Here is a 70,708-nt window from a genome sequence, read left to right on the forward strand (position 1 = left end):
GTGGGAAGGATGTCCGTGTGAGGCCTGTTCACTCGTTGCTCCGGGGCTAATTCGGGGGGCAGAGAGAGAGCAGACAGATGAGGAGGGTCCGACCAACAGCCCGGATCACCCTTCAGGACACACCTGAATCCAGCTCACACCACCTGAAACACCGCAGAGTGGTCCCACATCCTCGGTGGGACCAACACAAACCCATTACTGAGCGAAGGAACAGAACTACAGCAGGTCAGATACAGAAGAAGCTTCCAGCAGTCACAGCGTGTACATGTGAACGTGCTGATGGTGAGGCGGAACAAACACAGGTCCAAGACACAAGACATCAGCGTCTGCTGCGTCGCTCCAGCCTGCTCTGGGTCAGCTCAGGTGTTTCCTCACCTGCAGAGGGTCAGGACGTACTCCTGAAGACTCCAGGATGTTGCCTGCATGGTGTTTTTCTCTGATGACTCTGTGGTGGCCTGCATTAGTGAGGGTGATGAGTCAGAGTACCGGGCTGTGGTCGACTCCTTTGTCACGCGGTGCGAGCAGAATGATCTGCAGCTCAACGTGGCAAAGACCAAGGAATTGACTGTGGATTTTTGGAAGACCAGGAAAACCTGTGACCCCTGTTTCAATCCAGGGGGTCAGTGTTGACATTGTGGAGGACTATAAGTACCTCAGAGTACATACAGACTATAAACTGGACTGGGTTAGAAACACCACTGCGCTTTACAGGAAGGGCCAGAGTCGTCTCTGAGGTCCTTCAACGTCTGTCGGACAACGCTCAGGATTTTCTGTGAGTCTGTTGTGGTCAGTGCGATCCTCTGTGCTGTTGCATGCTGGGACAGCAGGTTGAGGGTCACAGATGCCAACAGACTCAATAAACTGATCACAACCCTGTAGGGATGGAGCTGGACCCTATTCGGGTGGTGTCTGAGAGGCAGATGTTGACCAAGATAAGGACGATGCTGGATAACACCTCCCACCCACTTCATGGCATGCTGGGCAGTCACAGGAGCACGCTCAGTGAGAGACTGAGATTACCCATAATGCACCACTGAACGACACAGGCAGTGATTCCTGCCTGTGGCTCCCTGTATAACTCCTCCATGTAACACACTGTAAACGCTGTTTGCACGCACTCTGTTCTACTCAGTAATGTTGCCGTCAGTCTCTGATATTTATTACTGAGTGATTCGTATATATTGTGCTATTAAATCTGTAAATCTGTAACATACTGTACTGTTAAATAGTTTAGTCTGCTTCTGTTACTGTGCTGGAGCAACTGTAACCCACATCCTTTCCTTAGGGATTAATAAGTATGCTGATTCTGATTCTGTTCGGCTCTTTGAAGGGAAGCTTGTCCGTCACCATCTACGTCCTGGAGTCTGTGCATTTAATTAGCCTGCATCTGAGCAGAGGAAGAGCAAACACAGCATCAGATTCACCCTCAGCTCTCAGCTTCTGGAGTTTGGTTGTGGTTTTTAGGCGAATACACTTCATGTTCCTGTAAATGGGCCTCCGTGTCCTCACTGCAAGACTGTCTGTGCTTCATTACAGTGGGACATAAAACAGCTCAAAGGTCGACCGCTGTGACACTCCGATCATCAGGAGAGCCGAAGAAACACTCGGAGCGCCTCTGACAACAGAGCCTGCGACTTCCTGAAAGTGTTTCCAGATGCGAGGACCTTCATCCTGTTGGCTGAAATGATTTAACTGCTCCTGTTTTTCATCCAGCGGCCTCAGTGTTTGGAGTGCAGCTGCACAGCGTCAGCGTTCCTCTGGCTCCGAGGTTCAGCAGCTTTGCTGTGCTTCGCTTCAGGCTCCTCCCCCAACCGTCAGCAGGAGAGTTTCTGAAGAACAGCCATGATCTGAAGCTGAACTCAGAGACAACACTGAGGTTTTATCCATGCTCATGATTTTAATCACACCAGATTAAACCGACTCCGACACGTTATTCACACGTTTTGTGTGAGAAGGCGAGCTGAATGCATGAAGGAACAAAAATGAGCCTTTCGGTAACCAATAACAATACCATCATCATCACCACCATCATCAGCGTGGATTGTTTTAAGATTAGGCTTCAAACTTTAGCATATAGTTAGGGCTGGACCAGGTGACCCTGAATCCTCCCTTAATTATGCTGCAATAGACGCAGGCTGCCGGGGGATTCCCATGATGCACTGGGTGTTTCTTCTTCACTCACTATGTGTTCACAGACCTCTCTGCATTGAATCATATCTGTTATTAATCTCTGTCTCTCTTCCACAGCATGTCTTTGTCCTGTCTTCCTTCTCAGCAGATGGCCCGCCCCTCCCTGAGCCTGGTTAGCCTTGGACATTTCCAGGCAGAGTACCCGGGGTGCTGTGATGACACGGAGAAGGTGTTCAGGTGCTTCATGGAGTCAGATCACATCAGCAGAGATTCCTTTGTGAGCTGCAGGTCAGGTCTTGTCTGCTTTTAGCCTCATTACCACTCGTTCGTTTCCCACGTGACTTCAGCTACTGATGAACTTTTAAGTCACAGCGAGATCAGGGCAGGGTGGATATTTTCTTCTCTGAATTCTGAATTCTCAGACTTTCAGATGAACCCCAACGCTGTGACCTCTGCCCTCCTGGACCCCGTGTCTCTCTGCTCTCCCTTTGCAGTCTCTCCCGCTCTCTGTGGATGTCTGCGATCTTCCTCCTTAAATGCCTGAAATGCAAATGTGATGTTCCAGTTTCTGTGTCACTGCACTGCTGCTGGCATCAAACCGAGAATCCAGGTCAGCCATGAATGCAGCCAGCAGGAGGTCATGTGATCTGTACCTGTGCTGCAGAAACAACCCTCCGTCAGCATCAGCGTGTCCTCAACAACGCAGCAGCTTCACATGTCCTCTGAGACACCTGCACACAGACATGTTCACGTGTTCAGACTGTCATGTTTACCTTCCACGTGGCGAGCTTTCTGAACGCTCATGCTGCGGTGTTCTCGGCCTACGGCATGCATTCAACCAGTCACAGCAGGCTTCCTGCAGCTTCAGGCGAGTTGGAATGAAATTAGATCAAATTAGAGACACTGGGAGCGAAGCATGCATCTGTGGCACAGACTTGGGTCACACTGAGAGACTGTTTGGAGGTTTTTAGGTGGGAAAATAAAGTCAGGCAAGAAAAATGTAGAGACTTACCCTGATCTAACAGACAGTGAGGGCGGGTTGATGGCGGTGAAGGAGATGATGATGGTGGGTCACACTGACAGAGGATGCTGACCATCTGCAGAGATCAGAGAAATGAGAGCTGCTTTAAACACCCAGCGGTTGGATTCACGACTTCAGGCGTTACCGTGGTATTTGAGGCGACCTCTGTGACCTCAGCAGAGCGGTGGCCTGGAAACAGGAAGCAGCAGGATACCAGAAACACCGCGGGGGTCCTCCTGCTGCAGCCGCTGAGGCGTGCGTCCACTGTGAGATGATGCCACAGGAAGGTCAGAGCCATCACGGAGGTGCGTGAACATCTCACGTCTCACTCAGACCTTCACCGTGCTGACCTCACAGCCTCCACCAATCATCTCAGTTCATTTCTATTGTATTTATACAGCACCAGATCACAACAACAGTCACCTCAAGGTGCTTTAAATCGTAAGGTAAAGATCCTACAATAATAGAGGGAAACCCCGACAATCTGACAACCCTCTATGAGCAGCACCTTGGTGACAGTGGGAAGGAAAAACTTCCTTTTAACAGGAAGAAACCTCCAACAGAACCAGGCTCAGTCAATGAGTCCCACCTGTGAACAGGAAAGTTTTTATTCTTCAGCAGAAAACTGCTGAGAGCTCGTTAAATCAAACAAACAATAAATCTGTCCAATGAGAGCTGAGCTCACGTGTTCCTGGACGTCTCCTCATCTGCAGACCATCCCAGGAAACATTTCCATGATGAACAACTGTCAGCTGACACAACTCAGATCATGTGTCCAAATTAACAGCATCACCCGAGTGCTCCTGTTAGGCTTCCTGTCAACAATCATGAAACACGTTCTCAGCTGGAGGAAGCGCACGAGGAGAAAGTCCACCCTCACCTCTGACCTCCAGCAGACGATAGTCCAGACACGTTAAGTTTATCCTGAGTGTGAGACAGACACTATCTCTACTTTTAAGATTAGGCTCCCTGAGCCTGGTTCTGTTGGAGGTTTCTTCCTGTTAAAAGGGAGTTTTTCCTTCCTGCTGTTGCCAAAGTGCTGCTCATAGGGGGTCATGTGATTGTTGGGGTTTTCTCTTTGGGGTTTACCTTACAATACAAAGTGCCCCGAGGTGACTGTTGTGGGGATTTCAAATCAAATCAAATCACTTTTATTGTCACATCACATGTGCAGGTACATTGGTACAGCACATGTGAGTGAAATTCTTGTGTGCGAGCTTCACAAGCAACAGAGTTGTGCAAAATACAACAATGTAAACTAGAAAAATTTGCATTTCCTGCGAAAATGCTGTGTGGATGCCTTACGCTGAAGATTTCTGCTGAAAAAAGCTGAAAAGGTTGAAAGTCGAAAAAAAAGGGTGCCCTGAGCAGGATTCGAACCTGGCCCTTCTGGTCTCAAGGCAGCTACTGATCTCACTGCTCCAATGTCACTCTCACAAAGAAGAGGTGGAGAGACTGACAATTTTGCTGAAATGAGCAGAAGTTGCTGAGAATTGTGCTGATAAGAGGTGAAAAGGCTAAAAAGTTTACAGAAAAGAGGTGAATCAGCAGAATTTCTGCTGAAAAGAGTTCAATTAGCAGAATTTCTGCTGAAAAGAGGTTTTTGCTGAAAAGAGCTGAAAAGCTGGTATTTGTGCTGAAAAGAGTTCAATGAGCAGAATTCTGCTGAAAAGAGGTTTTTGCTGAAAAAAGCTGAAAAAGCTTGGATTTGTACTGAAAAGTGGTGAAAAAACTGAAAATTCTGCTGAAAAGGGGTGAAAAAGATGAAATTTGTGTTGAAGAGAGTTAAAAAAAAGTTTTACTGTTAACTGAAATAAATTTTGCCATAAGCGGGATTTGAACCCCGGCCTCCCAGTCTGAGAACGGATTTTTATCTCACTGAGCTAAAACACAGGTCAACCCGGCAAGGAAAATCAGTGAGGCCACTGATAATATGGCAGAAATGGGCAAATAATATTGCAAAAAAAAATTCAATATCTCAAAAAGTATAGAAGTTATGAGCACCAAAAGATATAGCCGTCATTAGCAGAAATAGCAGAATTTTTTTAAAGTTTGAACGGTATAAATAGCACAAAAACTGTGGGAGTAGTTGCGACTCAAAAAACGTACGGAAGCGACAGGAATAATAACTAGAAAAATTTGCATTTCCTGCAAAAATGCTGTGTGGATGCCTTAAGGGCTGAAAAAAGCTGAAAAAGTTGAAAAAAAAAAAAGCAAAAAAATGTTGCCCTGAGCAGGATTCGAACCCGGCCCTTCTGGTACGCAAGGCAGGTTCTCATCTCCCTGCGCCAAACTCTTTCTCACAAAGAAGAGGTGGAGAGACTGACAATTGTGCTGAAATGGTAAATAGTAAATGGCCTGTATTTATATAGCGCTTTACTAGTCCCTAAGGACCCCAAAGCGCTTTACATATCCAGTCATCCACCCATTCACACACACATTCACACACTGGTGATGGCAAATGAGCAGAAGAGGCTGAGAATTGTGCTGATAAGAGGTGAAAAGGCTAAACAACTGGCAGAAAAGAGGTGAATCAGAAGAATTTCTTCTGAAAAGAGGTAAAGAAGCAAAAAGATGAGCTGAAAAGAGGTGTAGAAGCAGAAGTGTTTGCTGAAGATGGCTGAATTGAATGACATAATAATATTAGTGTAATAACATTATAATAACAGCTGATGACATAATAATAATGATGATGATGATGATATACTAATGTTCGTTAGTAATGAGTAATTTTATAATGATGGCTAGCTTTCAGTTAATCTCCTCCCCCCGAGTCTGTATTTTATTTACCTTCCACATCGACACCATGACAGAAATGAATCACAAACCATCCTTGAATAAAGCTTTATTGATCGTGACGATGATGATTGAACACAAGGTTCATTGCCTCTGAGGGAAACGTGTGAATGTAGCTTAAGATCAAAGCACAGATTTAATGTTAGACATCTGAGACGTGTAAGACAAACCCAACAGCCAATCAGAACAAGCCTGAGTGCGCTCATCTGAGTATTGTTCAGACTTGCAGAGTTACACCCACTGCGCATCAGGAAGACATCTGCGCCACCTGCTTTATTTTGGGGGCGGGACTAATGTTCAGAGAGAAAATGTGTTTTGTAAATAAATTCATGAGTTAAACGGGAACACGCTGCTGCTGGACACATACGTGACACACCGAATGTACAGCGTGCTGCTGCTGGGGTCATCGTGTGTGCGTTTCTCAGAGGGGTCAGAGGTCATAGGGGCGGGGCTGTTCTTGCTACCACCATAGCTCGTCACCCCCGCTGCTTCTAGTGCTCGCCCTCTCCCGCCCGTGCAGCCTCATCATCTCCAGCACACTCCGGGCATAGGCGTCCCTCAGGTTCACGCCCGGCCCCGCCTCCCCCACCGAGCCACGGGCCAGCCGCTTCAGCATCTCGCCGTGTCGTATCGCCGCCTCCTTCACCTTCAGGGTGAAGTAGCAGGCAGAGAAGCGGTCGTTGATGATGGCGATGGGGAGCGCCAGGATTAGGATCCCAGACAGGATGCAGAGGAAGGCGAGCACCTTACCCACCGCCGTGTCGGGCCGCACGTCCCCGTAGCCCACCGTGGTCATAGACGTGGTCGCCCACCACCAGGCGGTGGGAACGCTGGTGAAGGTGGTGGCAGGAAGGTCGTGCTCCAGGGCGAAGACTGCGGTCGCGAAGATGGAGATGCCCACACCGAGGAAGAGGAGCAGAAGGCCGACCTCCTCGTAGCACTGCGCGATGGTCATACCGAGAGACTTCAAACCTGGAAGGAAGAGAGACGGAGGTCACAGACGGCGTTTATACACCTCTTACTATTATTGATCCTGTTTTCTCACGACTTCCTCCCCCTAACCCAACAGCTCCCTTCCTGAGCTTGGTTCTGCTGCACGTTTCTTCCTGTTCCAAGCGAGTTTTTCCTTCCCGCTGTCGCCAAAGTCTGATTCTCTGGATTATTGGAGGGCCTACCTCACAATATAAAGATCCTCAAGGCAAGTTGTTATGGTTCTTTGAATATATATGTAATGTGACAATTCATCCATCCATTCGCTCCCGCTTATCCTTTTCAGGGTCGCGGGGGGTGCTGGAGCCTATCCCAGCTGTCATAGGGTGAGAGGCGGGGTCCACCCTGGACAGGTCGCCAGTCTGTCACAGTGACAGACAACCATTCACTCCCACATTCACACCTATGGGCAATTTAGATTTTTCAATTCACCTGTCCCCACAAAGAGCATGTCTTTGGACTGTGGGACGAAACTGGAGAACCCACGCAAACACGGGAAGAATGTGCAAACTCCTCCTATATATATATATGTATGTATATATACATATATATATATATATAGGTATAAAAAAAACACCCAGCACGCCCCTGCGGGCGGTTTATCCTTCAAGCTCGGGTCCTCTACCAGAGGCCTGGGAGCTTGAGCGTCCTGCAGTATCTTAGCTGTTCCCAGGACTGCGCTCTTCTGGACAGAGATCTCCGATGTTGTTCCCGGGATCTGCTGGAGCCACTCGCCTAGCTTGGGAGTCACCGCACCTAGTGCTCCGATTACCACGGGGACCACCGTTACCTTCACCCTCCACATCCTCTCGAGCTCTTCTCTGAGCCCTTGGTATTTCTCCAGCTTCTCATGTTCCTTCTTCCTGATATTGCTGTCATTTGGAACCGCTACATCGATCACTACGGCCGTCTTCTTCTGTTTGTCTACCACCACTATGTCCGGTTGGTTAGCCACCACCATTTTGTCCGTCTGTATCTGGAAGTCCCACAGGATCTTAGCTCGGTCATTCTCCACCACCCTTGGGGGCATCTCCCATTTTGACCTCGGGACTTCCAGGTTATACTCGGCACAGATGTTCCTGTACACTATGCCGGCCACTTGGTTATGGCGTTCCATGTATGCCTTGCCTGCTAGCATCTTGCACCCTGCTGTTATGTGCTGGATTGTCTCTGGGGCATCTTTACACAGCCTGCACCTGGGGTCTTGCCTGGTGTGATAGACCCCAGCCTCTATGGATCTTGTGCTCAGAGCTTGTTCTTGTGCTGCCATGATTAGTGCCTCTGTGCTGTCTTTCAGTCCAGCTTTGTCCAGCCACTGGTAGGATTTCTGGATATCAGCCTCCTCTATCTGCCGGTGGTACATACCGTGCAGGGGCCTGTCCTTCCATGATGGTTCCTCGTCTCCCTCCTCTTTCTTGGGTTTCTGCTGCCTGAGGTATTCACTGAGCACTCGGTCAGTTGGGGCCATCTTCCCAATGTATTCTTGGATGTTCGTTCGTTCGTGTATATATATATATATATATATATATATATTTACGTATACATACCTATATATATATATATATATATATATATATATATATATATATATATATATATACATACATATATATATATTTACGTATACATACCTATATATATATTTACGTATACATACCTATATATATATAAAAAAAACACCCAGCACGCCCCTGCGGGCGGTTTATCCTTCAAGCTCGGGTCCTCTACCAGAGGCCTGGGAGCTTGAGGGTCCTGCGCAGTATCTTAGCTGTTCCCAGGACTGCGCTCTTCTGGACAGAGATTTCCGATGTTGTTCCCGGGATCTGCTGGAGCCACTCGCCTAGCTTGGGAGTCACCGCACCTAGTGCTCCGATTACCACGGGGACCACCGTTACCTTCACCCTCCACATCCTCTCGAGCTCTTCTCTGAGCCCTTGGTATTTCTCCAGCTTCTCGTGTTCCTTCTTCCTGATATTGCTGTCATTCGGAACCGCTACATCGATCACTACGGCCGCCTTCTTCTGTTTGTCTACCACCACTATGTCCGGTTGGTTAGCCACCACCATTTTGTCCGTCTGTATCTGGAAGTCCCACAGGATCTTAGCTCGGTCATTCTCCACCACCCTTGGGGGCATCTCCCATTTTGACCTCGGGACTTCCAGGTTGTACTCAGCACAGATGTTCCTGTACACTATGCCGGCTACTTGGTTATGGCGTTCCATGTATGCCTTGCCTGCTAGCATCTTGCACCCTGCTGTTATGTGCTGAATTGTCTCTGGGGCATCTTTACACAGCCTGCACCTGGGGTCTTGCCTGGTGTGATAGACCCCAGCCTCTATGGATCTTGTGCTCAGAGCTTGTTCTTGTGCTGCCATGATTAGTGCCTCTGTGCTGTCTTTCAGTCCAGCTTTGTCCAGCCACTGGTAGGATTTCTGGATATCAGCCACCTCCTCTATCTGCCGGTGGTACATACCGTGCAGGGGCCTGTCCTTCCATGATGGTTCCTCGTCTCCATCCTCTTTCTTGGGTTTCTGCTGCCTGAGGTATTCACTGAGCACTCGGTCAGTTGGGGCCATCTTCCCAATGTATTCTTGGATGTTCCTTGTCTCATCCTGGACTGTGGTGCTGACACTCACCAGTCCCCGGCCCCCTTCCTTCCGCTTAGCGTACAGCCTCAGGGTGCTGGACTTGGGGTGAAACCCTCCATGCATGGTAAGGAGCTTTCTTGTCTTTATGTCAGTGGCTTCTATCTCCTCCTTTGGCCAGCTTATTACCCCAGCAGGGTACCTGATCACGGGCAGGGCGTATGTGTTGATGGCCCGGATCTTGTTCTTACCATTCAGCTGACTCCTCAGGACTTGCCTGACCCTCTGCAGGTACTTGGTGGTTGCAGCCTTTCTAGCGGCCTCTTCATGGTTCCCATTTGCCTGCGGGATCCCCAGGTACTTGTAACTGTCCTCTATGTCTGCAATGTTGCCTTCTGGTAGTTCAATCCCCTCAGTTCTGACTACCTTCCCTCTCTTTGTTACCATCCGACTACACTTCTCCAGTCCGAACGACATTCCAATGTCATTGCTGTATAGCCTGGTAGTGTGGATCAGTGAATCGATGTCTCGTTCACTCTTGGCATACAGCTTGATGTCATCCATGTACAGGAGGTGGCTGACAACTGCTCCGTTCCGTAGTCGGTATCCGTAGCCAGTCTTGTTAATGATCTCACTGAGGGGGTTCAGGCCTATGCAGAACAGCAGTGGGGACAGAGCATCTCCTTGGTAGATCCCGCACTTGATGGTAACTTGTGCTATGGGCTTGGAGTTGGCCTCTAGTGTTGTACGCCACATCCCCATTGAGTTCCTGATGAAGGCTCTTAGGGTCCCATTGATCTTGTACAATTCTAGGCATTCCAGTATCCAGCTGTGGGGCATTGAGTCATAGGCCTTCTTGTAATCAATCCAGGCAGTGCACAGGTTGGTCAGTCTGGTCTTGCAGTCTCGGCTGATTGTTCTGTCTACCAGTAGCTGGTGTTTTGCACCTCTGGTATTCTTGCCAATTCCTTGTATGTATACGTAAATATATATATATATATATATATATTTACGTATATTTACGTATACATACATATATATATATATATATATATATATATATATATATATATATATATATATATATATATATGGTAAAAAAAAAATATATATATATATATATATATGGTAAAAAATATATATATATATATAAAAAGCTTTCTGGAATGTATGTATATTTTTACCATATATATGTATATATACACATATATGGTAAAAATATATATATATATAAAAAGCTTTCTGGAATGTTCATTTCACAACGTCAGGGTTTGGAGATCCTGGTGATATTGTTGGATCTTCAGTCCTGATCTTTAGTTCCCTCGGTGGTTCCCGATCGTTTTTAGGTCACAGGAGATGAAGCCTCTTCAGGACTCTGGCGTGTGATGTGCTCAGTGAGTGTGTTTGTGCAGCAGACCGTTAGTCACCCTCAGCTGTTATACCTGCAGATTACACTTGTAACCTATTTTTCTCTCAGTTTTACAGCCCGACTTCAGTCTTTGCCTTTTCTCTGTATTATTTATTTCAATAGTTTAAGATGATTAAAGTTCCTCCCTCTGCCTTTTCCTTTTATTATTCATGAGCTGAGTCCAGGGATGATCAGCCTTCCCCAAATCACTCAGATCAAAGCGCTCGTACGTCAGCCTGACACACTCGGGCTCACGTAATCATACTTCCTCGCTCATTCGCCAGGATGAGAATCTATATATATTCTGGTCTTTGTTGTCCTCGGAGAACCTCCCGGCTGTAATCTCACAGCAGCGGCTTCGCTCTGACAGGATTTCCATTTCTTCTTCTCTCCCCGGATCTTTGCATCATGCCTTAAATCCGTCACATGCAGCGCTCTAATAAAACTGCCATTTCAGGCGAGTCTGATCTCACACCTACTTTTACAGGAACTGATTTCACACTCCAACCCTCTGCACATCCTCCTTCACTACATCCATGAACCTCCACCTGCCTGCAGCTCAGACCATCTCAGCCTCTCTGACTCTGAGCCGTCCCTCACGTCCAGCCTGCTCACTGAACACCTGAACACCTTCAGCTCGGCTCCACCCATCACAGCAGGTCTCACCTCCATCCTTTGACCTTCCCTTTTCACGGTGTCCTTCTGTCACACTTGCCTCCACCCGCTCCACCTGCCTGCACTCTCTTCGTCACCTCTCTGTAGACGGTTGAGCCCAGGTATTTAAACTCATCCTCTGCTCCAGCATGTTCACCTGCCTCTCTCTCATTCGCACACATGGATTGTTTCATCTTCTACAACTTTCATTCCTTTTCTCTCCAGGCTCACCTCCACCTCTGCAGAGCAGACCTCCACCTGCTCTAAGCTCTCACTGGAGATCATAAAGACTCCTGCCTGACATCATCTGCAAACAGGAAGGGCCTCAGAGCAGATCCCTGATGTACTCCCACCTCCACCTTTATCCCAGCTGTCACTCATACGCACCCTCACCACTGTCTCATAAACAGTGCAAATGAAGGCTTTCAGGTGCTGATGTGGTATTTTGTGCTAAAACCTAAAGATAACTAGTGCTGCTGCGATGCACATGCAGAGCAGGAAAGCCTTTAAAGTAACTCATTAACAATTATCATTGACCGGCTGGAATACATCCAACACGTTTCATTTCTCCTTTGTTAAGATATTTGAGTTTAAAGAAAAGACAGAGCAGCTGGAAATGTGATAAGAGTCAGTGAGACTGATCCTTTCTTAGAGTATTTGAATCTGAAAGGTGTCTGAAGAAAACCCAGCAATCATATGACCCCGATTGAGCAGCACTTTGGCGACAGTGGGAAGGAAAAACTCCCTTTTAACAGGAAGAAACCTCCAGCAGAACCAGGCTCAGGGAGGGGCGGGGCCATCTGCTGTGATTGGTTGGGGTGAGAGAAGGAAGACAGGATAAAGACATGCTGTGGAAGAGAGACAGAGGTTAATAACAGATATGAGGAGTTTTTACCTGTCAAGTGCCGGCCCAGCTTCAGCATGCGGAGCGACCTCAGGAGGCGGAGCACCTGCACCACACGGCCCATGTTCTCCAGCTCAGTGGATCCTCCGTGGAGGTTCTCCACCGCCAGTGTCACGTAGAACGGGAGGATGGCGAGCAGATCGATCACGTTGGGAATGCTCCGACTGAATCGGCACTTGTCCCTAACGCAGAGGAACCGAAGCACCAGCTCGATCGTGAACCACACGACACACACGTATTCCAGGGCGTCGAAGAGCAGCGGAGCGCCGATGCCGAGGCCGCCCACTCCAAAGTCCTCACCTAAGTCCAGCGAGATGAGCACCATGTTGATGACCGACAACACCACGAAGAACATCGAGAGCGAGCCAAAGGTCCGAGCAGCGCGCGATGACTCGGGTTTCTCAAGGACGTCCCAGAGGCGGCGGCGAGTGCCTGGGCAGGCGATGCCCGCAAAGTCCTCATCCCCATCGTCGGCATCGAGCTCCCGTTGTACCTCGAGGCTTTCCTTCTGCTCCTTGCGGCGGTAGTAGCGCTCACGGCAGCAGGGGTTGATGCAGAGCTCGTCGATGCCCCAGTACTCGATCTCCTGCAGGAAGGAGATCTCACACAGCTCCTCCATGACGTGCAGGTGACCCGTCTGGTAGTAGTTCATCACGTACCTGTGGACAAACACAAAGACACAGGTGAGCTCAGTCTGCACGACTCTGACTGAAGAAACAGTCCAAACAAACATCCAGAGTCTGGATCAGAGCAGTTCAGGGTGACGGTCCAAGCAGAGACCTGCCAGGCTTCAGTGCTGTTCTCCTGCATCCTTCTAAAGTCCAGCAGGGGGCGACTCCTCTGAAGCCTGATTGGACAGAAGTCTACGAGGAGGTGATCCCCCTGCTTAGCCGATCTCTGGGCTCAGTGACGTCCGTCCTTGTGGCTTGAAAGAGCCTTGGCGTCCTTCATCTGAGATAAACCAAAGTCCTCTAATCGTCACCTGTTCATGGAGCCAAAATAAAATTTATAAGGTGAACACGACCGCCGCCATGTCTCTTATGTTAGTGAAATCTCACCATATTGGCGTGATGAACGAAAGGTGGATTAAACTAAAAACCAGGACAGAGTCATGTGGTAGCGACCGCAGAAGTAGACAGGAAGTCCCGCTAAAGGGACTTCAGTCAGACTGAGACCAGAAACCCATCAGGACGGAAGGACTGAGCTCAGAGATCAGCTGAGCAGGAGGAACACCTCGTCAGAGACTTCTGTCCAATCAGAGGAGTCGCCCCCTGCTGGATATCACAGTATATGTTCATAAACCTTCAAATTTATTTGGTTTAAATTAGAGATGGACTGATCCGATATTACCTATCAGTATCGGTCCGATACTGACCTAAATTACTGGATCGGATAACGGAGAGAAATAAAAAATGTAATTCGAACCATTAAATATCAGAAAAGCACCTCACAAAACTTGCAATACAGCGTAACTCAGCTCATAACCGTAGCACGTGGGAGCAGTGTGGTCACGTGATCGAGCGGCTGTGTGTATTTGTAGCCTCACTACCAAACCAGCATTTCATCCCCGAGAGAAGTAAGTTCATCTCTGAATGTTTGTAAAGCATTCCAGCGTTAAGCTTAACAACTGATATATATGGAGCGACTGCCTCCCCCTCCCTCTCCTGTTGCTGCTTCAATCATGATCAATGATCAGCTGATCGTCTCTCTTGTTTGTTTTTGGCCCACTTTGCAGCAGAAAGAGGAAACCAGCGGCTGAACAACAGCAGCACGTTTAAGCTTGATCAGCTGTTGTTAGAATTTATTTAATATTACTTTCTACACCAGGATCTTTTTCTACGCAGCTGACACTGTGCAGGGGCGGATCTAGCAAAGTTTAGCCAGGGGGGCCGATAGGGCATTAACAGGGAAAAGGGGCACAAAGACATACTTTTCTTTCTTATTCTCATTTAAAATGTCGGCTTTTAATAAATAATTATCTGAATCTTACAACCAAAGTTTGAATCTGATGTAAAATATATAGAAGTCCATTACTGTATATAGTAACTATTAAGTCTAATATATATACCCTAGTAAGCTGTAGTACTTTTTCCTTTGGGAACCATCTGTGCAGTCTGCAGTTTTGTTGAAGAAAGATGTTGAATCTATTTAATTATTCTTGAAAAATAATTGATTTCTGTGCATTTTTTCCCACCCTGCATCAAATTAAAGTTGATTACATCGATTAAGCATCATGAGGTGGAGGGTGGGAGGTTCCCTATTTTTTTTTTTTTTTTGCTGGGAGTTTGCAGCCCTATTAGTTAGGTTGCTTAATATTTCTGCTAAGTACTCTTTAAAATACCAGAACAGGGAGGATGGAGCAGGTTTAAGTTTATTAGATTGATCAGTTTTGCTGAACTGTGAAATATTTTGGGTGCAGTGTGTTTTTTGCATACAGGTATAACAGAATAGCTTTAGTGTTTTGTTTATTTAAACTTGAGTATGAACTTATACAAAATGCAGTAAGATATTAAAAAAACAGTTTTATTGATTAAAAACACTATATCGGATTCATATCGGTATCAGCCGATATCCAGATTTATGATATCGGTATCGGACATAAAAAAGTGGTATCGTGCCATCTCTACTTTAAATCAGATGTCATGAAACAAGAAGAAGAAAAGACAGAAGGAAACTTTATTTTCCCGTGTTCAGAGCCCGTCACCGTCTGAGCGCGCCCGATCAAGGCACGATGCTTGCCGTCAGCGTGCCGGACGTGACCCTGCTATTTTACTGCAGAAAACTGAGCCGACTGAGCATGCTCACTCTTCACTTCTTCACCCTTACTAATCTGAACAGAGGTCACCTGAACATAGACCGCCAGGTGTGAAGTGAAGCTTCCTCTGAGCAATGGCAAAGATAAAAGGGAAGAAATGCGATCGAATTTTAAATCAGATGTCATAAAAATATAAAAACAGACAACAACACCTAAAAATCTGCCTGTGTGTTGATGGTGTTGTCATGGTAATCTGAAATCCCGGCCACATGATGAAAACAAAAACGCTGAACTCAAACCAACTCTGGAAGCTAAAAAACCCTCAAATAATTTATTTAAATAAAAACTAATAAAAAATAGAAACCTATAAAGTCTGCAGCTCTGAGTGCTCTTACATTTAGTTTTTAATTTTACGAGTCATCAGCGCCGTGTCTACAGCAGCTACAGGCAGGCCAGCACAAGCACATTAACTTTAAACTTTAACTTTAAACTCGTTGTCTCTGCAAGGAGAAAGAGCGCCACCTACTGGAAAGCCTGGGAGTTCCTGTCAAAGAAGAATTCGTTCTCCAGGAAGTCGGCATCGTCGCAGAGCTCCAGCGCCGAGTCTCGGCTGCAGCAGGCCAGTTTCCCCAGCCGGGTCTCCGGGTAGGACGCCAGCAGATCCTGCGACAGCATGTAGCGACTCCCGCCAACGTTGATGATGAAGAAGTTGAGTGTGTCGCTGACGCAGGACGCCGTCCGCTCGCTGAGGAAAACGCTTGACTCCAAAGAGACCAGGGAGGCGGTGTCGCCACACACCTCCGACCCCAGACCAGCCATCGAACTGGAGAAGACGCTCATGGTGGAGGAGGAGCTGGAGGAGCACAGGGGTGAGAAGACAGCATTTGGCCAACAGGGGGCACACTGACATGCATACAGCGGCCTGGTTGTTGTTTACGCTTAAATCCTCAACAACACTGCTGACTGGTGGAATCGGCTCCTGTCAGGAAGCATTGACGTGTTTATGAGTAGAAACTGCTGAATAAACATGAGCGACTTTAATCCTGCTGCTGGAGCATCGAGAGAGGATGTGATTGTTAAAGAAAGCAGCGAGTCAGTCCCCAAAAACCTTTCTCTGTACCCGTAAACACCCGATTACTCTTTTGTTACTAAGAACGGAGAGCAGGAGCTGGAAGAAAGGAACGAGACGTGTCGCTGTATGCAGATGAGACTCTGTTATGTGTTGAGGGGAGGATGCTAAGTACGTGCGCCGGCAGCATGGACGAATCAGAGAGAAGAGAATCAGGCTGAAAGCATGAAGCAGATCTGCGCTGTATGGAAATATCGCAGCGAGCAGTCCTAAGTAATCTGATGAATCTCTTCCTGTCACCATTCATTCGTTTTTCTGTGGTGTCTCTGTCCAAATTTGTCATTCTTACTCTGAATGTTCCACGAGGAGAGAGCGAGGTGCTGTCCACCACCTGAAAGCGCTGCTGGGTGTGGTTGGCTCAGACGTGTGAATCACTAATGAAGCGTCCCAGTGGACTCTCTGATGTGTGGACGTAAACTCACTTCCTGTTTGACAGTATTGGCTGTGAAGCCTGAGAACAGCAGGGGGTCGAGTGTCGACACATTTTAACAACAAATGTATAGATAACCCCCCCCCCCCCCCTAAAATGGTTTGTTCCAGCTCTCCCCTGCTCTGGCTCCAGCACCGTTGCTGCCAGAGCGATGGTGGCTGAGACGCAGCGGAGCGGAGGTGTTAGTGCCTGCCTCAACCCTTAGATGCACATGTGGGGTCAAAAATGACCCCACAGGTTGTTTTTCTTCGAAATCTTTAAAATGCAAAGTTGTAATATATTCATATTCCAGGTATTCCTCATAAAATATGTGTGTAACATGAGGCCATTTGCATTTTTTTTTCATTAATTTATAAAAAATGCAGTTTTTGTATCACTACCCCACTCTTCCACAAGTGGGGTCAGAAATGACCCCAAGCAGTTCCTCTGGAATCTTCTATGAAACTTTCATTCCTAGCATCTCTGACTGACCCACTTACACTTCTGATGGATCAAGAATTAATTTTTACACAGTAACATACATGATTTATAGTCAGGGCTGCACATAAGTGGTCTGCAGGTGCACATTCGCTGTCAAAATAAAAGTATTCAGAGAATACGCGCTTCTTTTGCGGTGGAGGAACACCAAAGTAATTGCTTACGGAGCTTGCTTCTTCGACATCTTTAAGAGTTCTGAACAAATGTCTGTCCTCCTCCAGAACATCTAATGTACGCAAACGAGCATCCCAACTTCTTATCTGGTGCGTGTCTTTTATTTTGACAGCGAATGTGCACCTGTGGACCATTTATGTGCAGCCCTGTTTATAGTTTCCTGTGCATTTCAAACATTGTCCTTTCTGATGTTTTTTTTTAATATCTAAAGTAACACGGCCGCTATGAGGCCAGCTAGGATCCCTGTGGCCCTACAAATGATCCAGGACGGATGGGATGAAGAGCCCGTCAGAGGCATTGACTCAGAATCTGACATCTAAGATATAGAGGACCCAGAGTATTGTCCCCCCCCCCCCCCCCCCCTTCCCCACTGAACAAGCCAGTCAGACACAGAATGAGCCCCTCTTACTGCTCTAGCCACAATATTCTGAATTAGTCAGCCAGGGCTTGCACCTGGGTCTAGTACTGTCTCCCCAGTAAATGCATGGAAGATGTTCATGTCTGATAATATAATAGAAGAGGTGCTGACATGCACAAACATGGAGGCACGAAGAGTCGCCACAGACAGGGGAAAAGAGTGGAAAAATGTAATCAAACATAAGCTCCTGGCCTTCATTTGATTGACCATCCTTGCAGGAAGTGAGACGAACTGGGATGTACCAGTCGGTGTGCTTTTTGGGAGTCCTCTGCATAACCCATTGTACAAGGCCACTATGTCAATTCAAAGATTTAAAGATATTCGCCCGTCTTGCACTTTGATGACAAGAGGACCAGAGCCTACCGACTGAAAACAAACCACGTGGCAGCTTTCAGCTACATATGGGGCCTGTTCCTGGTCAACTGCAGGCAGAAATTCATCCTCAGTGACTGTGTTACAGTGGATGAACAACTTGTGCCTTTCAGAGGGAAGACCGAGCTCCTGCAGTATATGCAGAGCAAGCATACAAAAGTGGTACAAGTGATACAAAAACTGCAATTTCTTAAAATTAATGAAAAAATAAATAAAAATGCAAAGTGCCTCATGTCACAAACATGTTTTATGAGGAACACCTCAAATATGAAAATATTACAACTCTTTGTTTTAAAGATTTGGAAGAATAACAACTGCGTTTATAGCAAAATGCATTGTTTCTATTTGGGGTCATTTTTGACCCCACTCGTGGAAGAGTGTAGGTACTGGTAGGATGTCTGTGAAGGTTCTCAGTCATCCAGGTCATCGTGGTCAAAGGAGCTTGCAAAGAAAAGCGTCTGGACTTCTTTAAGTTGCTTGAAGACGTTTCACCTCTCATCCGAGAAGCTTCTTCAGTTCTAAGGTCAAATGGTGGAGAGTCCCAGATATAAACCTAGTGGGAGTGACCCCCCACAGAGGTAGAGTACTGGTAGGTTGTGCATCCAAGGGTTAAAACAGGACATATTAGCTGCATTTAACCTTCAGTTGCTCTTTATATAGTTGGTAGGAGTCAGAACATGTTTCTTTTTAGCTGAAAAACAGGTAACCTGCAGTGTTGGAAACATGTTTTCTTACAATGTTTGCTGCCCTACAATCCGTCCTGCTCTGTAGTAAAATCAGCGACATTTGACCGCCCTGTTGCTCCCATTGAAATGTATACAGCCTGTTTAAAACCTAAAACTTAAAATTGTCTGCAGCCTGCTGTTGTTACCACTGTCCTGTTTGAAATGGGTACTAACTGACTGGATGCCCATTAACCTTATAACTCCTGTTGTGTGTGTGTGTGTGTGTGTGTGTGTGTGTGTGTGTGTGTGTGTGTGTGTGTGTGTGTGTTTTGGGGCCACCCTGGGGCGCACACATGTCAGTGCGCCCCAGGGTGGCTGTGGCTACAATGTAGCTTGCCAGCATCAGTGTATGAATGTGTGGATGACTACTAAAGCGCTATACAAATACAGGCCATTTACCATTGTTTTTGTACAGACAGCCAGGTTCATAATGGATATAAGGAAGTTTTTTTTCAAAAAAAAGAGCCACATTCAGGTAAAAGTGTAAAATCAAATGATCCCTCAATCAAGAATAATGTTGGATCTGTTTCAATATTTATATCTTTTATTAGATGTTCGTGTGGTTTGGTTATTTTCCTTTTGGTTGAAACTAAACTGAGAGAGGAGTATTTTTAGTATTTTTTCATATTAATGTAATTTTTCATCTAGTTGAATCTATTTGTGTTCGATTGTCAGTCCAAAGAGGGAACGTGAGGAGAAAGTACAAGGTCAGGAAGAACCAGGTAAGCAAACAGACAGGGAGCAGTGACAGGCAGAAACTGTGAAACTGACAAAGAGAAAAACCTGATTTTACTCACAGTCTGGAAGTTGTGTCCTCCCTGTATTAAAGCTGCTAAACAGAATCTGCTAAACAAACTGGGCTGAAACATTTTGAGCCTCTTTAACAACATCCCAACATAACATTATCATTGATTGGGGAGATTGAAATTAATGATATATTTGTATGTGGTTCAGCCACAGCTCTGCTAAAACCTCAGCCAGTAACAGGTCGGCCAACCTTTGGACCGTCCAGTTGTCTGTATGACTGCCGCAGTACGTGCATCACATGTGCTCACTATCAGAAAGAGCCAAACAGCCCTGGTGGAGCGAGCAGCTGTAAAGAGAAGCAGATGCTCTGTTTCTAAAAATGTTTTAAGCTTGTTTCAAAGATTCTGTACAGCAGCTTTAAATGTTTTCCAAAAGCACACACACACTTATCAGTGTTTCTCACACTTGTTACAGTGTGGACCACCTGATAAAAGGTCAAGCTGTCCCAAGCACCACTATGAAAGCATGAAAGTCATAAATCTTACAACACAAAATTAGTCTTATTAAATTAGTAAAATTAGTATCTGCAGTAAAGATTTTTATTTGTAATAATTTATTCTGTTTTGGGAGTGTTTTTTATGTATCTGTATTATATTATACACACACATTAAAAGTGAATCTCTGTCCAAAAAACGCAGTCAGTTTACTTTTTACTATGAGCATCATTCATTATTCTCCCCCAGTAATTAAGGTTAGCATATGTATTTTTCTATTCCAATCCATTCTTCTTTAGCAGCATTTAAATAACCTTGATCAGATTTGATGGTTTTGTTACAGACTTTTCAAAAAAGTGTTTTGCTTTTCTTTCACAGATGTGGGATTAAATTGTGTTCAAATGTACAAAACAGTGATGTCATGTTTTGTGACGAGGACCCAGGCACAGAGAGACTTGATGAATTTAAGAATCTTATGATTTATCTTGCCTGGCTGGGCAGCTCTCACCCCCAAAGCTCTAATGCTTGAATCGCCCCTGACCTGTTTACAGGAAGACGATGACGGTGATGATGAAGATGATCAAACCAGCAGCAGAACATGAAACATTTCCCTCCGAGACTTGAGGAGAACACAAACACACCTCAGTTTACACCCCCCACCCCCACCCCCCAGGTTAAAGTGACAGTTTGGGTCTTTTATTAAAAGCTTAAAATCTTCGTTTAAGCAAAGAGTCGATGACTCCGTTTGGAGAGAGTCTTTGCATCAGCTGCAGATTACAGACGTGTCCTAAAACACATGCACAGAAATGACAGGTCACAGTTTTCAGACCACCTGAGAGCTGCTTCAGTGAAAACACCTCAGCTGACGGACTCACCTGCTCCAAATGAAGAGGCGATAGCTCCACGTCCTCACATGCTGACAGCAGAGAGAAAGTCCAGCTGGTGTCAGAGACGAGGAGGTGTTCAGAGAGGAGGTCTGTAGCAGGAGGACCTGGCGCTCCCTCCAGCTCTCTGCTCTCTCTGATTCGCGGTGTGCTTTTAAAACTGAGGCTGTAAGTATGGAGGCCGCTTAGTGACACACTGCAGTATGAGGTGGCAAACAAGCAGCACCCTGAGAGCAGCGGTGCAGACGTGTGAGCATGCATGAAGATGAATAAAGCAAGTACTGATATTCCAGTCATGACTGATATCACATCTTCAGCATCAGTGTTAAAGTGATGTTGGTCATCACAGCTGTGAGTATCAGGACTGAGTATCATGGCTGAGTATCAGGACGGAGTATCATGGCTGAGTATCATGGCTGAGTATCATGGCTGAGTATCAGGACTGAGTATCATGGCTGAGTATCATGGCTGAGTATCAGGACTGAGTATCAGGATTGAGTATCATGGCTGAGTATCATGGCTGAGTATCAGGACTGAGTATCAGGACTGAGTATCATGGCTGAGTATCATGGCTGAGTATCAGGACTGAGTATCATGGATGAGTATCAGGACGGAGTATCATGGCTGAGTATCATGGCTGAGTATCAGGACTGAGTATCATGGATGAGTATCAGGACGGAGTATCATGGCTGAGTATCATGGCTGAGTATCAGGACTGAGTATCATGGATGAGTATCAGGACTGAGTATCATGGCTGAGTATCAGGACTGAGTATCAGGATTGAGTATCATGGCTGAGTATCATGGCTGAGTATCAGGACTGAGTATCATGGCTGAGTATCGTGGCTGAGTATCATGGCTGAGTATCAGGACTGAGTATCGTGGCTGAGTATAAGGACTGAGTATCAGGATAGAGTATCATGCCTGAATATCATGGCTGAGTATCAGGACTGAGTATCATGGCTGAGTATCATGGCTGAGTATCAGGACTGAGTATCGTGGCTGAGTATCATGGCTGAGTATCAGGACTGAGTATCGTGGCTGAGTATAAGGACTGAGTATCGTGGCTGAGTATAAGGACTGAGTATCAGGATAGAGTATCATGCCTGAATATCATGGCTGAGTATCAGGACTGAGTATCGTGGCTGAGTATAAGGACTGAGTATCAGGATAGAGTATCATGGCTGAGTATCATGGCTGAGTATCAGGACTGAGTATCGTGGCTGAGTATAAGGACTGAGTATCAGGATAGAGTATCATGCCTGAATATCATGGCTGAGTATCAGGACTGAGTATCGTGGCTGAGTATAAGGACTGAGTATCAGGATAGAGTATCATGGCTGAGTATCATGGCTGAGTATCAGGACTGAGTATCGTGGCTGAGTATAAGGACTGAGTATCAGGATAGAGTATCATGCCTGAATATCATGGCTGAGTATCAGGACTGAGTATCGTGGCTGAGTATAAGGACTGAGTATCAGGATAGAGTATCATGCCTGAATATCATGGCTGAGTATCAGGACTGAGTATCGTGGCTGAGTATCATGGCTGAGTATCAGGACTGAGTATCGTGGCTGAGTATCATGGCTGAGTATCATGGCTGAGTATCAGGACTGAGTATCGTGGCTGAGTATCATGGCTGAGTATCAGGACTGAGTATCGTGGCTGAGTATCAGGACTGAGTATCAGGACTGAGTATTGTTAAGGTTCAAAATATTGGGGATGGAGACAAGAGAAAAAACCATAATAACAACACTGGTCCGGCCGGGTTGAGTCAAACGATGATTTTAATGAACACACGCGTGGGAGATGGACACTGATGCAGACAGCCTCAAAATCTCAAAATGGTGGAGCATTGCTCAAACTTTTATAGCCTCTGGTGCCTCCACCTTATCATACAAAGCCTAAACATTCACATGCTTTCTCTCACACAGCGCCTAAGCTACGACCTTGGCTCCCTGTTTATCTGCTCCTGCTGAAATGGGGCAGAAAACTCCAGCACACTCTGTTCTCTTCTACTCAGACAAATTAGATTTCTTATAACTCAGCAGTATAATGCATCATAAAACAATATCATTCATTCACAACAAGTCAGCAGTTTAATGTAATGCAAATCAGTTTAACTAATGCAATAGTTATCAGCTTCTTCTAATTCAGGAGAATAATGCAAACTAAAACTACATAATAATTCACAATCTTTAATTAGGGGTATAACATGGCATAAAATAATATTATAATCTAACAGTATCATGGAAACATGAAGAAAACAAATGATCTGTGCAGATTACAGCTGTTGTTTCAGGACAAACTGTGAGGTCGTACTTCAGGATGGTTAAAGGAAGAACGTGATTTGTGTTTCAGCTCAAAGACGCAGGATGGTGATCAGCGTGAGAACGCTGCACAGACACTGCAGAAGCTGCTCACACAGGAAATCGTGGAACAGTGGATTTGAACAGCTGTGAGGTCATCGAGGGCCTGGAGCAGTAAGAGGACGGGTGTTGTATCGCAGGACGGCTGATCGGTTTGTTGCACTGACTCATTATTATGTTTTTCTTAATTTGGCCCTGAAACTCTTTGTTGTTTATAGACTAGATTCGCGCATTCAGCTCATATATTCAGTGTTAAAATAATTATTATAGGTAAAAACAGTCTACCTCGAACACGAAGCATAAAGAATGTGTACTCACCGTTTCAGGTGTAAAACACTCGGCTGGGCTCACACGCGTTTGCTGGCTTTATAAGTCAAAGTGGCATTTACATAAAGTTTTATTTCTTAATCATTCTCGGTGTGCTTCACTCTGACACCACGAGGCTTCCGTCAGTAACAAATCTGCCTGCAGTGTAATCTGATTACTTCATTCCCTGCAGGCAGAATTCATGTTTTTTACAGTTTTGCTTTGAATTCTGATTGGACAGTTGACTCTGCCCACTGTGTGGGGTGAAGAGGAAAAGGCGGAGCAGCAACCACCCTGTTCCCGTCCACAGAGATGAAGACAAACATCCAAAGTGTGAAACTTGATAATAACGAGAGCGAGCTGGTGTGCAGCCATACGCGGCATTAATCACCCTCCATACAGGACGCCCCTCTCTCTGAGATGCTGCTGCTGTTGCTAGGCAACAGTGCGACTGAGCCCGAGAATAAAAATGTGCTCCACTTTTGTGAGCCTCACAGACGCTGCTGCCACAGCGCCACCATGTGTCCGGCCTGGAAATGACCTGCATAGCAAATTCAAAAGTGTTAAATATGTTGGTGTTCGTACTTTAATTTGACAGTTACAGTCTTTAGACGTAAGTCTGAGGTGTAAAATAATACTGTTAAAATCGAGTGTTTCTATATCAAATCTGGAGGCGTTACAATGGAAGCGTGAACTCTTGACCTCTGAACTCTGAACTCCTAAAGGGGCTATGACACTAATAGTAAATGCACAGACTCCGGCCCCAGCACGAAAGTGAAGCCGTTTCAGAACATTTTGCTCTACAGATTTCTGAGTTGTCTGCCATGCTTGGTAAGTCATTTTTTTCTGAGATTGTTTTAATTATTATTACTTTCTTTTACTTTTGTGACTTTTTTTGAGTTGAGACAAAGCGGCGTGAAAGGCATTAGCCTCGCTGCTCGGTGAAATCTGTTGTTTGCAGCCAAACACTATAGCCTTGGAAAACAGCTTGTATATGAATATTCAGTCAGGTTTTGGCTCAATTACACCTAAAACAATGTTTAGATTGTTGACATAATGATGCTACGTGAAGCCTGAAAACCACCAAACCGACGTAGCAAACAGCAGAAGCGCTGACTGTGGGTCGACATCCCTGCAGAGTTTTGTGCACACGGTTTAGGTCAAAATGAAACAGACTGTTTTATATGTAGTTCGGCATTAACTGTTGTCTGTGTTCTTCGGTTGTTTGAGAGAGCACCATGTTAACAAACCTGTTCTGATATTGGCTTTAAATATGGGCAATGGATTCGTATCTGGAACTGTCTTTTGGGAAAATACAAACCACGTGTTACTCAGAAATTCTCTTTTTTTTTTGTACTGTGCTGCAATTAATTAGTACACAATTAACTTTTATTGACTCTGCACACAGGATATGCTTGGGAAGGTGGGATATGGGGGGAGTTGGAGCTCCACAAAGTGATGAAGGGAGGACGTTCATATTGTACTGAAGAAAAGAGTAATGAGCGTGCTGTTTGCACTGCCAGCTCACATATGTCCCTTTGATAAACAATATTCTAATGAAAGTCAGAGCATGTACACTGGTGCACAGTTCAAAACAAAGGTTATTCAGAAAAACATGGACTCTTTTTAATAAACGTTTGTTTCCAAAGGAATTTGTAAAATTTCAGAAGTTTTACAATGAATTGGAAGATAACTCCGATGTAGTTAAAATAAAACACTCTGTGAGAGTTAATATATAAACTCTTAACACCTAGTTAGCATTAACAAGTGTTAAATGATCAACTCCAGACAGATTTGGGATTTAACACTAAATCAGAGTTAAAAACTCTCCAAAAAGAGTTAAATTAACGCTCATGGTGTGGACCCATATAGACGCTTTAATGTTGAAATCAAATCTGTCAGTGTTAACTTGGGCATGCTGGGTTTGCTGTGTGCTGATGGTTTCATGTCATGAAGCTGCAGACTGAGCGTGCTCACAGTCACGGTTTTAATTTGAAACTCTTCGCATACATTTCCTGTCAGGACTGACAGACGGTGGCGCTGCAGAGCCCTCGTCTTTCTGGGCCATAAAAAGTTCCAGTTCGTAATTTGTGCTGCTGTGAGGAAAAGGAGGGAGGGGAAATGATTAAAGGCACTTTTTATTTTCAGACGTGTTGTTGTTTTTAAATGATTCAGATTCATTCTTGGACTCGTTTACAGCAGCTTTGTGTCGGCCTGAGAGGTTCCTGTTTTGGGGTCCTGATCTCTGTTTTTAGGTTCTGGTTCCTCTTTTGGGTTCTGGTTCTTTTTACTCTTATAGCCTGTCAAGTCTTTCCCTCCTCTGTAAGGTGGCCCCGCCCAATCTGTCCTCACCTGCTGTGATAGTGCTCACCTGTGCTCTGTCGTTCGTGTGTTTAAATCGTATTAAATTAATCCAATTTGATTAATTTTTATTGCTTAAAATGATCAGACTGTGTGACGTCGGCAGTGTCAAAGCTGCTGCGATGGTTCACATCATGTGATGTGATTCACGGCGTCCTGCAGTCAACGGTTCGACCCTCCAACCTGCCGGGGATCGAACAGTACAGGGAAGCGGGGCAGCTGTGACAGATGTGGAGCTACCAGCTGAAACTATCCTCCATTATTCCGATCGGCGTTGCATTTTCATTAAAGCGAATTCCTTTTGGTTCGGTTAAGCCAGACTTTGTCCTCCTGGTTTCGTTTGGTCTGCATGAGTTACTTTCATGAAGACGTTTGAATGTTTCTGTCACTTTTGTAATTCATTTTTGATGCTGGGGGTAAAAGTCAGACAGCGACAGTAATAAACGACCCGAGACAAACTTTTATCCTTATTAAATATAATAAATGTGAGATAAACGCAGTTTCGCTCTCATGAGGTGACATCTTTGTCTCCTTTGAGGCAGTAATCCATCATTTCATTACCAGCAGGACGAACATTAACAGCAGTATATTTGTTTTTGTTGATTTAGTCTTTGAGGTGTTCAGCACTTGTAGTTTTTATAAATAAGGAGTCTTGCTTTGTTCTTTTTATTTCATTTCTTCGATTGAAATGTTTTTCTCCTTTTTATTGCAGTTTTAGTTGATCGTTGTCTTAATCCTTTTTTTCCTGCCTGTAGTACTGCAGTGTGAACACAGGGGGCGGCAACGCGACGTCACCCGGGTTCGCTTCCCTTTAAGGACGCAACGGGTTTTACGTCATCGGAGAGAGATCCAATCGGTGGTCGCCTGCGCATGAGTCCCCGCCCCGTAGAGAAACCGCCATTACAAAATCAAAAACAGAGCTGACAGGTGATCGGCGGCTCGCGCGCAGTTTCGGGAGCAGGTGAGTGTTTCTCAGCTGTTGATCCACTGTTTCTCCGCGGGATTCCGGAGGCTCGTGTGCGGCTGCTCCGGGCCGGTTTATCGGCGGGTTATGGCTCGGTGACTGTTGAGCGACTAACGGCGGGGTTAGCACGCGGTGCTAGCTGCAGCCGTCCGCCGATAAACGGTAACGGCAGGTTCACGTTTTCCATTCACTTGCGGACCGTCTGCGCACAGGTGACCGCCAGGTCAGCGGGCTCGGCGGCGAGGAGGGAGGAAGCTGCCGGGTAGCGCTCAGCCTGTTAGCTAACTGCGCGCCAAGAATCCGCAAAGAGCGAAGAAACAAACAAAAGCCCGCAAAAACCCCCCCAGAGTCAAACCTGAGTGTTCCACACGAGCGCCTGCGCACACACCTGCCCGCGTTTCATTCAGCGAACATTCACAGTAAAGTTAAACTGGGCTCCAGGGATTGATGGCTAGCACCCGCGCTGCCAGACTCGGTTCAGAATTCAGCAGATTTTACAAAGAGACGCACCTGCCAGGTAAAACAGGAGTGACAGATTGCAAGTGCCAACGTGATGGAGTCAGCGGACCTTTCGGCTCATGTCTCCACTCACTGTGTGTTAGTTTCTTCTCTCTGGGTTTGATTTTGATGCAGATGCTCTGACTGCTCAAAGAAAACTTGGGCATGTCTTCAGTTACACACATGGCAGCACACACCTCTCACAGCCTCATGTGTGTGATGGCAGTGTACTGCTTCTGATTAGTCCGGGAGGAAGAATCCTGACCACATGCCCGCTGGTGTGTGTTTGTTTCTTTCCCCTAGGATTCGTGGAGTGTCGGCAACAGGTCAGACATGAGTGACGCAGCGGAGGAGGCAATGGACAGCTCCGCGGTGTCTGAGGAGGAGGTGGAGGACCAGCAGGAACTGTCACAGGAGGACCAGACGAGTCCCAATAAAAGAGGCTCCAAAATCTCAGGTAACGGGGATCAGACGGCGTGAGGGGGTCGGGCCTGTGGGCTGGCTCAGACCAGTGATTTATGTTTGAGTTTGTTTTGGTCGCAGTTGTGGGAGAAATCATCGAAGGGAAACGGGCAAAGAAGACTGTGGAGAGGCTCGACTTCCAGGTGCCGAAACAAAGAGAGAAGCTCAAGATCGGAGACGGTGAGCGACGACGGGCCGTGGCCTCCACTGGTCTCAGCGTGACGTGTACGTGTCTGAACACTGCTGCTGTTCGTCTCTGTCGTTTTCAGGCAGCGGCGATAAATTGGGAGACATTCCTCGCACCAGCTACCAAATCACCAAGATGAAGCCGGCTGACCTGAAACCTCTGCACGCCATCCTGTTCGACAGACCTGGGAAGGTGGGAACGTTTAAACACACAAAACAGAAATCGGTTTTAAAAGCCAGATTACTCAGAGTAAATCCCGCTGAGGGGGTTCTACTTCCTGCCACCTGCTGCTGTATCTGAGAGGACCTCTGCCCACGAGTTGGCAGCAAACACGTTCGCGCTGTGTTTCAGTCAGTGTGGTCCAAACTGAAACTGCCGACTGTGAGAGAAACTTTTTAGTTCTGAAACAAATAAAGATGTCTGAGCGGGAATGTCCGTGTGGGTCAGATCCTCTAAACGCAGGACAAAGGAGACGTGAACAAAACCGTAACGACGATCTCTGCATCGGTGAAACGTCCGGTCTGCTGCCGAGCAGCGTGCGCGCCCTGAGGGGACGTGGCCCCACGGCGCTCTGACCTGTGTGCTGACTAGGGATGGGTATCGAAAACCGGTTCTTGTTGAGAACCGGTTCCCACTGTTTCAATTCCTTGGAATCGTTTGCCATTTTTGCAAACGATTCCCTTATCGATTCCAGTCGCCCCGAATGACGTCACCACGTTGCGGAGCGTCATTTACCTGGCAGGAAACATGGCGCCTAAGCGGCTCAAACGCTCAAAAGTTTGATTATACTTTATGAGAACCGATGACAACAGGGCAACTTGCAAAGTAGATATTTCATTTAAGGGAGGAAACACTACGAATATGCAAAAGCATTTGCTCACAAAACACGCGATGACCTTAAATGAATGTCGTGTTTTTAATTCCACTCCGGACTCGTGACTCTCCCAGCAGCAGCGGTAACGTTTGCACGCCCTCTTCCGTTAATGCGGCAGGTAAATAATCAACTAACAGTGCATATTATGTTAGCGCGATCTGCCTTATTACAAGACCTGCCATTACTGTACATGTAGGTGACCATGATGAGAGAGACAGAGTCTGTGTCATGGTCCTGGGTCGTGCGACCCAGTGTTTTGTGTTTAGTCTGTTTTGATGTTTATTGATTGTTTAGGTTCATTTAGTTATTCCAGCTCATTTGTAATTATATTACCCTTGTATATAGCTTCCCTTGCCCTTCATGTGTTTATGTCCGTGTGTCTTGTGTTGTCAAGTTCATGCTGTCGCTTCTGTCATCTTCCCCTGTACTGAGTCTCCCTGGTTCGTGCGTCTATCTGTCATGAGTCATGTCTGCATGGTTATGTTTAGTTCATGTCATGTCTAATCTCCATGTTTCCTGTTTTACTTTGAAAGTCTGTATTGAATGTCAGTGTATTCAGTTTCACTCCTCCTGTCGTTAAGTTCATGTATATCAGCTGCGTTCCCATGTGTGGCCACTTCCCCTGATCATCCCTCATGTGTATTTAGTCTCTGTGTTTCTTACAGTCTGTGTCGCGTCGTCTGTGTTCCCACCCTCCATGTTTCCATGCCCAGTCTGTTGTATTCTAAGTCATAGCCTTACCTTAGTTCATTTCCAGTTTAGGTTTCTGTTTTAGTTATTGCTTTTGTGCTGCCCTTATTCTTGTTTGTTTCTCTTGCGTTACCAGCCACAATAAAAGGCTCGCTTTTGTTTAAAGTTCACTCCCGTCTGCTCACTTGTGTTCGCACCTGGGTCCACCACACACACCACCGCACGGTCTGTCACAGCGCACCGTGACAGTCTGGCTCAGATGCTGGGAGTTCTCGCTGCAGTCTGCCGGCAGCGTCTCCTTTCAGGCAGGATAGACGAATGTCACCGAGCAGTGACTCAGTTTGTGGTCAAAGGCTTGCACCCGTTTGCCACAGCAGATGATTTTTGGTAAGTGAATGTGTTTAATTGTAGGCAGGGACATTACTGGATATTCTTGTGTAATTGCCACAGAACAATTTATGTTATACTTTGTTATTGCTACAGAAGAATATTTATTTTATTATTTTACATTTACAATTTTTTTTCCTGGGGACCCTGTGACACCCCATTGAAGAGCCGTAGGCTGGATCTCTGAAGCTCTCACTGTTGGGTTTGTAAGGCCATGTTACTCCTAAATTTCTATCTTGTTCAAAGAGAAGATATAAAACAAAGTTCTGAGCTAATCGACCTTAGTGTTCTCCTTTTTAAAAAAAAAAAAAAAACAAAAAGAATCGATAAGAGAATCGATAAAGAATCGAATCGTTAAACAGAATCGAAAATGGAATCGGAATCGTTAAAATCTTATCAATACCCATCCCTAGTGCTGACCGTGTCAGGTGATCGGGCTGACTCTGAGCGCTGTTCCTTCTTTTTCAGATGGCGTTGATAAAGAAGAACCTGCGGCTGTTCAACGGCTTCGCCTTTGATGCCGACAGCGAGCAGTTTGCCAAAAAACGGGAAAAGCTTCTCAAGTAAGTGTGCGCTCAGTATTTCCATGACGGTAACCTACAGACAGAAGGTCAGAGGTCACGCAGCGCTCGGTGCGTTTACGGGAGGTGGGGATTCGTGTGCTTGGGCGGGACGCCCCACGGATAATGCCGTTTAAACGACCTGCTGACCTTCATTCAAACAAAGGGTTGCTGGTTCGATTCCAGCTGGAGACGTGATTTATGAGTTTAAAACTACCAAATCAAACACGGAGTCTCAGACACGTGACCTGTGACTTATCACCTGATCCGTGTGTCCACAAAGCTCCATCCATCCTCTGGGGGGGCGGAGCCTATCCCCAGTAACCATTGGGTGAGAGGCAGAGTACACCTGGACAGGTCGCCAGTCTGACAGGGCGTTTTTATTACCACGTCATATCAAACATGAATATGTGATGTATTACTGCAGTACTACCACTGTACCCCCCAGTGATGACTACAGAGGAGTCCACAGAGCAGACTCCTGCTCTGCGTCACACCATCCTCAGCAAACACCCACTCGGACGTCTTCAGCTGCGTGTCTGAGCGCGCTCAGAGCCGGGGAGCCGTCGCATGGAGCGGTGACCTCTGAGCGTCGGACTTTAACGCGGCGGGCAGCGAGATCGATTAAAAACCTTTTGCCGTGTTCGTGAAACCTTCATCTGTCCACGATGAAGCTCGTTCTCTGGCTAACCGCTGACTCTCTCCGTGCAGGAACTCAAACTTCACAAACAGCAAGCTGAAGGTGGTCTGCAGCGTGCTGGATCTGGAGAAGAAAGGAACCCACTCGGACCTGGTGGACCGAATCCTGACCTTCCTCACTGCACCGAAGAACAGTGGCAAGGTGAGCTGAGCTACCTGTGGCGCCGAGACTCTCCTGGACCTGAGCTTTTCAGTTTTTATTAAACGTGTCCTCTGACCTTCGGCAGCGGCTGCTAGTGAAGAAGAAGAGGAAATCGAAGAAGAAGCTGTCGGGCGACGACCCGATGGTGAAGAAGAAGAACAAAACCAAAACCGCCAGCTCGGCGTCCAGCCCCAAGAAGTCCAAAACAGGAAGCAAGTCCAAAGCCATCGTCATGGACTCGAGCAGCGACGAAGACGACGATGAGGAAGACGAGAAGGCGGGAGCTTCGGCGGAGGCGGAAGGATCAGACGCTGAGGAAAAACCGTCAGAGAAAGAGGAGGAGGAGCAGTCTGACAAGTCTGAGGAGTCTGCGGAGGAGGTGGTGGTGAGCACAGAGTGAAGCAGGTGGAGCAGAAGATGATCAGCTGACAGGAAACGGTCTGACCTGTGTGTGTGTGTGTGTGTGTGTGTGTGTTCCAGTCCAAGTCCAGCAGAGGGAGTAAGCGAGCACGGACACCAGCGAAGAAGACGGGTCTTCCCAAAAAGCGATCAAAGAAGGAAGTTTCAGATGAGTCGGAGTCGGACAGCGATGCAGATGAGAAGGTAAACACGCGAGCAGAGCGATATGGCCAAAAATATGTATCATGATATAAATTTGAAAATTTGCGATAACGATATAACTGACGATGTAATTGATGCGAGACAAAATACAACTCCACAACTTTACTAGTGCAAAACCCCATCCATTTATTTTCACTTAAACAAGCAGCTGTTTTATGTACATTAAAGCTATATAAACATTTAACAGTGCAAATGCAAATTCTTTGCTGAAAGTTTAACCAAAAGGCATTTCCAGTAGAAATGGGCTGACATATCCTGAGTTAACCATGTACAACATCCACTGAAGTTAAAAAGAGGAGCTTTGCAACATTAAACTGCAGTGAGCCAAATAAAAAAGTCAAATATGTATTTTTCGGACCATAAGGTGCACGGGATTATAAGACACATCAAGGGAAACAAAGCAGTCAGATAAATCAAACTTTATTCAACTCATTCTTTTTTTTTTAAAGTGTGCGTGTTAGTCCCCATAGGGAAATAGTTCCTCTGCATTTAACCCATTCACCCAGTGAAGCAGTGGGCAGCCACCAGTGCAGCGCCCGGGGAGCAGTGTGTAGGGACGGTACCTTGCTCAGGGGTACCTCAGGGTAGCCATTCAGTGGAGTCGAACCCCCGACCTTCCGATCATGGGGCCACCACTCTACCTACTGAGCTATCCCTGCCCCTTCTTTTTTTTTTTTCTTCTTGCTTCCTCCACTTCTGGAGGATCGTGGCTCAAGAGTTGGGAGTTTGTCTTGTAATCAGAAGGTGGCCGGTTTGAGCCCCGGCTCGGACAGTCTCGGTCGTTGTGTCCTTGGGCAATTTTAATCTCGTTGGTTGGATCTTAGACTTCTTAACTGATAGATCACAGTGTGTGAGAATAAACGGCTGTTTTTCCAAACAGCTGAACTCTTCCACTGGCTCACCACAAGGTTGCTGTCTCTCTCCTCTTTTGTATATTTTGTACACTAATGACTGTCGCAGTACACAGGCCAACAGGCATTTCATCAAATATGCAGATGACACAGTCATTGTAAGCCTCCTTCATGGTGAAGAGGATTCCCATGGGCCTGTTGTGGAGGAGTTTGTTTCATGGTGTGATCAGTCCTTCTTAATGATCAACACCTTGAAAACCAAGGACATGGTTATAGATTTCAGGAAGTCATCCCCTCATCCTGCGCTTACAGTGGTAAATGGTGCAGCCATTGAAATGGTGGATAGTTACAAGTACTTGGGGGTTGTTCTTGATAAGACTCTGTCCTTTGAGTCACATCTTGCTGCTACAGTGAAAAAGGCCCAACAAAGACTTTTTAAGGAGGTTGAGAGGTTTTAATGTTTCATCTGAAATGATGACTCTCTTTTATAAAAGTTTTATTGAATCTGTTTTAACTTTCTGTATCATTGCTTGGTACGGTAGTATGTCCATGGATAATAAGACCAGACTTAACAATCTGGTTAAAGTGGCGGGCAAGATTTCAGGGAGGTCTCAGGTCCAGCTTGTGGACTTTTATAACAGGCAGGTGCTGAGGAAGGCAACTTCTGTCCTGTTGTGCTCAGATCATCCTCTCTTTAACGATTTTCAACTGCTTCCATCAGGTCGTCGTTATAAAATGACTGCAGTGAAGACAAAGCGACACAAATTGTCGTTTGTACCTAGTGCTATTATCTTAATTAACAACACTAAATTGTAAGTGTTGTTGCCATTGCACATTGCACTTTTTTCGATGGAATATCTAGGTTGTTTTATCAGGCTTATATTATAGAATTTTTTTAATGAGTGTACGTGATGTGTTGGTTGTATGTTTGTTTGTTTTGACATACTGCGAATCAATTTCCCATCAGGGACAATAAAGTTACCATTGACCATTGACTGTCTGTGAAGGTTCTCAGTCATCGTAGTCAAAGGAGCTTGCAAAGAAAAGCGTCTGGACTTCTTTAAGTTGCTTGAAGACGTTTCACCTCTCATCCGAGAAGCTTCTTCAGTTCTAAGGTCAAATGGTGGAGAGTCCCAGATATAAACCTAGTGGGAGTGACCCCCCACAGAGGGACAAAAGGACCCCCTGATGATCCTCTAATCGCCTGAGCCAAGGTGTGAAACTGGGTGTGGGTCCCAATCAGCCAGAGTTTCGGGTGTGTTCATTGTGAAACCTGGCCCCACCTTATCATGTGAATTCCTGAGGTCAGATGGTCCAGGATGTGAGTGGGCGTTAAGGCGTCTGGGAAGGATCTCAAAACTGGATTATAGATGGCAGAGAGTTGGTGTCATAAACCCCGCCTCTGTTCAAAGATGGTCGCTCACAGTGGACATAGATGCTTCTTTCACTCCTCTTTCAAACCATCTGTCCTCTCTGTCCAAAATGTGAACGTTGGCATCCTCGAAAGAGTGACCTTTGACCTTAAGATGCAGATGGAGTGCTGAGTCTTGTCCTGTGGAGGTGGCTCTTCTGTGTTGTGCCATGCGCTTGTGAAGTGGCTGTTTGGTCTCTCCGATGTAGAGGTCTGAGCATTCCTCGCTGCACTGTACAGCATACACCACATTGTTAAGTTTGTGTTTTGGCGTTTTGTCTTTCGGGTGAACCAGTTTCTGTCTGAGCGTGTTGCTGGGTCTGAAATACACTGGGATGTTGTGCTTGGAGAAAACTCTCCTGAGTTTCTCTGATACACCGGCTACATAGGGGATGACAATGTTGTTGCGTCTGTCCTTCTTATCCTCCCTCGCTGGTGTCTGGTCTTCTTTTCTGTGCCTCTTTGCTGACTTTAAGAACGCCCATTTAGGATAGCTGCAGGTTTTGAGTGCTTCCTTTACATGTGTGTGTTCCTTCTTTTTTCCTTCAGGCTTAGAGGGAACATGTTCTGCCCGGTGGTGTAGGGTCCTGATTACTCCAAGTTTGTGTTCCAGAGGGTGATGGGAGTCAAAGAGGAGGTACTGGTCCGTGTGTGTGGGCTTCCGGTAAACTTCGATGTTGAGGTTGCCGTTCTCTTCAATGTGCACAGCGCAGTCCAGGAAAGGCAGACAGTTGTCCTTTGTGTCTTCCCTGGTGAACTTGATGTTTTTATCCACAGCGTTAATGTGCGCAGTGAAGGAATCCACTTCTTGTGTCTTGATTTTGACCAAGGTGTCGTCCACATATCTGTACCAGTGGCTGGGTACTCTTCCTTTGAAAGAGCCAAGAGCCTTCCTTTCCACTTCCTCCATGTAAAGGTTGCTACAATAGGTGACACGGGGGAGCCCATGGCACAGCCATGTTTTTGTCTGTAGAAGCTTTCGTTGTACTTGAAGTATGTAGTGGTGAGGCAGAGGTCTAACAGTGTGCAGATCTGATCGGGTGTGAAGTTGGTCCTGTCCTCCAAGGAGCTGTCTTCTTGTCGTTTTCTGACAGTCTCCACGGCCTCCGTGGTGGGTATGCAGGTGAAGAGAGAGACTACATCAAAGGACACCATGGTTTCATCTGGATCCAGGGTAAGTTTCTGGACCTTGTCGGTGAAGTCGGTGGAGTTCTTGATGTGGTGTGGGGTGTTCCCCACGAGAGGCGCAAGGATGGTAGCAAGGTGTTTAGCAATGTTATAAGTGGCTGAGTTTATGCTACTGACTATGGGTCTGAGTGGGACAGCTTCCTTGTGGATTTCAGGAAGTCCATAGATGCAGGGTATGGCATCCCCTGGGTAAAGGCGGTGATATGTAAGGCGGTCAATGATTTTGTCCTTTTCAAAGTCTTGAAGGCAAGCTATAACTTTCTTTTTTTAGCTGCTTGTGGGGTCTCGCTTTAAGGCTTCGTAGGTATTGTTGTCACTGAGGAGAGTAGTGATCTTTGTGTGGTAATCTGTAGTGTTTAGGACCACGGTGCATCTTCCCTTATCAGCTGGTAAAACAGTGATGTTGTGGTCTTTTCTTGTATTGTGAGGTTGGATGGAGGGACTTTGGCACTGGAGAGCGTGGCTGAGACTTTCATCCTGATTTGCTCTGCTTCTGTCTGTGATAATTTATTGTAACATTAAAGTGTGAAGTATTTATTAATATGTAAATGTGAAAATGTATTTATGTATTTATTTATTCTTATTGATATATTGTATACTGTGGTGGAAGGTTGGGATTTAAGAATTTACCTGAGAGTGGAATAATGGTTTAGTCTGTGACAGCTGAACATATTTAAGGCTGCCAGTTGTCATTAGAGGATGGATTTTTGTGCTGTGAAGAAGCTCGACAAATTAATTGTGGTAAGGAGCGCCATATAGCAAATAAATACTTTGTTCCACTACACTTGCCTTGGTCTGTCTCACTGTCTTTCCAGCCGCTAGGGGCTGCCCTGTTACAAGCATTTTGGGCAAATGTTCAAACTCGCATCAGCCTGTGGGACAGGTGTCTGCTCCGGTGTGAGCAGCTGAACATTGCAGGTTTGTCACAGACCAGTTCTGTTGCAGGGTGTCAAATGTTTCCTCCAGGTCCATCACAGCATCTTGGTTACGACAGAGGTATCCAAATCCATGATCACTGTGAGAATTTTCCCATCTCCACTGACATCACGGCATCAGCCAAGCTTCACCTGTTTATAATGACAGGTGCTGCTCAGTTTAAGTCCTCGAGTAAATATATGGCATTTGGGGAATGAATAATCAAATAAAGGCATGTTAGAAAATGAATCTGTGCAGTGTCTTGATGCATGCTCAATCATCCAGGTAAGGAAATCCCAAAAGGTTGATTCTGTTCATCTGGACGTTTTCATTGGGAGAAATGTTTTGTCACTCATCCAGGTGACTTCTTCAGTCTCAGCTGACTGCAGGTTTCCCCAACCATATAAACAGGACATTTGCACAATGACTGAAACCAGCACCACTGAATGAACAATGGCGTGGGAGCTCAGTTCCTTGATCATTAATATGCGAATTGTTATGACCATTGAACAAAGCCAATTGATGAAGGCCTAAGGAGCTTGGAAAGAAAAGCGTCTGGACTTCTTTGAGTTGCTTGAAGACGTTTCACCTCTCATCCGAGAAGCTTCTTCAGTTCTAAGGTCAAATGGTGGAGAGTCCCAGATATAAACCTAGTGGGAGTTTCCCCCCACAGAGGGACAAAAGGACCCCTGATGATCCTCTAATCGTCTGAGCCAAGGTGTAAAACTGGGTGTGGGTCACAATCAGCCAGGGTTTCGGGTGTGTTCATTGTGAAACCTGGCCCCACTCTATCATGTGATTTCCTGAGGTCAGATGGTCCAGGATGTGAGTGGGCGTTAAGGCGTCTGGGAAGGATCTCAAAACTGGATTATAGATGGCAGAGAGTTGGTGTCGTAAACCCCGCCTCTGTTCAAAGATGGTCGCTCACAGTGGACATAGATGCTTCTTTCATCTATGTCCACGCAACTAGGGATGGGTATCGAAAACCGGTTCTTGTTGAGAACCGGTTCCCACTGTTTCAGTTCCTTGGAATCGTTTGCCATTTTTGCAAACGATTCTCTTATCAATTCCAGTCGCCCCGAATGATGTCACCACGTTGCGGAGCATCATTTACCTGGCAGGAAACACGGCGGCTCAAACGCTCAAAAGTTTGGTTACACTTTACGAGAACGGATGACAACAGGGCAACTTGCAATACTTGCAAAGTAGAGATTTCATTTACGGGCAGCGGTAACGTTTGCACGTCCTCTCCCGTTAATGCGGCAGGTAAATAATCAACTAACATATTATGTTAGCGTGATCTGCCTTATTACAAACCTGCCATTACTGTGCATTTAGTGACCATGATGAGACAGAGTCTGGCTCAGATGCTGGCAGTTCTCGCTGCAGTCTGCCGGTAGCGTCTCCTTTCAGGCAGGATAGACGAACGTCACCGAGCAGTGACTGAGTTTGTGGTCAAAGGCTTGCACCCGTTTGCCACAGCAGATGATTTTCAGTAAGTGAATGTGTTTAATTGTAGGCAGGGACATTACTGGATATTCTTGTGTAATTGCTACAGAATAATTTATGTTATACTTTGTTATTGCTACAGAAGAATATTTATTCTATTATTTTACATTTACAGTTTTTTTCCTGGGGACCCTGTGACACCCCATTGAAGAGCCGCAGGCTGGATCTCTTAAGATCTCACTGCTGGGTTTGTAAGGCCATGTTACTCCTAAATTTCTATCTTGTTCAAAGAGAAGATATAAAACAAAGTTCTGAGCTAATCGACCTTAGTGTTCTCCTTTTTTAAAAAGAATCGTTAAACAGAATCGAAAATGGAATCGAATCGTGAAAATCTTATCAATACCCATCCCTAGATGCAACAACATTGTCATCCCCTATGTAGCCGGTGTATCAGAGAAACTCAGGAGAGTTTTCTCCAAGCACAACATCCCAGTGTATTTCAGACCCAGCAACACGCTCAGACACAAACTGGTTCACCCGAAAGACAAAACGCCAAAACACAAACTTAACAATGTGGTGTATGCTGTACAGTGCAGCGAGGAATGCTCAGACCTCTACATCAGAGAGACCAAACAGCCACTTCACAAGCGCATGGCACAACACAGAAGAGCCACCTCCACAGGACAAGACTCAGCAGTCCATCTGCATCTAAAGGTCAAAGGTCACTCTTTCGAGGATGCCAATGTTCACATTTTGGACAGAGAGGACAGATGGTTTGAAAGAGGAGTGAAAGAAGCCATCTATGTCCACTGTGAGCGACCATCTTTGAACAGAGGCGGGGTTTACGACACCAACTCTCTGCCATCTATAATCCAGTTTTGAGATCCTTCCCAGACGCCTTAACGCCCACTCACATCCTGGGCCATCTGACCTCAGGAAATCACATGATAAGGTGGGGCCAGGTTTCACAATGAGCTCACCCGAAACTCTGGCTGATTGGGACCCACACCCAGTTTCACACCTTGGGTCATGTGATTAGAGGATCATCAGGGGGTCCTTTTGTCCCTCTGTGGGGGGTCACTCCCACTAGGTTTATATCTGGGACTCTCCACCATTTGACCTTAGAACTGAAGAAGCTTCTCGGATGAGAGGTGAAACGTCTTCAAGCAACTTAAAGAAGTCCAGACGCTTTTCTTTCCAAGCTCCTTTGACTTGGGCAAGACTCTTCACCCGTTGCCTACTGGTGGTGGTCAGAAGGGCCGATGGCGCGATATGGCAGCCTCACTTCTGTCAGTCTGCCCCGGGTTCTGGCTACAACTGTAGCTGCCTCCACCCGTGTGTGACTGTGTGTTGGGATGACTGGGTGTGTAAAGCGCTTTGGGGTCTCTAGGCGGGACTAGTGAAAGCACTATACAAATACAGGCCATTTACCATTTCTGTAACATTGATTTATTAATGTTGAATTCTCTGGCAGCTGCTCTGTTCCCACGTTGTTGCAGTATATTAATGACTAACCTCGTATTGTGGATGGATTATCTCAGTTGTTCTCCTGACTGAAGTTTGGTCCGTTTACAGCATCCTGCTATGCGATTGCATTTGTCTCTAACCATCAGGAACCCTCACGTTAACTTTTATCGAGTGGGAAAAAGTTAGCGTTCATCCTCCAGCTTCAGTGTTTGTGTTATGCTAACATAGCTGTGTCGCTAGCATTCGTATATCATTATATAGCAGCTAGCCCAACTTCAGTAACCCTACAAACGTCACTGCTGTTTAGCTTTCTGTCTTCATTTATGTTGGAAGTGACAGCAGAGCTGTACGTTTTAATTTTTTCAGAAATCTCTGTCAGAACATGCTATATCATGTTTAGGTAACTAGCAAAACTAGCGAGCTAACTTCCTGCTAACTTCTAACTCAGTTAAATGTAATGAATCCTGTTTTCATGGATGCCTGGATGTTAAACTTCATAGTTCCACCTGGTAAAGCAGCAACACTGATCATTTTATTAAAGGTGAAAGAATTTAGACCGTTTTTAACTCTCAGTGATGTTTGTTTGACTTCGGGACCTTAAAGGACTGAGTTTAGGACCCATATTACTCCCAGATTTACGAGCACCTTAGTCCAACACTGTAATGCAAGTTTGATTCACAATTTATTGTCAATCAAATTCATTCATTGACGCAGCTGAAGCTTCCTCACGTTACAAACACGTCTTCATCCAGATGCAGGCTGATGTTCCCGGAAACCACCGCCTGGACCACATCCTCCTCCAGCAGCTCTCTGTGACCATCCTCTCGCTCTGCAGAGTCGATGATGGCGGCTGTAACAGCCATAATAGTGCGGTGTCTCCTTAAGACAGCCTAATTTGATGTTTAGTGATGTCACGGGTGCCCTCTGTAGAGTGTGGGAGAAGCGTGCTCGCACACCTCATGTGTTTACCTCATTAACTCAACGTAACGTTACAGGTTGTATGAACTCTGCTCGCTTCATGTATGATGAGACAGCAGCCGTTCAGTCGGGCTTGTAAGGTTGGCGTTTATTAAAGGACAAACACTGTGGAATTCCCACTGCCACTATGGTCGCAAGCTTTTGACTGTCCTGCTGAGTGTGTCGGCTGCCTCTAACCACTGAATACAGCCCACGTTACATGATTTCTTTTCCAGCCCAGGAAGAAGAAAGCCGCTGCAGCCAAACCTGCGGCCAAGACGAAGAAGGCGGACAGCAGCAGCCACCGCAGGAACAACACAGGTGAGCTCGTCTCATCGATCAGTGTGACCTGTGATCAGAGGTCTGCGGCGTCGCGCTCATGTTGATCCCAGGTGTGGGTCCGACCCAGGTAGCTCAAAGTTTAACGCCCAGTTTGCAGGTAAAAACCATAAATTTATGTTTCACAGCGAAGTGCTCACTGAGACTTTAGGTGACAACCGTTAACCTTGTTACCAAAATAAGAGCCCTCAGAAATGAGGCAGCTGAAGGTGTGACGAAGACTTCCTGTTCTGATGTTTACCCAGGCTCGTCCAAAACATCCTGATTGGTCAGAATATGAGTCAGTTTAGTTCCTAATGAATTGGCCACTGCGTGTTTCGGAGCGACCTCCACAGTGAGGACGATGATGTCAGAGACCTGGCTGTAAATCTCCTGTTCTTCTTCTTCGTGTGTTTTTCTGCGGCTCGTTGTCGTGCAGCGGAGGACAGCTCGGACGACGACGAGCCGCTGATCAAGATGGTGAAGAAGGGGCCGAGCGACGAGCAGCTGAAGGAGACGGTGCAGAGTCTGCTGAAGGAGGCCAACCTGGAGGAGATGACCATGAAGCAGATCTGCCAGAGGGTCAGTCTCCCTGCTTCTTGTGTTACCATGGTTACAGATGCTGCGCAGTGTGGACAGGTGGGGGCGTCACCCTCAGGCTGCAGCAGCTGTCCAAACATGTGGCTCGAGGGCCCAGAAAAGGCCTGCCCACACACACACACACACACACACACACACACAGTGTCGGTACTCTAACTCTGACATAATGCTCACCCTCACCCTCACCCAACTGTAACTTGGGTGAGACTTTGTCTCAGACTTGTGGGGACGGACACGTTGGTCCCCACAAGTAAACCAGCTGACTGAGGGGGTCAGGGGGGTGCGCGTGTGTGTGTGTGCGCGCGCGTGCGTGCGTGCGTGCGTGCGTGCATGTGTGTGCGTGTCACAGCTCAGTTTGTCTGACGGTGAGGCGTGACACTCTGTTCCAGGTGTTTGACACGTACCCCGAGCACGACCTGAGCACCAAGAAGGACTTCATCAAACAGACCGTCAAATCTGTGAGTGTACACACACACACACACACACACACACACACACACACACACACACGCTGTTCTTCCTGATGGTGTGGGGACATTAGTGCAGTGCTTTGCTGTCCACAGTAAAGGGCAGCAGCAGGTCAGAGGCGTGTCTGCCACAGGCTTCATCTCTGAGCAGTCGCTGCATGCTGTGGGTCACATGTTTGTCATTCCTCAAAACAAGTACTCTATTACACAGAATACTCGTTACCTACTCTGTAATTGTCGTCCAACAATATAAACTGAGCTACAGTCGCACACACTGACACGGAGCCCATGACGACACGCACACAAAGAGACTTCAGAGCGGTCGTCACGGTGATTGTGAAACATGAGCAGGTGCAGGCGGGGCTGCAGCCTGACTGCTCACCTGTGTGTTACCTGCTGAAGCTCCAGCCCCGCTCATCAGCCAACAGGAGATCAGCTGATTTATTCCCAGGTTACCGTCCTCCTCGATGTCAGGTTAATATTTACAGGTGAATAGAAACGTGTCAGGTTTGCTTTCTGTTGAGGTGAAATGCTTCTCACATACAGGAAGTTGTAGATTAAAGCCATGCACCAAATCTTTCTTGATAAACCACAATTAACGAGTCTTTTACAAATGACTATAAATACTTGAACATCACAGACATTACGTACAGTATTTAATGACAGCAGGAAGTGTCTGTTGTGGGCTTTTATTGTGAAAGGTAAGGAGGAAAAGGTTTGCTGATGTCCAGTAGGGTCCTCTCAGAGCAGCTTCATCTTGCTGTTTCTTTAAAAACCAAAACAGGAAGCGAGTCGGTGCGTCACCATGTTTATCAAAACCACACATGTTAGAAACCATTTGATTGGCTGCTGCGTGTGGACGCGTTTCTCATTCTGCAGCCACCTGAGCCGCCACCAAAACCCCGCCCTCCTCGCTCGCTGTCACCGTTCGGTCTGCAAACAGGAAGTTCACAAACCGCCGTCATGTGTTGTTTTTCACTTTGTTTCTTTACGTTCATGTACAGAACTGTGCAAAAGTCTTGAGCCTCACAGGAAGAAACGCTGATGAAGGTCTGAGGAACAGGACCTCAGCATTACTGAAGCGGCGTAGCGTCACCCTGCACGTCCTCGCGCTGAGCTGAAGGATCAAACTCTGTATTTACACGTGTGAAATCATACAGCTCTTCTAACACACGTGGGCTCAAGACCTTTGCACAGTACTGCAGCCGTTTAACCATCAAAGCACAGACCCTGCCATTTGGTGACCCCGCCTCTGCCACGCGGCGGTGCATCATGGGAACGGCGAGGGTTTGGGGTGCTCTGGTCTCACAGGTGAACCCTGCAGGTGTTCCTCAGCTGTGTTTTCTCTCCTCACAGCTCATCACATGAAGACGGGAAGGGAACGACCTCGGCCAGCAGCTCCTCCCCCCACATCTGCTTTCTCTTTTATATACGTTTTTTTTATTCCTGCGTGGAGCTCTCACGTGAACTCATCACTGTTGTGTCGCCCGCTGTCGAGTCCAGAGCAGAAGCTGTTTGTCTGAGGAACAGGAAGTAAAGAGAGCGTGACTCCGGGAGAGCCGAGCTCTGGACTCTGTCGTAGTCGAAGCTTTTCTCGAGTTTTCTTCTGTTGTTTTGTTCTCGTTTGAATCTTCTGAGATGTGCTGAAAAACTTTGATTAAAATTCTACCTTTTTTCAACAAACTCGTCTCCGAGCGCTTTCTAACCCACCAACTCCTCACAGCCACCAAACAGGAAACGGCAGCCTCAAACTCAGGAACAGGAAGTCTCCACCTGATCATCAGCGCTGCGTGGCGTTAGTTTCAGGGACTTCCTTAAAGCCTGGACATGTTTCAGGGCCGAAGTAATTCCAGAGTCACTAAGAATGAGGAAACAGAGTGCAGACAGGAGCACCCGAGGAGACCAGTTCATTAACAAACAGAACTGATGCTCAACATTATAACAAGGCTGTGCAAAGTTACTTATGTTGGTAACATCAACAAAGACGAGCGGAGACATGACAGCGATTGTTGTAGAAATCTGAGGACATGGGATTGTTTCGGCAGCAGTAAGTAAGGGATCGTTCAAACCGTGCTTTTCTCTCCTGAAACTAACGGATAACAGGACACCTTTCAGCGTTTGACTCTGAAGCTTACTGTGCAGCGTGCCGACAGTCTGCCGATGTTGTATTGAGATGTTGATGACATGTGAGCAGCGACAACCCTAACCCAGCGATCTGGGCTTTGACCGAACTGCTGAGTGCATACTGTCAGAATCACTTGATGCTCTTCGCTGCCGTTCAGCTCTGCATCTCCAGGTGCAGGAAATGTTCCCGCCTCTCCTCAGGGTTGAAATTTACTGCTCGTGTGTCTGAGTCGGATGCTTACACGCACGCCATCTGCGGGTTGGGGGGGTCCCTGCAACTCAGGGAACACAGGTTTTAGACGTGTCCTTGACCCAACACAGCTGATTTAAATGGCTAAACAACCTCCTTGATGTGTCGTGAAGTTCTCCAGAGACCTGGTAATGGACTAATCATGTGATTCAGGTGTGCTGACCCAGGGTGAGATCTAGAACCTGCAGGATACTGGCCCTTGGAGTTCCCCACCCTGAGTGTTCAATACAAAAATTGTATCCAGAGCTGTGAATATGATCCACTGATCCTCTAACACAGTCTTCATCTGCAGAAGTCTGTGGTTTGCATCCTGCTGTGGTCTAAATACTCACAGATTACATCACCCATCGTGTGATTGTAAAAATCTGGAGCATCAAACATTATTACGGCATCGTTTGGTTTGAATGTTTTAAGTTATTCACGCATGTTAATGGTGGAGCGAGCTCTTTCATTTTCTCTCAGGTCCTTTCTGGGTCTCATCCCGAGGAGATCGTTCCCACACTCACAGCTGTGATTATTTTATTAGCTTTTACTAGACTGAAACACAAACAGCTCCTGCTGCTCGCCGGCATTCATCAACGAATCACAGATCACACCGCAGGTAAAGGGACAACCTGAGTGCAGCTGTGGTAGGACGAGAGGAGTCGGGTGACAGGTGATGCTGTGGCTGCGTCCCAATCCAGCGACCGCACGCTTCGTAGTGCGCATTTGTAGACCGATTACGTCACAGCGACGTCTTTCGCTACTCAGGTTATAAGTCACTCAAATAACTTAAAAATGTAATTGTTTGTTTTATTCCGCGTTTTATTTGTTCCGGAGTGAATCGGTTTGGATGAGATTAAAGTTATTAGATTAAATTAAACTTTATTAATCCATCGTTGGGTTCCTCCGGGATTTTCACACAGCTGAATAAACGTCAAAGTGTGAGACAGTCGAGAGTCCTGTTATATTTTAGATAGGAAAGAGCAGACGGCCGAATTTATTAAACTCCACCGAGACAGCGGTGACGCTAATCTGAAGGCGAGAACGTCACATTTCACAGCCTCGCACTTCCGGCCTTCTCGGTCTTCGAAGGACCCGGCCTTCGCGGTCTGTGTGCCGGGTCCTTCGAAGGATGCAGCCCGACGCTTTGGGACACTTCTCCAATTCTAAGAGGCCGACAAATGCGTCCTTCATTTCCCCAAATTTGAAGTGTGGTCCGGTGTACACTTCGTGGTCCCATATATCCCACATTTCATAGCGCGGCGGTGGGTGTGGATATTTTGTTCGAAAAAAAGAAGAAACAGCGGATGCCTGAAGCGGAGCAGCTGAAGAGTAAACTTTAAGTAAGTACTGAATATGATGTCACTTATTTATGTGCAAATGTTTAATAATGAAGAACATTAAAACATGACTGTTGGTCACATGTCGGCACAGTTGTGACGTTAGTGACGTTTGTACTAACTTGGTTTTAAAGCCTTTAAATATGCGCCGTTCAATAGCTGAGCTTAATCTGACAGAGAATCTGATGATTTTGTGGATAATTAAAGTCGGTCATATATCCACAAACACAACAATGTGCAATACTTTTTGTGCAATACTTTTGTAAATAGTCAACGGTGCAATAGACTCAATACTTGAAATGTGCAATTCACTTGTATTTTTATTTTTATTCCTATTTATTCTATTCATCCCCTTCGTATATTTTATTTATATTGTCTCTGTATTTATATATATATGTGTGTGTGTGTGTGTATAACTCTGTAACTTCTGTCGGTGCTGTGCTTTTTTTGGAAATCGAATTTCCCAGAGGAACCCACCCGAGGGATTAATAAAGTTCTATCTAATCTAATCTAACAAGCTGAAAGTCAGTGATGCTGCTCGGTTTGCAGTCCTGAACATCACGGCACAAGCAGGATTCACTGCACTGTTAATGTGAGCTGTGTTATATTGCTGCCTCAGATACTCAACTAATCAAAGTGATGTCATAAAAAATTTAAAAAACATTTTTCTCCATTTCTGTCACACAAAGCTGTATGAAACGTTTCTCGTGGTTAGTATCATGGTTGCTAGGCAACCTCAGCAGCACGACGGAGGCCAGACCGTCCCGTTTCACCAGCCTCTCACTTCTCCTACTTCGTAGTAGAGATGGACTGATCCGATATTACGTATCGGTCCGATACTGACCTAATCTACTGGATCGGATATCGGAGAAAAATAAAAAATGTAATCCGATCCATTAAATATCACGAAAGCACCTCACAAAACTTGCAACACGCCGTAACTCGCCTCAGAACGTTAGCACGTCGGAGCAGTATGCATCACGTGATAGAGCGGCTGTGGTATGCGGTACCTGTCGGTGGTCTGGATAGCATGTGGAGTCCATCTCTGAATGTAAAGCATTCCTGCGTTAAGCTTAACAAGCGATATATGGAGCGACTGCCTCTTCTTGCTGCTACTTCAATCATGAAACTGCTTAATGATCAGCTGATCGGCTTTTCTGTCGCGAGTCCGTGTCTCTAGTTTGCTTTTGGCCCACTTTGCAGCAGAAAGAGGAAACCAGCGGCTGAACAACAGCAGCACGTTTAAGCTTGATCAGCTGTTGTTAGAATGTATTTAATATTACTTTCTACTCCAGGATCTTTTTCTACGTAGCTGACGCTGGTAACTGTGCAGGGGCGGATCTAGCAAAGTTTAACCACGGGGGCCAATAGGGCATTAACAGGGAAAAGGGGGCACAAAGACATACTTTTCTTTCTTATTCTCATTTAAAATGTCGAGCTTTTAATAAATAATTATCTGACACCCAAAGTTTTAATCTGATGTAAAATGAATAGAAGTCAATTACTGTATATAGTAACTATTAAGTCTAATATATATACCCTAGTAAGCTATAGTACTTTTTCCTTTGGGAAGGTACCATCTGTGCAGTCTGCAATTTTGTTGAAGAAAGATGTTGAATCTATTTAATATTTCTTGAAAAATAATTGATTTCTGTGCATTTTTTTTTCACACTGCATCAAATTAAGGTTGATTACGTCGATTAAGCATCATGAGGTGGAGCGTGAGGGGTGGTTCCCTATTTTTTATTTATTTATTTTTGTTGTTGCTGGGAGTTGGAACCCTATTAGTTAGGTTGCTTAATATTTACGCTAAGTACTCTTTAAAATACCAGAATAGGGAGGATGGTGTAGGTTTAAGTTTATTAGATTGATCAGTATTGCTGAACTATGAAACATTTTTTTTTTTTGCATACAGGTATAACAGAATAGCTTTAGTGTAGTTGTTTTAAACTTGAGTATGAACTTATACAAAATGCAGCAAGATATTAAAAAACAGTTTTATTGATTAAAAACACTATCGGATTCATATCGGTATCGGCAGATATCCAAATTTATGATATCGGTATCGGTATCGGACATAAAAAAGTGGTATCGTGCCATCTCGACTTCGTAGTACACACAGTTCGCAGACTACATACGGCGGGTACTAGGAAGTACGAGAAGGGTGTGGTCTGGATTGGGACACAGCCTGTATGTGTGAGAGGAATTTGCATCATAGCTCAGTGGCGCCACCTGGTGACAACATGACATTAGTGTTCAGAATGAAGCCTGGATGGGAGTATCGGGGTCACACATGTTGTGACAAACGCAAATCACTCCATCTGTTTATGAAACGCCAGCAGCAGCAGCCAATCAGTGAGGGACAGACTTGATGAAGCGTGTGCTTTGCACAGGGGCAGGAGAAGCAGAAACATCTGCAACATCTGTTCACTCATCATCATCATCAGTCCTGTTAGTACGCGGGCAGCTGCTGGCATTTATGTTTATGTGCAAGGCTAACATCTCATATTTACTGCACACAGCGTTACCGTAGAGACGCTTTGGAAGTACATGTTAGGCAGCCTTCGTCTCTGAGAGGACGTCAAATTCTAACGTGTTAATAAGGAAAAACTGAGATTGTTCTTGTTCGGTCGATTGTTAAAAAAGACAAAGAACAAAAGCTGAAGGATAACATAAAATAATGTACAATGTTTCTCACAGCTGAACACAAAGCAAAAAATGGGGATGTTTCCTCCTATTTAGTGTCTTTTTGAATATTTTGTTGAGAATGAACGCGACCGTGGTTCAGGGGGTTGGGAAACTCATCTTGTAACCGGGAGGTTGCCGGTTCGATCCCAGCTCCGTCTGTCTTGGTCGTTATGTCCTACCGCCTACTGGTGTTGGCCAGAGGGGTCGATGGCGCGATGTGGCAGCCAGCCTTCTGTCAGTCTACCCCGGGGCAGCTTACCTCCATCAGTGTGTGAGAGTGAATGAATAGTGGGATTGTAAAGCGCTATATAAATGCAATCTATCATTAATGAAAGATGAAGTCCTGACTGCTTTATGATTCGGAGACCGTTTGATGGCGTCGGGCTTTTCTGTTCAGAACCATCGGTGAATACGAAATTTAAAATTGAAATTAATTAAAGATACAGAAGCGTTTATGCCGTAGTCCTGAAGACCAGAGATGGGCAGTAACGCGTTACTTGTAACGCGTTACTGTAATCTGATTACTTTTTTCAAGTAACGAGTAAAGTAAGGGATTACTATTGCAAAATCGGTAATTAGATTACCGTTACTTTCCCGTAGGAACGCTGCGTTACTGCGTTACTAAAACCGTGATTTTTTTTTGCGAGAATGTCTCATGACAGTGACGTAAGCAAGTGCGACGTTGGTGACAGCAGCTGTGTGCAGATCAACAATGGATAATATATCGAGTGCAGAGAGAGTATGAGCGTGCAGCGTTTAAAGTGTGGAAGTACTGACCTTACTTTGAGTTTGATTCCATAAAAAGTGACAAAAACATTAGCGTCCATCGTGCGTGGGAAGAAAACTTCTTTTTACAGCGAAAAAAACCCCTAAACTTCCGAGCAAGCACCGAGTAGCTACGACGTGATGGGAAACTCACAGAGACACTCGCGCGGATTCTTCAACTGACCGCGGCACACCTACACCAGGGTAACCCTCCGCCTACCCTGCTCCTGCTTTACAGGTGAAAATAGAGCAAAAGGACCGCTGAGTCTTTGACTTTATTTATTTTCTGCTGTGTTTTACTTGCATCTGTTTGAAAGAGTGAGTGAAAACACAAAAAATATTTTATTTTATGTGCTGGAATGTGTAGAAAATAGGTTTAAATGTTAAACTAATTTATTCAAGTCAGAGAATGTTGCATATAATTAAATGTTTTGCTTGATGCATAAAGTTAAAAGATTAAAACTGATAAAACAAGTTAAAAAAAGAGACTTTTCCATTTGATTACATTTTGTATGATGGATTATGTAGAAAAAGTAGAATTGGGCTGAAAGATCTATCACTTTATCACCTCTTCAGGTTGTAAATCGTGTTTTTAAAAAGTAACTAAGTAACTAAGTAATTAATTACTTTTGAAAATAAGTAATCAGTAAAGTAACGGGATTACTTTTTGGGGGGAGTAATCAGTAATTAATTACTGATTACTTTTTTCAAGTAACTTGACCAACACTGCTGAAGACATCTTTCCACAATAACTGAGAATCACGTTTGTGTGTGAGGTCGTTGTACCAGCGTCGCACCTGTGCAGAAGTTTAAAGCACTTCGTTCACCTTGCTAGGTAGCAGAAGGACGCTGTGCAGAAGCCCCGCCTCCTCCCACTTCGTGCCAGAGATGAGGTGATCCCAACAGAAGACTGCATGTGGCAGGAAAACTCTGTTTCTAAGCTCGGATGTCTGAGTGACCGCTGTTCTCTGGGTCTCATTAAAGAACCTTTAAGATCATCGAGTTCCATTTGCAGCCAGTTTAGGAACATTCAAGCAAAGACGACAAGATTTAAAATTATTTTGATCTCTTCATCCAAATTTTCTTTAAAAAAATACCAGATTCAAGTTTTTAAAGTTCCTTTTTTAGCTTTGCTCCAGTACTTTTAATCATCTTTGAGATTTCTATTTGAACTTTTTCATATTATAACAAACTTTGAAACTAGCAGTGAGCTGATTCGCCGAACGATTTCTTCCAGTTTTGGCTTCCTCTTTCTAAATCTTATGTGGCGAGATTGAATACTGAGAACATTGCAGCAGCTTCCTGCGCCTTACTGGAGCGGCAAGCAGAGCGACCACAGCCACCCTTATGGTTCATCCATCACGTCCGTGCTTGTCCCTTCAGGCTGAAGCGATGTGGTCTCCCTCAGGGATGCTTCAGTGATCTGAGGGACAACGCCATTGAGGGACTTGGAAATGTGAACTTGAGATTGTCAGGTACCAAAGAATGCTGCTGAGAGTGAAGAACATCAAAAATAGACGAGCTCAATGTTTCCACGCTGTCGTTCTGCAGCATCACAGAGAAAGGCTGTGTTTTTTTGTCCTCCGGACTGAAGTCCGACCCTGGACCTGAGCTCCGATCGTCTGGAGTGAAGCTTCGGTGAACCTCAGCTGTCGTCTGCTCACCACAGTGCAGAACATTGGCTTAAATCAGGCCCGAGGACGATGAACAAGAGTGTCTTTACATCACTTTCCCTGAAGGTTTGTCAGGTTACCATCTTTAAACGTGTTTTTAAGATGTAACGTAAGACTGGTCGGTCTCAGTGGGTCTGACTCACTGATCAGTAATACCTAAAAAGGTTTAATGTACACAGTTTAAACATATTTACAATGAGAAAATTCTGCTCAAACAGATAAATGTGATGCATGGTGTCCCACCAGGACACTGTACAAACAGACGTGTTCAAACGCTGACATTTCTACCCACTGTTAAAGCGCAGGAAGCCTGAGTGGGAGCAGAAGCCGAGATTTTTTCCACAAACTCGAGTTTTCCCTCCGTGTGTCAGGAGACCGCACGCTCACGTCTTCAACCCGGCTGCAACGGCCACGCCAAAACCGCCATGGCGGCAGTGGCGTGTCCAGCGGGGTGGCCTGGGGGGGGCACAGGCCACCCCCCCAACCAGACTGGCCACCCCAAAGGCAAAACAATAAAATTCAATCAAATATTCGATTATGTTTTCACGGTGAAGTTCAGATATCCGAGTGTAAGTGAATGCAGCATCGGCTTCTGCGCTATATGCATCACGTTAGCAAAGGTAGGAGAGCCAAGCACGAAAGACGGCTCTGCAGGAAACAATTTTTCGGTGAAAGAAAATGAGGACAGAATCAGAGGTGTGGACTCGAGTCACATGACTTGGACTCGAGTCAGACTCGAGTCATTAATTTTATGACTTTAGACTTGACTTGAAAAAATGTTCTAAGACTTGTGACTTGACTTGGACTTTTACACCAATGACTTGGGACTTGAATTGGACTTGAACCGGTTTACTTGAAAAGACTTGATATTTTACCCCAAATATAAAATTTAACATGCATATTATATAGAGATTGAAAATGTGACGTCATTCACGGGTAGAACCGCAAAGGATTCTGGGAACTCGTGGCAAGCGGTACTAGCGCACGGCAGGCTTTCAATTAAAATCAGTTATACAGCGATAAAAAGAAACACAAGAAGCCGTTGTATTATTAACTGCAATAGCCGGTCGCATGACAGCCACGGGAAGCCGACGGGTAAAGAGATCGGTTGTTATCGGATTACGTCGTTGAAGAGAAATTGTTCGAGCCATGTTTCCGAAGTAACAAAGAGGCGACTGGATGGCCTGGATTGCAGCCATTCAAAGACCAAATATAACGTCCCAGAACCCTCCAGCTCACAGGTTAGTCTGCTCCAAGCATTTACACGAAGGTCAGTCTGCTGTTGTAGTTAATGCGTCATTTTCATAACATAATTAGTGATATAGGTTACAAGCAAGTCTGGCGCTGAACAGAAATTGTCGCGCTATGCTCCTTTATTTATTGTGCATAAATAGTGAATTGTCCTGACACAATATTGTGTTTCGCTTCTGTTATTATGGTACATTGACAAAAACATACTTTTATTCACAGGATAAAACAGGTTTTTTGTATCACTAATTGCCCAGTACGATTACAGCATACAGTATTATTGTCACTGCTACATTTCTGTGATGCTACCAGAAATTATTTCCACTACTAATTAATTACCGTTGAGCTCAAAGGTCCTATTAATAAACGGTTAACGAATGTGTATTTATGACGACAGTTTGTGAGACTGGTAAACTTATGATACGTACGATGGTCTTTCGTTCTACACGGTGCATTTCAAGGTCCTGCACCCATCCGTCGGTAAACTGTACCTGGGCTTGTTGCAGTGACCGGAAGTTACTAAACTTCATGAGTGTATGCACTCACTCCAAGAACCGTATGATTATAAATATGCATATAAATATGCTAAGATGAGATAGCTGACTTCATCTAACTAGCAAATGTTGTCCAGGCTACGTTGGTGATACAGTTTTTTTTAATGTGTATGATATTTTTGTCATGCGATTTTAAAGCCGGTCCTACAACCGCATCCAAGAATAACATGCAGCTTATCTCAGAACTGTCGGTGAAAATTATTCTTGGAGCTAGGTTTAATTGAGCTGCATTTTAAAGAGGTGCAATTTCACAATTTGTGTATATTTTCTAAGTTCACTATTTTGTCATGTGTTGAGAAAAACACAGATTTTAAAATTACATGGTCTAATATTTACATTTAGCATAACTGCAACATGCTTTTTTTCGTTTTTTTTTTAAAGACTCGAAAGGACTTGAAATTCAAAGTTTCAGACTTGTGACTTGACTCGGACTTTTACACCAGTGACTTGAGACTCGACTCTGACTTGCCTGACATTACTTGAGACTTGACTTGAGACTTGAGGATAAAGACTTGAGACTTACTTGAGACTTGCAAAACAATGACTTGGTCCCACCTCTGGACAGAATAAATGTCCCGGTAAGTAATATTAAGTTTGAGTTTAGTAAACTTCGGTGAAATTAGAATACCAAGGAAAAAATAACACTTAAAGAATTATTGCAGCTGTGGAATATTTCAGACAGTACGTTACTGAGGGCAGCTAACATAAGAGTTATGAGTTATAAGATGTAATCTAAGTCGTAACATTGCTGTATGGAGCTGCAGATTTGGTTGCAGGTTAACATAGCTGGACTGGCCATCGGGCATACCGGCATGTGCCCGGTGACTTATTTTTTATTTTTTTTGTAACGGCATGAACAATGAGAGGTGGTGGATTGGCCAGATGCAGGTCGATGTGTAAAAATAACTCCGTTGTTTGGTGGTGGCTATGACGGGGCTTCCACAGAGGCAACAGGTGGATGAGGGAAGGGGAGGCAGGAGGAGAGCCCCGAGGCAGCCGCCGAGTATCAGGTGAACTGAGCTTCAGGTAAGAAGTTATGACCTGCAGTCTATCTGGTCAAATATAAACCAAGTTTAGGTGGAGTTTATTTTCGTTGTGCTTTTTCGTACTGCGTTCTAGCCAGCTTGACGGAGTTTTTATACAGCTGGGTGGGTGCTATGATGTTACTGACAGTGAACTTTATTTTATTCATAAGGTTAGTTAGTAGAGTTACCAGGCTCTTTAAAAAAATGGAATGGTCCCTCATTCAGAGAAAATATTACACGTTTCGTATTGATCTGAGAAGGAACAGTTTGTCCCGGACTTTCGCTATAATGAAAAAAAGACACAAAGCGGGAGTTATTCTGTCGTTACGCTGCACAGCAGCCTCTTCTTCTCTCATTCTCTCCCCTGCCTCTCCTGTTGCTACTTCAATCATGAAACTGATCAATGATCAGGATCCTTTTTTATGTAGCTGACAGCTGGTAACTGTGCAGGGGTGGATCTAGGAAAGTTTTGCCAGGGGGCCATGTAGGGCATTAACAGGGAAAGGTAGGGCACAAAGAAATACTTTTCTTTCTTATTCTCAATTCAAATATTTAGCTTTTATTAAATAATTATCTAAATCTTACAACCAAAGTTTTTATCTGACGTAAAATGTATAGAAATCATTAGGGATGGGTATTGATAAGATTTTCACGATTCGATTCCATTTTCGATTCTGTTTAACGATTCTTTTTAAAAAAGGAGAACACTAAGGTCGATTAGCTCAGAACTTTGTTTTATATCTTCTCTTTGAACAAGATAGAAATTTAGGAGTAACATGGCCTTACAAACCCAGCAGTGAGATCTTAAGAGATCCAGCCTGCGGCTCTTCAATGGGGTGTCACAGGGTCCCCAGGAAAAAACATTGTAAATGTAAAATAATAAAATAAATATTCTTCTGTAGCAATAACAAAGTATAACATAAATTATTCTGTAGCAATTACACAAGAATATCCAGTAATGTCCCTGCCTACAATTAAACACATTCACTTACTGAAAATCATCTGCTGTGGCAAACGGGTGCAAACCTTTGACCACAAACTCAGTCACTGCTCGGTGACGTTCGTCTATCCTGCCTGAAAGGAGACGCTACCGGCAGACTGCAGCGAGAACTGCCAGCATCTGAGCCAGACTCTGTCTGTCTCATCATGGTCACTAAATGCACAGTAATGGCAGGTTTGTAATAAGGCAGATCGCGCTAACATAATATGTTAGTTGATTATTTACCTGCCGCATTAACGGGAGAGGACGTGCAAACGTTACCGCTGCTGCTGGGTTGAGATTCACGAGTCCGGAGTGGAATTAAAAACACGACATTCATTTAAGGTCATCACGTGTTTTTTGCATATTCGTAGTGTTTCCTCCCGTAAATGAAATATCTACTTTGCAAGTATTGCAAGTTGCCCTGTTGTCATCCGTTCTCGTAAAGTATAACCAAGCTTTTGAGCGTTTGAGCTGCCGTGTTTCCTGCCAGGTAAATGACGCTCCGCAACGTGGTGACGTCATTCGGGGCGACTGGAATCGATAAGGGAATCGTTTGCAAAAATGGCAAACAATTCCAAGGATTTGAAACAGTGGGAACCGGTTCTCAACAAGAACCGGGTTTCGATACCCATCCCTAGAAATCATACATATACCAACAAGAGAGTGTACATCACTGTCACAACAGCATTTGTTTTCATTCAAAGTCTTTATGGCTTTAATACCTGGGGGGCTGGTCTGTAGTGAAAATGCCCAATTTTCTGTCCCAGTCCAGCCCTGCAGGTTAATACTGGCAGTGTCATCATGCCAGCTGACTGGATTTCATCAGCCAGTGTTGTTCTTGATCAATATTACCAAAGTTTACCATAAGGCAGCATAGAAAGTATTTACCTGATTTCAGGTTTTATTCAAATGTTAGTCTTTTCAGTTGTTTCTCCACTTTTTTCCTGTTTCAAAATCAAACACCAGTTTGTGAGAAGATTATCTTCTTTTTTTTAACAGGCAGATAAAGTTTTACATTGGCATTGGCTAATTTGTCAATTGTTTGTTACAAATGTTCGTATTTTAATATTCAAAAATGTTTTTGCTCAAAACATATGTGCACTATATGTCAGTAAAAATACTATGCAAATATTGCTGTCCTTGAATGCTGAATGAACACTGACAAAGCACTGATTGTATCTCTTGTACTTTATCAACGCAGTATCTAAAAACTTTGCACCGTAGTGGTTAAAATCTCATTCTAATAAGAGTTAAAAGCGCATTTGGTTATTAGGTTTATAGGATTATTGAATTATGGTTAACGGTTGGTAGAATTTTTTTAAAACATTATCTGCCACCCTTCTCCAAATCTGTGCCCCTACCTGGCCCCCCCAACAAAAATTTTCTAGACTCGCCACTGCATGGCGGGCGAAAGACTGTGACCCAGAATGTGATGTGAAAGTCGTCACGTCACAAGCAACGCGGTGAGCACAAAGACAGCGCCGTCACTCGTCTGATCCGGCCTTCACATTACCGCCATCTTGTGCCCGCAGTCGCCTGCTGTCATCGAAAGCTGTGCTTATCTCTGTAGCTGTGTCCACTGTATGGACGGGTCCATCCCAGCTGAGAGGCGGGACCTAAACTGGAGGTGTTTGACTGTAAACTGGTGAAAGTGTGCGAGTGTCCTCTGACGTCAGCTACAATCTGCACTTCCTGTGGAAACACAGCTAGCATTAGCATTAGCGAGGAAGCAAAGTTTAATTTGAGATGATTTCATTTTTTCACTTGAATTTCTCAGACATCAAAGTTAACCACACCACACACAGCTCGAGGCTTTTATTCAGACGATGGTGGGATTAAAATACGTTGATCTAGTTTCAATAAGCAGAATATAAATGACTTTAAATGATCTGAAACATGTGCAGATGTTACAATGATCCATTCAACACTGATTGGTGAAAGTCTCTGATGTTCTCCAGCTGTTTGTGCCGGCGCCTCACAGATGTGCGTTTGCTGTAGAGCAGCTGCAGAAGACGACGGTGTGCTCGGACACGTTGCAGCTCTGCAGTCTTTTGTTCCTCTCGGGCTCTGAAACAGCAGCGCGGTTTCCATGTTGATTCTTTGATCGTTGCGAGGTGACGTACGCCAGAGGTGGGACCAAGTCATTGTTTTGCAAGTCTCAAGTAAGTCTCAAGTAATGTCAGGCAAGTCAGAGTCAAGTCACAAGTCTGAAATTTTGAATTTCAAGTCCTTTCGAGTCTTTAAAAAAAAAACGAAAAAAGCATGTTGCAGTTATGCTAAATGTAAATATTAGACCATGTAATTTTAAAATCTGTGTTTTTCTCAACACATGACAAAATAGTGAACTTAGAAAATATACACAAATTGTGAAATTGCACCTCTTTAAAATGCAGCTCAATTAAACCTAGCTCCAAGAATAATTTTCACCGACAGTTCTGAGATAAGCTGCATGTTATTCTTGGATGCGCTTGTAGGACCAGCTTTAAAATCGCATGACAAAAATATCATACATATTAAAAAAAACTGTATCACCAACGTAGCCTGGACAACATTTGCTAGTTAGATGAAGTCAGCTATCTCATCTTAGCATATTTATATGCATATTTATAATCATACGGTTCTTGGAGTGAGTGCATACACTCATGAAGTTTAGTAACTTCAGGTCACTGCAACAAGCCCAGGTACAGTTTACCGACGGATGGGTGCAGGACCTTGAAATGCACCGTGTAGAAAGTAAAGACCATCGTACGTATCATAAGTTTACCAGTCTCACAAATCGTCGTCATAAATACAGATTCGCTAACCGTTTATTAATAGGACCTTTGAGCTCAACGGTAATTAATTAGTAGTGGAAATAATTTCTGGTAGCATCACAGAAATGTAGCAGTGACAATAATACTGTATGCTGTAATCGTACTGGACAATTAGTGATACAAAAAACCTGTTTTATCCTGTGAATAAAAGTATATGTTTTTGTCAATGTACCATAATAACAGAAGCGAAACGCAATATTGTGTCAGGACAATTCACTATTTATGCACAATAAACAAAGGAGCATAGCGCGACAATTTCTGTTCAGCGCCAGACTTGCTTGTAACCTATATCACTAATTATGTTATGAAAATGACGCATTAACTACAACAGCAGACTGACCTTTGTGTAAATGCTTGGAGCAGACTAACCTGTGAGCTGGAGTGTTCTGGGATGTTATATTTGATCTTTGAATGGCTGCAATCCAGACCATCCGTCGCCTCTTTGTTACTTCGGAAACATGGCTCGAACAATTTCTCTTCAACGACGTAATCCGATAACAACCGATCTCTTTACCCGTCGGCTTCCCGTGGCTGTCATGCGACCGGCTATTGCAGTTAATAATACAACAGCTTCTTGACATTTTTGTGTTTCTTTTTATCGCTGTGTGACTGATTTCAATTGAAAGCCTGTGTGCGCTAGTACCGCTTGCCACGAGTTCCCAGAATCCTTTGCGGTTCTACCCGTGAATGACGTCACATTTTCAATCTCTATATAATATGCATGTTAAATTTTATATTTGGGGTAAAATATCAAGTCTTTTCAAGTAAACCGGTTCAAGTCCAATTCAAGTCCCAGGTCATTGGTGTAAAAGTCCAAGTCAAGTCACAAGTCTTAGAACATTTTTTAAAGTCAAGTCTAAAGTCATAAAATTAATGACTCGAGTCTGACTCGAGTCCAAGTCATGTGACTCGAGTCCACACCTCTGACGTACGCTGATCTGGTTGCTTATTGAAGAACAGTCCCCAAACTCAGCGTCTCACCCTCACTGTGAGGAGGTCATCTTAAATGTGCGGCTCCACCAAATAAACGTGCTCAAAGCCGCAGCCGCTGACGTCAGAGGTTGTGGGAGGGGCTACAGCACAGATGTTCCTCCCACAGAAGCTGTGTTTGCTTCTCAGGCAGGACAAACAGCGTCTCTCTGCTGTGGTGTGGGTGCTTCCTGTGTCTGGCCTCAGGGGGCAGTACTGAGCTCAGATTACACCCCACGTTAATGGTTAGCGCCGCTGACTCACAGCAACGAGGTTCCAGGTTCAAACCTGCTGGCTAGCCTTAGCCTCACCATCTTAGCAGGGCGACGCCCTGTCCAGGTGCCCCTCCTCCAGTGACAGCAGGGACAGGAAATGAAGATGATGAATGCAGGGCCACATAAAAGTGAAGAAGAGGCAGCATGGTGAACGTCAGCGTGGAGAGACAAACTGCTCGGAGTACCAGCGGGACGACGGCGAAAAACTCTTTTTCCAGGACCGGAAAGCAGGACACTTTTGATCCGAGTGTGAGGAGAGTCCGGGTCCGCGTGTCCCTCCGTTCCCGTGTCACTTCCTCCCGTCCGACAGTCCCAATCCATCCAAAGTCCTTCTGCTCGGAGATGAGAAGCAGCAAGGAGGCGGGGAGCGCTCGAGTGAGTCCTCCTTTCCTTCAAGCTGTGCTCCCTTCTGTCCTTTCCTCGTCCCCTCATCTGTAGCGGTGTTACCCCTTATTCACTCCTCAGTTCCTTTCCTCGTTTATCCATCCTCTCCTGTCGTCCTCCTGTTGACAGTGCTTTGTCATTGGCTGTCGCTCTCTCCCAGCAGCCAATAGGTGGTCATCTTCCCTTTGCCCTTGATGTCGATTTCCCCTCGGAGCTCCAGCTGAAAGCAGTTGAACTCTAGCAGAACGTCTCGAGTCGCCGCCGACACGTGGATCTTCAGCGCTACACACACACACACACACACACACACACACACACACACACACACACACGTCATGTTTGGCAACAGCAGCAGGAATAAAAATGCTGCTTTAGGTTTTTCAGTCCAACCTGCAAAAATCTAATCTGCTGTTTATTTAAAGAACATCACTTTATTCTGAAGGGGCTTTAATAAATCTGCTTCCTGTTAATGAAGCTCAGCTGTTACACGTGTAACAGAGAAACTGTTCATGGAGCACAAACTGCAGTATCAGCTGACTCAGACCGAGTCACTAAACTGAAGCCCGTCAACAGGGAAGCAACAGCCTGCAGAGGGCGCTGCTGCGTCAGCATTCACAGAGCGACGTCTTCGTTCACGTCTATCTATCGCGCCAAGTCACGTGACCTGGTCATCCTATGTGTATTCAGTGTGATCGTTAACACGAGGATCTGAACCCATTTATTTTCCGTGTGAACACCTGAAGAATGCAGAGGTCAAAGTTCAATGTTCCCTCTGGATTAGTACTCGAGTACTTAGTTACAGTTCAGAGGTTTCAGGCTGAAACTGCAGCGTCAGGTCACGTGACCTGTTTTTGTGCACGTACCTTCGCCAGTGGACTCCATACGTGATGACGTGTTGACGGTGTCGCCAAACAGGCAGTACCGAGGCATCTTCAGACCAACCACGCCCGCACACACGGGACCTGCCGAGGACACGGGGCAGTCACCACGTGTGTGTGTCAGTGTGAGTCTGTGTGTGTGTGTGTGTCAGTCTGTGTGTGAGTCTGTGTGTGAGTCTGTGTGTGAGTCTGTGTGTGTGTCTGTGTGTGTCTGTGTGAGTGTGTGTGTCTGTGTGAGTGTGTGTGTCTGTGTGTGTGTGTGTGAGTCTGTGTGTGTGTGTGTGAGTGTGTGTGTGTGTGTGTCTGTGTATGTGTGTGCGTGTGTGTGTGAGTGTGTGTGTCTGTGTGTGTGTGTGTGAGTCTGTGTGTGTGTGTGTGAGTCTGTGTGTGTGTGTGAGTGTCTGTGTATGTGTGTGCGTGTGTGTGTCTGTGTATGTGTGTGCGTGTGTGTGTCAGTGTGCGTGTGCGTGTGTGTGTCAGTGTGCGTGTGTCAGTGTGTGTGTGTGCGTGTGTCAGTGTGTGTCTGTGTATGTGTGCGTGTGTCTGTGTATGTGTGTGTCTGTGTGTGTGTGTGTCTGTGTGTGTGTGTGTCAGTGTGCGTGTGAGTCTGTGTGTGTGTCAGTGTGCGTCAGTGTGTGTGTGTGTGTGTCAGTGTGCGTCAGTGTGTGTGTGTGTGTGTGTCAGTGTGCGTCAGTGTGTGTGTGTGTGTGCGTCAGTGTGTGTGTGTCAGTGTGCGTCAGTGTGTGTGTGTGTTTGTGCGTGTGTGCGTGTGCGTCAGTGTGTGTGTCAGTGTGAGTCTGTGTGTGTGTGTGTCAGTGTGTGTCTGTGTATGTGTGTGTCTGTGTGTCTGTGTGTCAGTGTGTGCGTGTGTCTGTGTATGTGTGTGCGTGTGTATGTGTGTGCGTGTGTCAGTGTGTGTCTGTGTGCGTGTGTCTGTGTATGTGTGTGTCTGTGTGTGTGTGTGTCTGTGTGTGTGTGTGTCAGTGTGCGTCAGTGTGTGTGTGTGTGTGTCTGTGTATGTGTGTGCGTGTGTCAGTGTGTGTGTGAGTCTGTGTGTGCGTGTGTGTGAGTCTGTGTGTGCGTGTGTCAGTGTGTGTCAGTGTGTGTCTGTGTGCGTGTGTCAGTGTGTGTCTGTGTACGTGTGTCAGTGTGTGTCTGTGTACGTGTGTCAGTGTGAGTCTGTGTATGTGTGTGCGTGTGTCTGTGTCTGTGTGTGTCTGTGTCTGTGTGTGTCTGTGTATGTGTGTGTGTCTGTGTGTGTGTGTCTGTGTGTCTGTGTGCGTGTGTCAGTGTGAGTCTGTGTATGTGTGTGTGTATGTGTGTGTGTCTGTGTGTGTGTGTCAGTGTGAGTCTGTGTATGTGTGTGTGTCTGTGTGTGTCTGTGTGTGTGTGTGTGTGTCTGTGTATGTGTGTCTGTCTGTGTGTCTGTGTGTGTCTGTGTGTGTCTGTGTGTGTGTGTGTGTCAGTGTGAGTCTGTGTATGTGTGTGTGTCTGTGTATGTGTGTGTGTCTGTGTATGTGTGCGTGTGTATGTGTGCGTGTGTCTGTGTATGTGTGTGTCTGTGTATGTGTGTGCGTCAGTGTGAGTGTGTGCGTGTGTCTGTGTGTCAGTGTGAGTCAGTGTGTGTGTCAGTGTGAGTCAGTGTGTGTGTCAGTGTGAGTCTGTGTATGTGTGTGCGTGTGTCTGTGTATGTGTGTGAGTCAGTGTGTGTGTCAGTGTGAGTCAGTGTGTGTGTCAGTGTGAGTCTGTGTATGTGTGTGCGTGTGTCTGTGTGTCAGTGTGAGTCAGTGTGTGTGTCAGTGTGAGTCTGTGTGTGTGTGTTGTCACCGCTGTGAATGCCGATCCTCAGCTTTAGCTGCTGCTCGGGTCGATGGCGGATCTTGAAGGCTCTGACGGCGTCCAGCAGGGCGAGCGCCATGCGGGCGATCTCTCGGCCGTGCAGCTTCCCGTTCCTCACCGGCAGCCCCGACACCACCATGTAGGCGTCGCCGATGGTCTCCACCTGGGGGCGCCACAGCACCGTGACATCAGTTAGAGTCGCACTAAAAGTTGTCGGAGGAAAGAAACGAGCCGTTTACCTTGTAAACGTCAAAGTTGTCGATGATGGCGTCGAAGCAGGTGTAGAGGTCGTTGAGCAGAGTCACCACCTGCAGAGACATCAGCACGTCAGACTGAAGGACGGTGTTTGAGCGCCCCCTGCAGGCCGCTGGCTTTCAGTGTGTGAGAGAACATGTTAACACTTTATAATTCAGTGTGTTTTATTTGATACAACAGCGTGATTATAGATTTATACTTACAGGAACACTGACACGTGGTGTCAGGTTTGTACATCAAAGCACTTTATTTAATATTCATTACATTGATCTGCATGAAGCCCTGCCTGAGACGACTTACAGGTTACTTAAACTTCCAGTATAATTATTTCTGACTGGTTTCCTCCTTATCCCAGTGTGTATTTGTAGGTAAATATAATTAGATTGTAATTTCAAATAAAATGCACTGAAATTCCTTTTTAATTCCAAATCATACTCTTAGTCGCTATCCAAAAACCCTTACAAGGACAGGTGAGGGAGAATTTTCTAGATTAAATCCGTAAATGTATGCAGCGGCGTCCGGCCAGCCGAGGACGCCCCGTCTGCTGGGACATCGTTAATCGTGCTGCCTCATGAGTTACTGATCCCTGCAGTACAAATATGAGAATCTATTTCCACCTTTTATCCATCCGTTCTTATCAGGGTCACAGTGGGCTGGAGCCTGTCCCAGGTGTCTTAGGGCGAGAGGCGGGGCACACCCTGCACAGGTCGCCAGTCTGTGGCAGGGCTAACACACAGACAACCATTCACACCTATGGACAATTTAGAACGACCAATTAACCTAACCCCACTGCCTGCACGTGGGAGGAAGCCGCAGTATCGATATTTTACTCCCCTCGACCAGCCCATTGTTCTCCACAAATACGTTGAGCATGTGATTCTGAAATATGGATCTCGCCAGCCGCCCTCAGCCCGCATGCTAACATGGTGGCAAGCATGCAGCGTCTGAACCTGCAGTAGAAACACCAGCGTGTCTGATAAGACACCTGCACTACGCTGCAGGCGTTTGACACGTCAGTCACACGCAGCCCTGACGGCGTGACAGGACGCAGAGCCAATTTCAGAGTCCAAGCTCGGATTTGGGAGGATCAGGTGTCCGGTGCTACTCTCCGTCTGGCTTTCTGTGTTTGTGTCTTTGGACCTGGAAGCTGTGTGAGAAGTACTGAAGTACTCAGGTAAACTCGTCTCACCTCCATCGGCGTGCTCTCTGCGGAGATGGTGGTGAAGCCCACGATGTCACTGAAGTAGATGGTGACCGAGTCGAAGGCTTCAGCCTGAACCGTCTCTCCACGCTTCAGCTGCTCGGCCACCGAACTGACAGAGAGACAATACGGCGCCATGAGTGTGTGAGCAGGGGGCTCCGCCCATAAAAAATGTCCGTGTGCACCTCGGGACCTTCACCACCTCTGCTGCTGGACATCCAACCTTGGATGCCCCTGTCTGACATGTGCGCTTGGTGCACACCCCTCACACGGACTCTTTTCCTCCCATCGGCAGACGCTATCGCAGCATCGGGGCCCGATCCTCCAGACTGCGAGACAGCTTTTTCCCACAAACCATCAGACTCCTGACCTCACTACCAGCTCCCCCACTCCCCCCACCACACACACCCACACAAACCAGTAACTGACTCTACTGGACTTCACACATCGCTGCCTTTGTAAACACAGACGCTGCTCTGTGGACAGTCCTGCTCATGTTGGTCACTTTAAATCATTTATACTGTAAAACTGCTGCGTTGGTTATTTTAAACCACTTCAAAGTCACTTTAAATCTCATTTTATAAATTGTAAACGTTACATTTATTAACCCTTTTTACCTCAAAGTGTATATTTATTCTTACTCTTCCTGTATTTATTGTTGTTGGAACTGGAGCCTCGTCATCTGTCTCTCTATATACTGAACTGTATATAGCAGAGATGACAACAAAGCTTACTTTGATGTCAACACTATAGGACAAGAATCCAGAACTGGTTCCCAGTAGTCCAGTTCCTTGGAATTATTGGTCTACCTGCTTTTCAGTTCTTGCACTCCAGCTACAATCAGCTGACATCAGCTCGTGTGCTAGAGGAAAAGAGCTACACAGCGTGCAGCGTGGATACAGACATTACTAAGGACGACAGCGTAATAGTGAAGCGGAAGATCCATCCAGGCCGCTAACACGACTGCCTGCAAGCGCAGACGGCATGCTAACGCTAAGCTAGCCAAAAACCCCGAGAGACGAGCAGCGCGTATGCAGACCTGAGCCCAGCAGCCAGAGCCTGAACAGGAAACAAAGAGGTGAGGCTGCAGCCTCTGTGTCTACCTGCCAATGTTTATAGAATCACCATGACAACCGCTTTAAAGTCTCTTCAGGATCTGTGTTGGTGTGTGCGACTGTGACTCAGTTTATTTTGTAACAGCCAAGTAATGTAACGAGTATTCAAACCAAATACTTTCTCCTGGGAGTAATTAAGTAACATACTGCATTACTTTTTTATTCTGTGTAATGATGACTTTTTTTGAGTAACGACTGCAACACTGAGCCAATGAGAACCCAGCGAGACTCAATACAACGGTCAATAATCAATAATGATATCAATAATCTTTAAGTTATTATCAGTTCTAGTCGCCACAGACCTCAAACTCACACCAAGACCATCGCCATGTTTAAATCGACCCCGCCTTCACATCGAGGGTCACCACAGCCGAAGAGCGCTGCGTCCAGCATTCAGACAAATATCTGATAGGCTCGAGCATCGAGGCGCAGGTGTGTGAGCGGGACTACAGGTCACACCTGTGCACGGCTGGGCAGTAGAAGAGGGGAACGCCTCTTTCTGTTTACACCAACCAGCTGTGCCTCCACCCAGCAGACCCTCCAAAGTACACGGCAGGAGGAGTATGCTGTTATTTTGGTGTAAAAAAATTTGCAAGGACAAATGTTGCATTTTGAGAAGAAAATAATTTTATGAGAAGAAAAATAATTGCTGCGTGCAAGAAATGTGTTTCAGTGTTTGCTGTCTCACACACACGAGCTCACCAGCTACTAGCCAGATCCAGCAGAGCGGTTTGGTTCAAACTAGCTTAAAACCAACAATGCTCTTTAAAAAGTCTATATTTAAAAACAAATAATTAAACATACTAACTGCAAAGGGGTTTGGCTACACTCTGGACCGTGTTTCTGGAACGCAGTAGCTGTCGAGCTGATTGGAGACCAAAACAGCCAATCAGAATTTTTGCATCCAAGTCTGTGATTGGCTGGTTTTGTGGCACATTTGTAACGCTGTACAAAGAGTTGAGCGTGCAGAGATGTTGAGAGCAGGTCTGCAGACGTCTGTGAGCACACAGAGCGGCTGTTACTGTGTGTTTATGGACATTAGCAAACACTGAAACACATTTCCTGCATGCGGCGATGAGTTTGCTTCGCGCAAAATAATTTTCTCCTCAAAATGCAACATTTGTACTTGCAAACATTTTATTTACGTGCTCTCAGAATAGACGCACAAAAATAACGCCATAGACGAGCGGCCCATACATCACACGCACAACTGCACATGCTCAGAACCCAGCTGTGAGGAAGATGTCCAAAGGTGCACCTGAGGAGGAGGAGGGTATGTTTACTGTAGAGCCGCACTGTGTGCAGTAATTGCAGTACTGACTGTGGTAGTATCTGGTACAGCAGGGCTTCGGCCTTGCGTTTCTCCTCGTGGTACGCCTGCGTTCGCTCCTCCACCAGCTCCTCCAGGTTGTTGGCGTACTGCTCCATCCGGGACAGGAGGTTGTCCAGGATGTTGGTCCGTGACTCCCTGAAAACACACACATGGTGTTCTGGGTGGGCAAAAACCAAGCGTGGGCTCGTGTCCACTTTACTATCAGTTTAGTTTTATTTACACAGTGCCAAATCACAACAACAGACGCATTGAGGCGATTTATACTGTAAGGTCGACCCTGCAATAATACATACAGAGAAAAACCCAACAATCATATGACCCCTATGAGCAGCACTTTGGCGACAGTGGGAAGGAAAAACTCTCTTTTAACAGGAAGAAACCTCCAGCAGAACCAGGCTCAGGGAGGGGCGGGGCCATCTGCTGTGATTGGTTGGGGTGAGAGAAGGAAGACAGGATAAAGACATGCTGTGGAAGAGAGACAGAGGTTAATAACAGATATGATTCAATGCAGAGAGGTCTGTTAACACATAGTGAGTGAGAAAGGTGACTGGAAAGGAAACACCCAATGCATCATGGGAATCCCCCGGCAGCCTACGTCTATTGCAGCATAACTAAGGGAGGATTCAGGGTCACCTGGTCCAGCCCTAACTATATGCTTTAGCAAAAAGGAAAGTTTGAAGCCTAATCTTGAAAGTAGAGATAGTGTCTGTCTCCTGAATCCAAACTGGAAGCTGGTTCCACAGAAGAGGGGCCTGAAAACTGAAGGCTCTGCCTCCCATTCTACTTTTAAATACTCTAGGAACAACAAGTAGGCCTGCAGTGCGAGAGCGAAGTGCTCTAATAGGCTGATATGGTACTACAAGGTCATTAAGATAAGATGGGGCCTGATTATTTAAGACCTTGTATGTGAGGAGCAGGATTTTGAATTCTGGACTTAACAGGAAGCCAAAACAGGAGAAATCTGCTCTCTTTCTAGTCCCTGTCAGGACTCTTGCTGCAGCATTTTGGATCAGCTGAAGGCTTTTCAGTGAGTTTTTAGGACATCCTGATAATAATGAATTACAGTCGTCCAGCCTGGAAGTAATAAATGCATGAACTAGTTTTTCAGCGTCACTCTGAGACAGGATATTTCTAACTTTAGAGATGTTGCACAAATGGAAGAAAGCAGTCTTACATATTTGTTTAATATGTGCGTTGAAGGACATGTCCTGGTCAAACATGACTCCAAGGTTCCTCACAGTGTTACTGGAGGCCAAGGTAATGCCATCCAGAGTAAGAATCTGCTTAGATACCATATTTCTAAGCTTTTCAGGGCCGAGTACAATAACCTCAGTTTGATCTGAATTAAGAAGCAGAAAGTTAGCGGCCATCCAGGTCTTTCAGATGGAGATGTTTCACTCTGTAAACACACAAATGCAGTTTTGGGTGTTGTTCCCTGTGTGGCCACAGGATGTCACTGATGCACTGCTCTGCTCGCGGTTTCAGGTCTTACTTGTTCTGTTTGCGCAGCAGCACTCGGATCTGGTTGAACTCGGGTCTCTCCGTCGGCTCTTCGGCCCAGCAGCGCTCCATCAGCTGACCCAGCTCGGGGCGGTCACTCTGCGAGTCGATGGTCGGCCTTAGGCAGGGCCACTCCCCCAGAATCACGCGGTCCACGATCTCTGCACAGAAACAGTTCAGCACGTTCAGCGCAGTGAACCTTAAACTACCAGCTCATTGGTGATTTCAGGTGGAGCGCTGGTGTTGGTGCACACGTTATCCTCTGCTCGGAGCCTCGAGCCGCTCGAGGATGAGCAGCACAGTCTCTGTAAAAATGTCAGCAGAGTTAAAAACATGTTTCATGAAATGTGTTGAGCACATTTCATGAACGCAACCTTAAAGTAACACATTTAACTGGATTTGATCTGTGACTGAAAGCAGACTGTGCAGTAAAACAAGTGACCACGAGCGTCCGTACGAGACAAACAGAACAGCTGACGATGATCCCAGCGACGGTTTATGGTGTAACACTTTATTTGACTTATAAATAACATAAAATCCCTTTCAGACTTGTGCTGTTAGCAAACCTGTCAGCATGACGCAGGTTCCCATGGCGACAGCGGGTCGTACCTGAGCGACGGAGGCGACCAGCTACACAGACGCCGAGTCCTAATGAACGGAAAGCAGAGACGGGAACGTCCAGTGTGCTCCGTGCGAATAAATCAGAGGCCAGGTCATTAGCGGTGATGAGGCTCGCCGCTGCCGGAGCACGCACCTGAGCAGAGAGCAGGTAAACAGCTTCTGCTCCCCAGCTGCTCTGTGAGCGTGCAGCAGCAGAGCTCGGCGTGCAGCAGCAGAGCTCGGCGTGCAGCTTGAAGCGCTTTCTGTGGTTTGGAGCGAACGCAGAAATGACCTGTGAGCGAGAGGCGGCTGAGGAACCAGCGTGGATGTGCTGTTTGCTCAGCCTCTTCTTCTCTGCTCTGATTCATCCCAGCAGGATCGCGGCTTAATCTGAAACCAGGTCGATGCCGATCACATGACCCGACACGCACACCTACAGGTGTGCATGTGTACCATCAGCCTTTAGAGCTGCACACCTGCAGCAGGAACCTCAGAGCTACCTACCTTTAGGGCTGAGCGGGTCTCCCTCCAGGTAGAAGGCTCCTCGTCGAAGCGCCACCTCCTGGAGGATGATGCCGAAGCTGTAGACATCTCCTTTCTGGGTTCCCTGAGGAGGAGGACACTCCATCCTGAGCAGCTCTGGAGCCATCCACAGCTTCTCTGCAGGGCGGCACAAACAGAGACCTCAGGACCTGAGCTTAAGATCGAAACCTCTTCATGTTTAACATTAAAGAGTTTGAGAGGAGCGTGCTGCTAACATCGCTGCCTGACTTCAGGAAAAGCAGATTAACGGCAGAGAGCTGCAACTCACGGGCGTAGTAGGCGTGAGCGTCACTAGCTGCGTCGCTCTCAGACCGAAAGCTGGACAAACCGTAGTCGGTGATCTTCAGGACGAAGCGGTTATCCACGACGCAGTTGGAGGACTTGAGTTTACCGTGGGAGAAGATGACGCTGTTGTGGAGGAAAAGCATGCCCTGCAGACACAGAGAGGAGGACAGCACTGACAACATGTTTGTTATCACAGGTAACGCCACCTGGAGGTAACTTATTACTGTTGTCTTCACTTTGAGTCCTGCCATCATCCAATCAGACACCGGGGACCCCAAAGCTCTCTAACTTTGACTCCTCTGTCCTCGTTAACCTGCTCGCTTCCTCCTCGTACTTTCGCTTTGATGAGTCCCACATGCATCGCGTCGACTCCACTCCCTGAAACTGCCGTTAACGAGCTTCAGTCCAGGAAGCAGAAACTTAACGAAGCAGAGACTCTGCAGGAAATGGAAACGTACCTTTACGATGTCGTTAATGAGGGAATATTTAAACATCCAGTCCAGAGTGATGCTGTCGTTCTCCAAGATGTCCTGAACACACAAACAACCAATAACCTGTCAGCGGTGACCTTGGCGAGATCTCCTCAGCACCAGCCGTGACGCAGCCGTGACGCCGTCACCCTGACCCCCACCCTTAAAGCCGTACCTGCAGACTGCCTCTGGAGCAGTACTCTGTGACGATGCAGCAGTTGGGGGGGTCGATGCACGCTCCAATGAACCTGGTCAGGTGTTCGTTCTGGACGTCTCTCATCTGCACAGACGGAAACATTCAAAGGCTGAATTCACAGGAAAACACGGGGGGCATGACTCCGCCCTCGGTGACGCCCACTGTGGAAACAGACTAAAGCTGGCGTCTCAAACGTCACTGTTTGCCACTGCTGTCGTCTCATTGGACGGCCACTTCAGCGTTCAGGAAGTCCTCTCTGTGCGTCCAACACGTGGCAGCGCTGTGTTCATATGTAACAAAATAAAGACGTCAGTGTGCCCGTGTCACCGAGCTGACACAGCCTCACGTTTGTGCTCTCTGCTCATGTTGGTTTCATATTCAATCATTTTGAGAAATTATTTTAACATTTCACGCAACAACAAACAAACCCTCTCCGACAGAAAAGCCAAACTGCTTTAGATTTCTTCACATCAACATACAAGCAGGGCTGACGTGGGCCGCAAGTGGCCACTGGGCCACGAGTTTGAGACCCCTGGACTGAAGGGACATTTCACAGCGTTGCCCATTAGACCTCCTCAGACCAGGTCCAGGTCCAGACCATGAAGCCTAGAATTACCCTGACCCGAACATCGTTCAGGTCGTTACATCAGTGATGTAAATCCAGAAGCTCAAGTCTGGAGAAGAATAACAGGAAGTTGACCGTGGAACCACGTGTGGCCTGAGAACATGTGACACAGATCGTCTGTTTTTAATTAGCTGAATATTACATTTTCTTGAATGTGTGCAGTGTATGGATTAAAATGACCGAACCATGTTTACCCTGAACTGGGTAAACTGGGAGAAATAAATGAATGGATGTTTGGATGATGAAGGCCCCACTGTAGCTGCACTGACCCTGCTGGGAGCAGCTCATGCTGGCTGCTGTACTGTACTGGTGAGCCTGGTCCTGAACAGGAAGCAGACAGTAAATGTTCCCGTTCGCTTAGCCACTCTGAGCTGTTAGCTTAGCCGGTGCTAATGGTCACGTGTGACGTGTCAGACACTCACGTGTTTGAGCTCAAACAGCACCTTCCTGTTGAGCTCGATGCGTTTCTTGTTGATGTATTTGATGGCCACGATGTTCCCCTGGAAGAAAACAAAGAGCAACATACCAAAAGTCAACAACAGCGACCTTCAGTGACACGTGACATGATGCAGACGCCTCACTTCGTTCTCGTCGCTCCCTCCTGTTCTCATCGTGCTCGTTAGCTGTTTAGCTAACCTGACACGGGAGGAGCTGCATGTGAAGGTGAAGGTGTTCTGCTCATTTCCAGCTTTTTTCCCTTCTGCACTGTTAGAGCAGCTTTACATGATCTTTGTCAGAAATAATCCTTCTTTGTCTGATCCTGTGTTTTAGCTCCTCCCCCTTTAAACACAATTGAATAATCTTTATTTTCATTGTTCATGTACAACGACATTGTTAAAGCCTCGTTCGCCATGTTACCATGACACACGTCTGCGCTCTTATCGATCACAGGTAGCCCTCGCCCTGCTTCCTGCTTCTGCTCCAACATGAACTTCCTGTTTTCTTCAGTCAGACCTGAAAC

At 46.0% G+C, this 70,708-nt stretch overlaps 3 protein-coding genes across 7 annotated transcripts in view; 1 reads left to right on the top strand and 2 right to left on the bottom strand.

The window, feature by feature from the left end:
* Positions 1-5,978: 5,978 nt before the first annotated feature.
* Positions 5,979-21,208, bottom strand: kcnv1 (potassium voltage-gated channel modifier subfamily V member 1). The gene is made up of 4 exons (XM_085292920.1): positions 21,085-21,208; positions 15,770-16,096; positions 12,480-13,147; positions 5,979-6,919 (listed from the first exon to the last, which is right to left on the bottom strand). The coding sequence occupies exons 2-4, from the start codon at positions 16,081-16,083 to the stop codon at positions 6,408-6,410; spliced, it is 1,494 nt and encodes a 497-aa protein (XP_085149046.1). The 5' UTR covers positions 16,084-16,096; positions 21,085-21,208; the 3' UTR covers positions 5,979-6,407.
* A 5,703-nt stretch (positions 21,209-26,911) lies between these two features.
* On the top strand, positions 26,912-43,518 carry dek (DEK proto-oncogene). Of its 2 annotated transcripts, none has more exons than XM_085292922.1 (12): positions 26,912-27,089; positions 27,894-28,047; positions 28,134-28,232; positions 28,322-28,431; positions 30,659-30,753; positions 31,462-31,591; positions 31,677-31,970; positions 32,072-32,194; positions 40,687-40,771; positions 41,208-41,350; positions 41,758-41,826; positions 43,192-43,518. In XM_085292922.1, the coding sequence occupies exons 2-12, from the start codon at positions 27,924-27,926 to the stop codon at positions 43,201-43,203; spliced, it is 1,284 nt and encodes a 427-aa protein (XP_085149048.1). In that variant the 5' UTR covers positions 26,912-27,089; positions 27,894-27,923; the 3' UTR covers positions 43,204-43,518. The 2 variants fall into 2 exon arrangements, with proteins under 2 accessions (XP_085149048.1, XP_085149047.1); XM_085292921.1 differs by having other exon boundaries at positions 26,915-27,089; positions 31,677-31,976.
* A 12,748-nt stretch (positions 43,519-56,266) lies between these two features.
* Positions 56,267-70,708, bottom strand: part of LOC146565053 (atrial natriuretic peptide receptor 1-like) — a 63,360-nt gene continuing 48,918 nt past the window's right edge. For all 4 annotated transcript variants that reach the window (XM_085292938.1, XM_085292940.1, XM_085292939.1 and 1 more), the window contains 12 exons: positions 70,170-70,247; positions 69,102-69,206; positions 68,915-68,986; positions 68,440-68,602; positions 68,133-68,288; positions 67,021-67,189; positions 65,517-65,663; positions 63,069-63,192; positions 61,864-61,932; positions 61,613-61,787; positions 59,771-59,869; positions 56,267-59,189 (listed from right to left, as the gene is read on the bottom strand). In XM_085292938.1, coding sequence (XP_085149064.1) covers positions 59,044-59,189; positions 59,771-59,869; positions 61,613-61,787; positions 61,864-61,932; positions 63,069-63,192; positions 65,517-65,663; positions 67,021-67,189; positions 68,133-68,288; positions 68,440-68,602; positions 68,915-68,986; positions 69,102-69,206; positions 70,170-70,247 — 1,503 coding nt within the window. In that variant the 3' untranslated portion in view covers positions 56,267-59,043. The remainder of the gene's footprint in view (positions 59,190-59,770; positions 59,870-61,612; positions 61,788-61,863; positions 61,933-63,068; positions 63,193-65,516; positions 65,664-67,020; positions 67,190-68,132; positions 68,289-68,439; positions 68,603-68,914; positions 68,987-69,101; positions 69,207-70,169; positions 70,248-70,708) is intronic.

The sequence above is a fragment of the Mchenga conophoros genome, linkage group LG11, assembly GCF_057382185.1.
Source record: "Mchenga conophoros isolate Kocher_MC1m ecotype Shallow Benthic linkage group LG11, M_conophoros_male_GT1.1, whole genome shotgun sequence".
NCBI classification, from domain to species: domain Eukaryota; kingdom Metazoa; phylum Chordata; class Actinopteri; order Cichliformes; family Cichlidae; genus Mchenga; species Mchenga conophoros.

Coding starts and splice junctions, on each gene's coding strand:
- kcnv1 (XM_085292920.1), bottom strand. CDS start 16,083: ATGAGCGTCTTCTCCAGTTCGATGGCTGGTCTGGGGTCGGAGGTGTGT. Junction 13,148..15,769: donor AGGAACTCCCAGGCTTTCCA/GTAGGTGGCGCT, acceptor GTTTGTCCACAG/GTACGTGATGAACTACTACC. Junction 6,920..12,479: donor GCTGGGCCGGCACTTGACAG/GTAAAAACTCCT, acceptor TCTTCCTTCCAG/GTTTGAAGTCTCTCGGTATG.
- dek (XM_085292921.1), top strand. CDS start 27,924: ATGAGTGACGCAGCGGAGGAGGCAATGGACAGCTCCGCGGTGTCTGAG. Junction 28,048..28,133: donor AAGAGGCTCCAAAATCTCAG/GTAACGGGGATC, acceptor TTTTGGTCGCAG/TTGTGGGAGAAATCATCGAA. Junction 31,977..32,071: donor AGTCTGCGGAGGAGGTGGTG/GTGAGCACAGAG, acceptor TGTGTGTTCCAG/TCCAAGTCCAGCAGAGGGAG.